Here is a 71727-nt window from a genome sequence, read left to right as displayed (position 1 = left end):
AATTGATGACACGTCATTTGTAATTTAGATAAGATTTACCTAGTTAAAACCGTTTCCTACCAACAAAATAAATAAATAAATCCTTTTCCAATAAAGTTGGCTAAATAAACAAATATTAATTCAGTCAAAGTCACCTCAACCAAATGATATTAACTTTTGTAGGTCACATGAAAATTGTACAAATTGGTAGTAGAATACAAGATCCAGTGGATAAGACTTCACTTTTTTTTGGTCTAGCTAGCTTCATAATAGTTCTTAATAAAATTAATCAAATATCTTTAGAATTTTACTTTTACTAGTAAGCACCCACGTGCAATTCACGTGAGGTTTTCTATGGTGATCATTTGAGATTAAATTTTAGCATTTGAATAAAAAAAATTAGCATTTAAAATTTTAAGAAAAAAACTTTTGAGAATATTATTTATTATGTAGTCGTTAATTTTTCTTAATAAAAAGGAAGTTATTGTGAATATTGTATATGTTTCATGCCTCTTATAACAAACAAAAATTCATCGTTATTAGAATTATACTAGAGACTATGAACATCTTAAATTCATAAATATCTTAGAAATTAATAAGTTTTACATGAAAAACAAGAAATAAAATAAAGTTAAGGCAATAAGAAATTAAATACAAAAAAAAATGGAAATAAAACTCGCTAATTCAAACTTCAAAATCAACTAAATTTGTTGCAAAGCAATCATAATAAGAGTGTTAGATCTACTAACATTCTTTTAGTTCCAACATTAACGAAGAAAAATAATATGTTGAAGATAAAGTTTTGCTATAAAAATAAACAAAATTATCTTATCATGCTTTGTCAATATTTTAAAAAATATAAAAACCGTAAGTCATATAAATATATCATCATTCATTATATAAGGTGAAAAAGAATTTGTTCATCTATATAATTAACTACTTAATCCAACCAATTCGAAAATGATTTTAAATGTTTAACAAAAAGTTGTCGCAGAAAGAACAAACTAGCAAACATGTTGGGATTTGACTTAAATTATTTATTTTTTCCTTTTTAGGAAAGCCAATATTTATAGAGTTTGGTTTTTGGTAAATTACATTTTTAAGTTTGACTGGATTTGAAAACTATTGTTTTAAGATTAACACATAGGGTTCTATAAATATGTGGTTTTATAGAGAGAGAAAAAAAGAGGAAAAAAATAAGAAAGAATTGAAGAGAAATCGTTAAAGGGTGTATTTGGTTTTAGGTAGAGAAAGGTTGATGAAGTTTGAAGTATGTAATCTTAAATATTATAATAAATTTAATCTACCTTTCCCGTTGACATTGGTGATTACACCAAACCACATAAATAATTTATCTTTTCTATTTTATTTTATTTTTCTCTATTGCGTTTGAGTGTTGTGATTTTCCTAACAAATGGTATCAAAGCTATGGTGTGAAGATCGTGGGAAAATTACTTTGAAAATAATGTCAAGGATAAAATATAATATTGATCTTTTTTATGGGAAGAACAATTTTAGTATATGGTAGAGTACTATTAAAGATGTTTTGGTGCAACAAGGACTTCCCAAAACATTTTAAGGCAAAAAACTAGAGAGGATGACAAATGAAGAATGGGAAAAATTAAAAGTAAAAGCGGTGAGTACTATTCATATAAGTATAGCTCTTGAAATAAAGTATAGTGTTTTGAATGAGTAGTCTCCTCTTGAAAAAAATGTATTTATCAAAATCCCTTACAAATAGACTATATTTGAATAAACAACTATTTGAGTTGAAGATGAATGAAGAAATTGATATTAGGATTATATGAATAAATTTAATAAATGTGTCACTCAATTATTAATAAAGAAAAAATTAATAAGACCCTCAAAATCGCCTTGGAGTTGTGTTGCTTTTTATGTTCAAAATGTTGATAAACCAGAAAGAGGTACACCCAGATTAGTCATTAATTATAAACCTTTAAATAAAGTATTACAATGGATAAGATACTCTACTCCTAATAAGCAAGATTTACTCAAAAGACTTCATAGTAATGTAATTTATTCAAAATTTGCTATGAAATCAAGATTTTGGCAGGTTCAAATCAAATAAGAAGATAGATACAAAACTGCTTTTACTGTCCCTTTTGGTCATTATGAATGGAATGTCATGTCTTTTGGTCTAAAAAATGGCCCTTTTGAATTTCAAAATATTATGAATGATATTTTTAATCCTCATTTTCAATTCATAATAGTATACATTGATGACGTTCTAGTATTTTCTGATTAATTAAAAAAACATTTTGTTCATTTAAAAAAGTTTTTTCAATGTCATTAAAGCAAATGGAATGGCTTGTTCTTCTTAAAAAATGAAATTATTTCAAACAAAGATTAGATTTTTAGGACATGAAAATTTTCAAGGAAAAACAAAACCGATTCAAAGGTCAATAGAATTTGCTGACAAATTTCCTGATGAAATAAAAGATAAAAAGCAATTGCAAAGATTTCTAGGTTGTTTAAATTATGTTTCTGATTATTTCAAATATTTGAAAATCATTTGTGAACCTTTATATAAAAGACTTAGGAAAAATGCACCTGCATGGACTGAGCATCATACTAATTTGGTCAAAGAAATTAAACAAAGAGTCAAAACATTTACCATGCATTAACATTCCTCATCCCAATGCATTGCTCATTGTAGAATCAGATGCATCTAATTTAGGTTATGGAAGCATATTAAAGCAAGAATATAACAATCAAGTGCATATAGTTAGATATCATTCGGGGATCTAGTAGGGTGCTCAAATAAATTATTCAATTGTCAAAAAAGAAGTTTTATCTATAATTTTATGTATTTCAAAATTTCAAAGTGATTTGATAAACAAAAAAATTCTTTTAAAAATTAACTGCAAAACTGCAAAAGATATTTTATAAAATGATGTTAAAAATTTAGTTTCAAAACAAATTTTTGCAAGATGGCAAGCTTTACTTTCAAATTTTGATTTTGAAATTGAATTTATCAAAGGAGAGTTGAATTCCTTTTTGGACTTTCTCACTCGGGAGTTTTTGTAGGGTAAGGATCCTCCTCCATCCTAATAGGTTCTCCCGTTAGGCCTCAGTTTCCCTTATCATCCAAGAAAACAAAAACTTCATATGCAATGATTTCAATTTTTTCAAATATTCGTCCTACTTTTCCATTACAAACGTCAAATTCCTTTCAAGTTCTAAGTCTAGATTTTCCTCCTCTTCAATCTTAAAAAAGTTTCATTCAAGCTTCTAAATCAACCTCTAAGAATATTCCTGTACAGAGTCAATCCAGTCCTAGCACTATTTCAACATTACCTTCTCATTCTCTTTTTTTTTTCCAACAAGTCAATATATCAAAAAACCCAAAACCTTAGAAATTGTTTTCATTGAGCCAGAGTTCAATTATGAAGAAATTCCTAAAATTTCTTTCTTATATCTTTCCTCAAGGAGTCAATTTTAATTCCAATGATCCTTTGAAAACTCGTCAATTTTATGAGTTCATCTTAGTAAACATTTATTCAGTTGAAATTACTCATAAAAATAACCTCAAATGATTGTTTTTTCCAAATGTCAAATTCTTAGAGTCATGACCATTTCTAATTGGAATAAAAAAACCTTCACTTGCAAGGCATTTAGTCAACATTTCCATCTCATGAGCTTCAATTATATAGATTATATGGATGTTTGGTACAATATGTTTTACTTGCAAAGTTACCAGCGTTCTTGGTTCATCCAATTTTCAAGGAATTGTATTACCAAATTTCCTACTTGGTTTAAAAAATGGTGGACTTTCTTTGGTCTACTAGACTCCATATTTTCTCTTGAAATTCAAGAAAAATTCAACTTCTACAAGAGCAAGACTTCATCTAGGTCTATCTCTCAACCGAGACTCCTGACATTTTGTTCCAGATTAAGAATTCCATGGATTCTCACATGAAATATTATCAAGAAGCAAGAGCAACCTCATTCTTTTCCATTATCTCTCTCTAGAGAATTCAGCATCAAATGCTGGGACAAATTCAATCATGATTTTGTATGTTAACAAAAGATTTTGCAAATAATTTCCAGGCCAAGATCATGGCATGGATCATCAAATTCAAAAGATTCAATAAGCTCTTCTCAAAGGCCGACTCAAGAAGAATTCCTAACTTTGAAAAGCAAATGTCAAGCTTCATTAGCCGTTGCTACTGATTTCGAACAATATCGTCAAGGACTCATTCAAACTCTCAAACAGTTAGGAGATCATCAAGAAAATGAAGAAACTGAATATACAGCTATATCAGATTATTCCTATATAGACCTTGAGTTAAGCCTTTACGGAGGACCTATGGGTCAATCCATATAAAAAATTTCAAGAATCTTTTGTACAACTGTATATTTGTATAATTGTCTCCTTGTATCTATCCAGTAAAAAAAACAAAAAAAAAATTGTGAAAAATATGTAAAGAAAAAATTGTGAAGAATGCATATATATATATATATATATATAGAATAAAAAAGTAATGAATAGTGTCAAATAGTGGTTTTTTTTTTTTTTTTTTTTTTTTTTTTGTCTTCCACTATGACTTTCAAAAAGTTACGAGAAAAAAAATGAAGAGAATTTAATCTCTTCTGACAATAGAAAAAAAATTCTTACCCCTTTTCTAAAGACTTCAAAAACCAAAGCTCCAGTTGTCTTAACACGTGGTTGCAGATTTCAAAAAAATTTCAAGCATGAAGACTCAAGTTCGACCCAAGTCCGATTTCATCGTCTATAAATAGAAAAGTCAACTTCCTTACAAGGCAGAGTTAGAAATCCTGAGAGCTCAAGAGTGCAAGCATAAAGTGTTCTAAAAAATTCTCTCTCTTGCTTTTGTAATATCCTTTTCAAAAATTCTAGTCCTTTGTATTCATCTCTTTAGTCATCCTTCTACTGTCAACAAGCCTGTATTCAACAACTCTCTATAATCAAGGTATATTTTCAATAAAAGTTATTTTCATATTCAAATATCTGTGTTTTATGTTTATATTTCTACAATAAATTAGATAAAATTTAACAATAATTATTTATGTTTTTATGCTTGGACTTCATTAGACATAATTAATTTGTTGTGTGCATGAATCGTTATACGTCTTGGGTGTGAATGATATCTAAGCCACATTCTACTTGAGAACCGAGTGGTTTTACGAGTTGAAACAGTAATTAATCACTAATTTAGTCCTGACTTAGTTCAAATTGAATTTCCTGTGAACGGCTTGGTCAGCCTAAATAGCGGTTTTTAAGGGCAGAAGTAGCGTAAGTCCCGTGTTGATCCGCTTGTAGTGGTCCCTGTTCAGGAAATTATTTGAATTGATTAAGGACAAGATTGTGATTATTTTCTATGACAATGAATAATATTATAAGGAAATTAGGTAGAACTAGTTCTTTCAGATCTCTTAGGTCTAATGATAGTTCTACATCTGCATCAAATAGTTATGCATATAATTTAGAAAGTTCCTCATATGAGATAAATAGATTTACAAATTCATTATCAGCATCATCAGCTGCATCATCAGCTGCATCACCAATTGCATCATCATATAGTCATCATATAAAATTTAATAATTCAAAGTTAAATGAAGAATTGAATCAAATAGAAAATCAACTAAAAAATATGTCAAACTTTGTTTCAGAAATTCCTCTTTTTGAAGAAGAGTCTGAGTCAAATATTTTCTCTAATCATGATAAACCTCATTTAAACATAAACATCATTAGAAAAATATATATTAAACAAAATCCTTTTGTTCTTGATATACAATGGATTAAATCATATTATTTTTCTCCTCAAAATAATGCAAAAAGAAATTATTTTCAACAACTTCCTCCTCAAGTTAAAAATGCTTTAAGAAAACAATGTGAAAAATATATGTAACAAGTTAGGATCACTATTCATTTTTTCCTTTGGTTTTTCAAATTTAGGAAACCCCTTAAAAGAATTGCAACATTAACCTCAAGAAAAGCAATAGAAAATTCTCCACATAATAAAAAATTATTAGATCAACAAAATCAAGAAAAATCAAGTGAAAAATCAAGAGAAGAGTTATATGAAACAAAATTTAAGCAAATTTTGTTTTCTTCTGTCCCGGGAGAGGTGGAGGAAACATCAAAGATAGAAAACACACAAAGTCAAATAATGAAATAAAAAATATATAAAATAAAATAAACAAAAATAATTAAAACAATAAATGTAATATCTTCAAAAGTAGATAAGCAAGTATTTTTTGATGTTATAGATAAAATACAAGATGAAAAAATACAAAGAAATTATTTTCAAAACTTAAAAAAATTTAATTCTCACAGAAAATTCAAATAAAACTCAAGAAATTAAACCTACACAATACTCGATGGATGAAATTTGTAATAGATTCAAAAAGACTCAATAACCTATAACTATTAAAGACTTGGAAGAAGAAATACAAGAAATAAAAAAGCAAATAGATCAATTAAAATAAGAAAACGAACAAATAAAATAAGAAAATGAACAAATTAGAAATATAATACAATACAAACAAGATTTTTCTGAAACATCTGATAATCAAAATCCAGGAATAATAATACCTAATAAACAAACTCCTATAGAATCATTTATAAATACAATATCAAAAATAGATTTTCAAAGATGGTATACAAGTGTAAAAATCATAGTTGAAGATTTTGAAATGGAAATAGTAGCATTAATATACTCAGGAGTCGATATGAATTGTATTCAAGAATGGTTAATTCCTACTAAATATTATGAAAAAACAGGATAAGAACTTTTTACTGCAAATAAAGGAAAATTAGAAATAGAGTTTAAACTTTAAAATGTTCATATATGCCAAAATAATTATTGTTTTAGAACTCAATTTATATTAGTATAAAATATGACTGAACCTTTAATCTTAGGAACTCCTTTTATTATATTACTTTACCTTTTTCAAGTAAATGATGAAAGTGTCAAAACTACAATACTAGGAAATACATATTTTTTTCCTTTTAAATGAGGGTTAAAAATATCATTCATAATATTTTGAAATTCAAAAAGGGCATTTTTTATACCAAAAGGCATGACATTTCATTCATAATGACCAAAAGGAACTGTAAAAGCAGTTTTGTATCTATCTTCTTTAATTTAAACTTGCCAAAATCCTGATTTCATATCAAATTTTGAATAAATTACCACACTATGAAGTCTTTTGAGTAAATCTTGCTTATTAGAAATAGGATATCTTATCCATTGTAATACTTTATTTAAAGGTTTATAATTAATGACTAATCTGGGTTCAACTCTTTCTAGCTTAGCAGCATTTTGAACATAAAAAGCGACATAACTCCAAGGAGATTTTGAGGGTCTGATTAATTTCTTTTTTATTAATGAATCAATTTCTTGTTTATAATATTCTAAAAGTTTTTCATTCATTTGAATAGGTCTAGCCTTAGTGGGAATTTTAGACTCATCAAAATTTTGAATGTAAGGTAAACTTATCTCATGTTTCTTTTTGGACCAAAAAGCATTTGGAAAATCAAAACAAAATTCTTTTTGAAAAAGACCTTGAATTTCTTTTATTCTCTTTTGAACTTTATCTTCTAGAAGTTGCTCTTCTACTTTTATTGAATTTCTTTTGATAGAAAATTTATATGAGCTTCTTTTCTTTGAATTAAATTTATCCTTTTATTTATTGAATCACTTTGGACTTTGGACTTGATGTATTTCCTTTTTAGTTAATGGATATATAAAAGGAAAAAATATGGTGTTTCCTAATAATGTAGTTTTGACACATTCATTATTTACTTGAAAATTGTAAAGTAATGTAATAAAAAAAGTTCCTAAGATTAAAGGTTCAATCATATTTTGTACTAATATAAATAGAGTTCTAAAACAATAATTATTTTGGCATATATGAACATTTTGAAGTTTAAACTCTATTTCTAATTTTCCTTTATTTGCAGCAAAAAATTCTTGTCCTGTTTTTTCATAATATTTAGGAGGAATTAATCCTTCTTGAATACAATTCATATCGATTCCTGAGTCTATTAATGCTACTATATCTATTTCAAAATCTTCAACTATGATTTTTACACTTGTATACCATCTTTGAAAATTTATTTTTGATATTGTATTTATAAATGATTCTATAGGAGTTTGTTTATTAGATATTATTATTCCTGGATTTTGATTATCAGATGTTTCAACAAAATCTTGTTTGTATTGTATTATATTTCTATATAATTTGTTCATTTTCTTATTTTATTTGTTTGTTTTTTTGTTTTAATTGATCTATTTGCTTTTTTATTTCTTGTATTTCTTCTTCTAAGTCTTTAATAGTTATAGGCTTTTGAGTCTTTTTTAATCTATTAAAAATTTCATCCATTGAGTATTGTGTAGGTTTAGAGTTTTACTTGAATTTTATATGAGAATTAAATTTTTTAAGTTTTGTAAATAATTTCTTTGTGTTTCTTCATCTTGTATTTTATCTATAACATCAAAATTGTTTATCTACTTTTGAAGATATTACATTTATTGTTTTAATTATTTTTGTTGTTTCTTTATTTTCTATTTTTTATATTTCATCATTTTCACTTTGTGTGTTTTCTATCTTTGATGTTTCCTCCACTTCTTCTGGGGCAGAAGAAAACAAAATTTGCTTAAATTTTGTTTCGTACAACGCTTCTCTTGATTTTTCACTTGATTCTTCTTGATTTTGTTGATCTAATAATTTTTTATTATGTGGAGAATTTTCTATTGCTTTTTTTGAGGTTAATATTGCAATTCTTTTAAGGGGTTTCCTAAATTTGAAAAACCAAAGGAAAAAAGGAATAGTGATCCTAACTTGTTGCATATATTTTTCATATTGTTTTCTTAAAGCGTTTCTAACTTGAGGAGAAAGTTGTTGAAAATAATTTCTTTTTACATTATTTTGAGGAGAAAAATAATCCGATTTAATCCATTGTATATTAGGAACAAAAGGATTTCGTTTAATATATCTTTTTTTAATGATATTTATGTTTAAAAGAGGTTTATCATGATTAGAGAAAATATTTGACTTAGACTCTTCTTCAAAAAAAGGAATTTCTGAAACAAAGGTTGACATATTTTTTAGTTGATTTTCTATTTGATTCAATTCTTCATCTAACTTTGAATTATTAAATTTTATATGATGACTATATGATGATGCAGGTGATGATGTAGGTGATGATGTAGGTGCTGATGCAGGTAATGAATTTGTAAATCTATTTATCTCATATGAAGAACCTTCTAAATTATATGTAGAACTATTTGATGTAGATGCAGAACTATCATTAGACCTAAGAGATCTAGAAGAACTAGTTCTGCTTAATTTCCTTATAATATTACTCATTGTCACATAAAATAATCACAATCTTGTCCTTAATCAATTCAAATAATTTTCTGAACAGGGACCACCACAAGCGAATCAACACAGGACCTACGCTCCTTCTGCCCTTAAACACCACTATCTAGGCTGATCAAGCCATTCATAGGAAATTCAATTTGAACTAAGTCAGGACTAAATTAGTGATTAATTACTATTCCAACTAGTAACACCACTCGATTCTCAAGCAGAATGTGGGTCTGATACCATTCACACCCAGGACATATAATAGTTCATGCATACACAACAAATTAATTATGTCTAATGAACTCCAAGCATAAAAACAAAAATAATTACTATCTAATTCTGTCTAATGTATTGCAGAAATTTAAACCTAAAAATACAGATATTTGAATCTGAAAATAGTTTTTATTGAAAATAACTTTTATTGAAAATATATCTTGATTACAAAGAGTTGTTGAATACAGACTTATTGATAGCAGAGGGATGACTAAAGAGATGAATACAAAGGATTAGAATTTTTTAAAAGGAGATTACAAATGCAAGAAAGAGAATTTTTTTTAGAACACTCTATGCTTGTACTCTTGAGGTCTCAAGATTTCCAACTCTGCCTTGTGAGGAAGTTGGCTTCTCTATTTATAGACGATGAAATTGGACTTGGGTCAAACTTGAGTCTTCATGCTTGAAAAAATTTTGAAATCTGCAACCACGTGTTGAGATAGCTAGAGCTTTGGTTTTTGAAGTCTGTAGAAAAGGGGTAAAAATTCTTTCCATTGTCAAAAGAGAATAAATTATCTTTCTCTTCCTTTTCTTTCGTAGCTTTTTGAAAGTCATAGTAGTAGACAAAAATACTATTCATTACTTTATGGTTGATTTTTTTTTTTATGCATTCTTCACAATCTTTTTTTTTACATACTTTTCTTTTTTTTTTTTTACTGGATAAATACAAAGGGACAAATGTACAAAGATACAGATTTATAAAAGATTCTTGATATCCCTTAATTGAGCATTTCTAAGAGATATTTCTCAAAAACTTGTTGAGCTTCCTTTTCATAAACGTAATCCTTTTTGTATTTATTAACAAGATAAGAAAATTGAGTTTGGAACAAAAAATGGACTTCTGGAAAATCATTTGCAGAAATGATCTTTTTAATATTGTCTTCAACAATGAGATTATAGTTAGAAGAACTATAAATCTTGGAATCAAGGTTTCTAGCAATCATTCTTGATCTCCAATGTCTGATTTGTTTTTTTAAGGCTAAATTTAGTACATGACCAAGGGATCTCTATACCAAATAATTGATGTTTTCTCTTATTAGCTTTGAGAATGATGAGATGTTAAGCAGGGTAAACTCCTCCATCATTCGACCATTAAGGAGGCTTGCTTTCGATAATGAGTTCAACTGATTTAAAATCTCTGATGAAGGCAATTAAAACACAAACTGCTAACTTTTTTCCAAATCGATCAGTTTGATCAGGATGGGAGAAATTTAGTTGATAAAGCACTCCATAATTCATGAGGAGAGTAGGAGTTAGCTCTATTGACTCACTATTGAATTTGATGACTACCAGCCTGTAACTGTCTAAGTCAATGTTGGTTTTGCAAATGTTGTAAGTAAGAGCACACTTTGCAAACCATTCACAGGAAATTCAATTCGAACTAAGTCAAGACTAAATTAGTGATTAATTACTGTTTCAACTAGTAACACCACTCGGTTCTCAAGCAGAATGTGACTAAGTTCAAATTGAATTTCTTGTGAACGGCTTGGTCAGCCTAGATAGCGGTGTTTGAGGGCAGAAGGAGCATAAGTCTCATGTTGATTTGCTTCTGGTGGTCCCTATTCAGGAAATTATTTGAATTGATTAAGGGCAAAGTTGTGATTATTTTTTGTGATAATGAGTAATATTATTAGGAAATTAAATAGAGCTAGTTCTTCCAGATCTCTTAGGTCTAATGATAGTTCTGCATCTTCATCTGATAATTCTGCACTCATATCCCTTACTCAAAATATTGTTAATAGTCAAGAAATAAATATAGCACAAATAGAAAATCAATTACATAATTGGTCAATTCCACATATGAAAATTAATATAATATATCAACAAGGAAATTTCAAATTTAATCAAAATTATTCAATTAAAACTGAAGAAAAAACTATTTCTCTTAATCAAAATTTAGAAAGTCTTCAATTATTAAGTCAAAACACTATTAATCTTCATGGGAAGAAATTTAATTATATTCATATAGGATTAGTTCAAGTTGCCATAAAACCTTTATTTCATTCAAGTTTAGATATCCCTGTGTTTGTTTGTTTAAGAAATGCTAGGTTCATAAAATTTACTGATTCCATCCTTAGCATAATTGATTCAAACCTTGTAAATGGTCTCGTTTATTTTAATTGTTTTCCAAACTTTTCCATGAACACAAATGACCCAAGTATTCTTTTAAGTTTAACTTTAAACATGAAAACCAAAAATATGAATTTTGTAGAAGAAGCCCAAACCATAGCAATAATTTATAGGATATATTATAAAGTCATGACAACGCAAATAAATCCTAGCACTATATGTCAATCTGTCAAAGATGAAACATTATTATTACAATATAATCCTAACAATACTCAAGCTTTTGTTCTTAAAAAATTAAAATGGAATGAAATTACTCAATGAGGTCAATGGGAATTAAAAGATTTAACCCATCCAAAACCAATTAGACCTTTAACAACTCCTTCAAAAATTATACGACATACAGATGGTACTGTTCAAATAGAATTTAGTACAACTTCTAGATATTCATTTACTCAAGATTTTATGTCTGCTAGATCTTCCACTTCAAATGCAAATTTAAATGGTGTCGATTTTACTCCAAAAATTCCTATTCCTATATATCAACAACAAGAATCTCCTTCTGTGTCACATACTCATTCTGATATGTATCCTAATTAAGTTAACATTATTCATAAGAAAAATTATAAAAAGACTCATTTTACTCCTAATGTAGAATGGATAAAATTAGATTATTTTGCCCCCTCATAATAATACTAAAATGGCTTATTTTCAAACACTTTCTCCTCAAGATTTTAAGTGATATAAAGATATGTTTGTAGTCAAAGTTATGTTAAGACATGATTGTGAAAGTCATTATTAGAAAGAAAAATTTATATATGATTTACCAACTTTATTTGTAGAAAATGTTAGACAAAGAATAAGAAATATTCATAATGAAAGAATTCCTATTGAGTGATTAACATATGGGGAATTAATTATTTTCATCACTAATGAAGGTTTAGCTCTTCGTACATATCTCTAGGGATGGCAATTTTCTGGGCTAATCGGGTAACCCGCCCCGGCCCACCCCTATTGGGACGGGTTTAAAATATAATAAACAGGTATTGGGCGGGTATGGGAGTATTTTTAAAACCCGAATCGGGTTTGGGACGGGTATGGATTTTGTTCCAACCCGCCCCGCCCCGCCCCGAATATACATTTACAGAATTACCCTTCAACTACCACTAAAATGTCAAAAAACTCCCTATATATATACTTCATTATTTCCCATTTCCCCTAATTCTTGCCCTAATTCTGACGGTTGCTCCTCCTTCTCCTTCTTCTTCTTCCTCTGGTACAATGGTCCTTCATTCTTTCCATTTGCCCTAATTCCGACAGCCACTTCTTCTTCTTCTTCCTCGCTTGAATCCCTATCTCCAGGATCAATACGACTTTTTCTTCCTCCCTCACACCAACTAAAATACTCTGAAATCAATTCCATTTTGTTCTTGGTTTAGCCTCAGAGCCCAAAACTCCTTTTTCGCAACATCAAACTAGTCATAGATGATTGAGGATCACCTTGAAATCTTTGTCCAAGAGCACGACACAAAAGGAACGCGAAAACCGTAGTGGATTTGATGAAGTCTTGGTTCAAAGATCGACTTGAAGAGGGATTCACATCCACGGCTGTTCTCGTTTGGTTCAGTTTTCATAAATGGTTCAGATTTTTTTTTTTTTTTTTTTTGGTGTTTTGCACTAATTTTGAATCATTTAAGCTAACTATGGGCTTAAAATGAATGATTGTTGTGATGTTAATTTCAACTTTGATATTATTTTTTCATTTTTTTGGTATATTATCATAATCAGTGAAAGGAAAGTGCATTTGGGTATGAGGTTTGTTCATCACCAGTTAGGGTTAGGGCTCAATGGCATTTGGGACGGGGCGGGGATGAGATTATTAATTTTTTTGTTAACGGGGATGGGAACAATCAACCTGCCCCGAAACGGGTTTGAGCCGGGGATGAGAAATGATTGTTTAATCGGGTGCGGAAATGGGATGGGAATTACCCGTCCCAAACCCGCCCCGTTGCCATTCCTACATATCTCCAATTAAATAGTCAAATGAAAAAGGAAAAACAAGATAATAAAAAAGAATTAAGAAAATTTTGTTCGTATTATGGTTATAATACAATAATAGCTCATTCAAAAAGAAAAAATAAACAAAATAATATAAAAGGTAAAAAAACCCGATCAAAATTCCAAAAAAAAATTATAAAATTTAATTCTAATAAAAATTAAATTTTTTATATAAAAAACATTAAAGAAAATTAATTCAGATTGGTCAACATTATTCAACGGGATATTCATGTTAAAAAACTGACAACAGAATCAAAGTGTGATGTGGATGCGTAAATGAATTATAGTCAATTATATTATACCTAAAAAGAATTTCACCAAATTCCCACTCCCCTTCATATCGCACATGGCTGTCTTAAATGTTTCTTATTGTCTCACCCCAGCTGTGTCTTTCGACGTTGACTTTTTCATATCCCAGCCTGGTGATAGTTGCCACGTGGGGACTTTCATGGGAATTAATTGAAATCAATAAATACAATACCATATGTACAAGATTTATTCTCCATAGAAAGAGGGGATTTTCACTGCATACAAAAGCATCTTCCTCATTTTTGCTTTCTCAAAATGATATGCTGCTGGTGACGTGTAAACTCGCATCACCGTTGGTTTTTCCGATCGTCTCCATCCTGTCCTTGGGCCCACCCGCGAAATTGACCATCAGTTTGTTCAGCTTCTTGTTGCTTATTCTCTGCTGGATCATCTTCATATCCTGGTCGCAGCTGCAGAGGAAAAGGAGAGCGAGTTATAACATGCGGACGAGCAACATCAAGCTCCGTGATCCCCAAACTCAAAACCGTGAATCATGTGGAAATTATGGTAGAAACTCATCGTGGACTCACCTCTGAGGTGGTGAAGGAGCAGATGGAGCCAACGTTTTGGCAAGCTTAAGGGCATCTTCATTGTTATTGATGATATGGTTGAAGCACAAATATCGACCGTAGGATGAGACATCCTCGAAGACGCAGATGTGGGCATCCACCAAGAAGTCAACACTAACGGTCACGAAAACGCCATCTTCGTACATCTCAGCCGCTCCTTTTAAATAGGGATGAGTGATGGTGAGATCAGGAGCCATCAACAATCCTGCATTGACGGACACCATATGAACTCCCCTGTCCATGGCCAAGGCCCATGCACTCTTCTCTGCCAGCGCCTTCGACATCGCATGCCACAACTGTGGATAAAATCGAAACATTAATTTAAGCAAAAAATTTAAGAAAAAAACAAGAATGTGGGTATAATTAATACATCAAGTAATTAATATATTTTACCTTGAATTTACGAGAAAAATTGATGTCCGTCCAATGTGTCTCGTCCAAATCGGATGGTATTGATTTACGATCATCCCTCCAAACGACTGCTGTTACTGATGATGTGAAAACTACTTTCTCTATTGTCTCTGTTTGTGAGCATGCTTCAATTACATTGTGGGCTGCTCTCACTTCCACGTCTGCCATTAGTTCCTGCTCCAGAGTACTTCAATTAGTGGGTTGTCCGTGAATATAAAGACATAGGAAATAAAGGGGTTGCGCACTAGCAAAATAATTCATGGAAGCGTGGAAGCACGCGTGGGCTAGAGAGTGGTGAGGGAGAGAGAGAGAGAGAAACGACTTGTACAAAGCTAACAGCAAGTTGGAATTGACAAGCAATTTATAAGCAGCCCCCAGCATGAATAACTTGACGTGAGTCAAACGCCACCAACCATTCAAACCTCTTGCCCACCCACCCCGACCGCCACCTCCACCCCCTCTCCTTTTATAATTAACTTGTTGTGTACCCTTCTACTTGTTATCGTAATTAAACTTAGCCTTTTTTGTATATCATTTCTCATCACTTTCTAACAAATTACACAAGCCCCACTTCATTTAATTAAATTTGTTTGCGTTGATTCTGTCTAATTCTTGAAGTTTTGGATTGAATTTCGGGTTAAAATCTTGATTCTAAGTAGAAGAGACTAAAATTAAACTGAAGAAGATGGAGAGAATTAGTGGGCATACATCATAGGAAGTCTGGTCATGGGGAGGCTCGAAGGTGTAAAACAAGCCGGAGCAGCCCTTGAGCGCGTCCATTATGCTCTGGTAGTCGAAGGGATCAGAGTGAAAGATCTTCAGCTTCTGGGTATCACAAGAAAGCCCATTCAACAGTTGAACTTCACCTGCTCATCAAATACAAACCAAAAAAAAAACAATTAAGTACTCCAATTTCTTCCAGATGAATTAACGGTAAATTAAGAGGGTAGGGAAGCGACCATGGTTTTGGACCGCAGCATGGACCGTATAGCCTCTTAGGAGGAGCTTGCCGACGAGAGTGGAGCCGAGGGTGCTGGAGGCGTCCATGACACACACAATTGGAGACGTGTGGTGTGGAGAAACTGGAGCCTCTGCCATTGCAGAGAGAGAGAGAGAGAGAAGGAGAGAGAGGTTGGTGAGGATGTGCGTAGGTTTGTGGTAGAAGAGAGGTAGATTGGTGAGTGGGTATTTAAAGAGGGGAGAAGGGCGGGCGGAGAAAGAGAGATCTAGCATTCAAAGAGCGTGGCGGGGTGTAGATGGTAGAGAGGTGGTTGTTATGGAGGGAGAAAGAGACTTGAATGCATATATGATGAGACGATGAAAAGGGGTTTGGTGGGGAACGTCAGGCAGGTCACATGCTGCACCACAAGAAAGTCCCAAGTGCCCCGAAGCCCGGTGGTAGTTTAATCTCCTGCTGTCTAACTCACCACCATTCGACACGTATTCATTCACAAAACAATAATTAAATAAAATATATTTTAATAAATAAATAAATAAATAAATATATATATATATATATATATATATATATATATATATATATATATATATATGAAAAATTCTACGGGCGCGGGGGAGGTAGCCTGCCTCGTTTTTTTTTTAACCATTGTATGAAAGAGATTAAATCTCAGCTATCCCAAAAAAAAAGAAAAAATAATATATATATCCTCGAATTTTTAAGAACCAAATATAATGCTCCTTTTTTTTTAAATAATTTTTTAATTTTTAAAAATAAAAAATCATGTTTGACAATAAAAAAAATAAAAAAATAATTTTTTAAAATAAAAAAAAATATTTTCAAAAAATATTTTTAATATTTTTCACTTATTTTAAAAAATAATTATATAAATATAAAAAAATGATTAAAAATAAAGCAATGTATATAAGAATTATTTTTAAAATGTATTTAAAAATATTAAAAAAAAAAAAAAAACATGTTAAGATATTATAATTCCCTAACAAAATTTTATTTTACAAAATATGATAAATAATTTTTAAAAATTAAAAACTATTTTCAAAATTAATTCTAAAAATACTTCGTTTTGGAGCTTATGGCTTTTTTTATGAAATATTTGATAAAAGGGATAAGATAATACCCATATTTAGAAAAATAATTTCAATATTTTGAAAATTACATATATTTAATCTCGTTTTAACATTTTTAGCCTTATACTTCTTATCTAAAAAATACTTTATATGAGATATAAATTAATAAATTATACGAGGATATTTTTGTCCAAAAAAAAGTTATATTATCATTTTTTTCGAATTTAGGTTTTAAATAACCCTTTTAATAAAACAACTTTTTTTTTATTGTTAAAATTGATAACTGGCTTTGCTTAACACTAACCCTGAAACCTTTCCTCATCTTCACGCTCTTTTGCTTTCCTCATCTCCACACTCTTTTACAGTGGAAAGATGTAATATTAATATTACTTCCCTTGAATTTATAATTACTAAATTAATTTTTTAATTAAAAGTTGTTTAATAAATAAAAGAGTTTTTAAACTTTAAAAAGGCTAATTAATTTGAATATTAGCTTAAGACCTGTTTGGTAATTGTTCTCAAAAATAGTTTTTTGGAAAAGCTTTTAAAAATTGTTCATTAATGTTTTATAAAATAAAAATCTGTTTTAAAATTTAAAATATTTTTAATCTATTTTTAATAATTTTAAATATGTTTTAAAAATAATTTTTATGTTTAATATTTTATTTTAAACCATTTTTCATATTCATAAAAACTATTTTTAAAAACAACCATGTGAAAACAGTAAAAAAATAATTAAAAAATGTTTTTTTCCTTAAAAATATAAGAAAATAGATAATTATCAAACACATTTTTTTTATTTTTTTATTTTAAAAAACAAAAAATTGTTTATGAGAATCATCGTCAAACAGGTCCATAGTTTCTTAAGTTCCTTTACAAGATATTTTAATCCCCAACATTCTTTTAATTTAAATTATTTTAAAACTTGTTTATTGTGTGATTATAACTTTTAATAAAATTAAAGTCAGTTTAACAGTGATTTCAGGAAATTAATATTTTTAACTTAAAAATATTTTTGAAAAAAAATAATAGATGTTTGATAAAATTTAGAAAATATTTTTACAAATCTGAAAATTCATTTATAGTGTTAAAAAATTTCTTGTAATGACTTTTTAAAAAACACTTAATAAGTGGATCTATTAAAAACGGTTTTAGAAAAATATTTTCAACAAAAATAATTTGAGTAGAATTACTAACAAATGCCAAAAAAAAAAATGTCATGAAATTGTTATTGTTAAGCATTAACTCTTATAATATTGTTATGATTACTGTTTAAAATAAAATAAAATAAAAAGAATATTGTAGTGGGTTGTTACAGGTCAACAAATGATGTTGACAAAAGATGTAATTATTTCCAAAAAAAATATATTTATTAAAACATAATAGTTTCAAAATAGAAAATAGTCTTTTAAAAAAGAAATAACTTGAATTTAAAGCCTTATTTGGTAATGATTTTTTAAAATGGTTTTTAAAAATAATTTTTGAAATTCATAGTATGATGTTTTGTAAAAAAAAATCTAATTAATAACTTGAAATATTATTAACTTATTTTTTTAATTTTTAAAAATAATTTTTATATTTAATGTTTTATTTTTTTAAAATAATTATATAAATACGTAAAATGATTTAAAATACAATATTAGATATAAAATTTATTTATAAAACATATTTTAAAATATTAAAAATAATTTAGATTTTTAATTAGACTTTCTTTATACAAAATATTAAAGAACAATTCTTAAAAGCTGCTTTTAAAAACAATTATTAAATAGGTTTTAAAAGATCTTTTTTAAAAATATTTTGTTTTCCATGGTTAAGAATAGAAAATAAAAATAAATTTTAATTGTTTTTCTTGTTTTTTCTATTTAAAAAAAAACAGAAAATTGTTGTAAAATACAATCGTTAAAAATACCCTAGGTATTGAATTTTGAAATAATTGATGATGGGTAAATTTTAAAACAATGGGCACGATTTTTAATAGAAATTATTTACATATTTGCTTCTATTTTTTTAGAATAACATGTTTGACTACAACTATGTGGTGGGCCCATTCTGATCTTAGGAGTTGAATTTAATGGGCGGCAATTCAAGCACACAGTATTGACCAATTCAAACATCCAACGTCTTCAAACGAAGACCCTGTTGTTGTTCCCCGTTTTGATTGGCTATTTACTAATTAGATATGGACAAATAAAATTAAAAAATAATAATAATAACTTAATATTTTAAATTTATTTTATCAAAGATATTTAATTTAATTAATGATTAAATTATTAAGAGATATTAATTCATTAAATTGATTTAATAACACCCCTTTAATTTTAAGTTTAATGCAATACTGGAAAAGCGTAATAATTAAATACTCGGCCTTAAGACGTTAAAGGCTTCATCTGAGTAGATCTTTTTCCTCGAAAAAGAGTGAAAAAGACAAAGACAGAAGATAAACTTAAAGAAGGTCAGAAGGGTGTAGCCCATCAATGAGCATGACACCATTCCAAGCTCATGCTCAAACAGCCACCAACCCTTGACTTCTTCGTACAAAAAGGATTGGGGGAGTTGGATCAATAAAAGCGGCTTGAACACAAACTTTTGAAGTGAGTAGGTTTGGGTCAATACTATACGGTTTTCTAAAATTATAACATGTTTATCATTACCTTAAGGGGGGTTTGGATCATTTCTATGAACGGAATAAAAAATAATTCTAATAAAAATCAAATTTCACTTATAAATCAAATTGGATTGTATGGTATTCTGAGTCATTCTTCCGATAATATAAAAAGTCTAAAATTACTATTTTACAGCTTAAATTATTGAATATCGTGCTTATTGAAAATTATTGAATTTTTTATTCGCTAGGTTTAAGAATTTAAATATGATAATAAATTTTTTTTAAAAAAAAATTTTATAACTTCTTAGGCATGACAAATTATTTAAATTTTAACACAAATAATCATGTTATAAAATATAAGAATTTATCGGATTATGGAAACTTGTGGATGATCATCCATATTGATATACATTTCTTTGTAACTCTTTATAAAAAGGAGATACCTCTAATGAAAATTCATTTCATTCTTTTCCTACATTCTAATTTCGCTTTTTCGTTTTCTTCTCCTTTCACTTTATTATTTTACAACATGTTATCAACATGACACTCGGAGTATATAGAAAATGCTCTGAGTATATACAAAAAGAGAAGAATACTCGATGTAGAAACGAAAAAGAGAAGAATTCATCTACAAAATTTCTTATAGGTATGTAGTCTTATTCTCTTCGAATGAAACATGAATAATATGGATCGTATTATTATTATTTTTATTTACTTTATCTCATAGCCAGAAGCTATGTGAATTATATTTCATATAATTATAGATTTTAATTATTTACTAACTAGAAGTTATATATAGAAAAATTCATAATTAGAAGTTATGAAAAATATGCATAATCTTTATAACCATATGTTATGGGGTAAATTATAAAATTACAAATACATAGTCGGAAGTTATGCATATGATCCTAATTACTTTGTAATTATATTATATAACTTCCAGTTATATAAAACAACAGTATATGACCAGAAGTTATATAATGAATAGCTTATGAAGCTATGTTCAAATCCAAAATTACAAATATATAACCAGAAGCTATGTATATAACTAATAATTTTTTTTAATTATACAATATAACTGGAAGTTATACAAAATAATATTATATAGTCAGAAGGTATAAAATGAATATTTCATAGCCTAAAGTTATGCACAAATTTACACAATGAATAGTTCATAGCCTGAAGCTATGTACAAATTTAAATATTTTTTTGTTATGACAAAATAATCAGAGTTTGAAGTTATGAAAAATATTAACTTTTAATTTCATTAATTTCTTTTAATTATATTGTGTAGCTAGAAGTTATACATAAATAGTTCATAGCCTGAAACTGTGCACAAATTTACATAAAAAAAAAAAAATAGTTCATAACCTAAAACTATGTACAAATTTTTATATTTTCTTGTTTTGACAAAATGATCATAATCCGAAGTTATGAAAAATATTAACTTTTAATTTTTATTTCGTATTCACTTATTTTTCATAAAAGGAATTATGGAAAACAATTTTTATAAACAATTGTTTCATAGCAAGAAGTTATGCATACAATTTCTAATTCTCTTATATAATCAGAAGTTATACAAAACAAAATTGTCAATGAACAACTATGTAGCTAGAAGATACATAAATTTTTTAAATTTTGTTATATAACCAGAAGTTATATCATATAATTGTCAATTGGTTAATGTTATTATAACATTATTCAAATTTTAATTATTCATACCCTAAAGTTATGAAGAAAAGGTTAGTAAATTAATAATTTTTAAAACTTGTATAGTCAAAAGCTATATATATATATATATATATATATATAGATATATATATATAATAACCAGAAGTTATATAAATATTATTATTCATAACCCGAAGTTATAAAAATAAGAAAATTAATATTCTTTGTACTAACCAAAGGTTATGGCAAAGTTGTTAATATGTACTTTCTTATAGTTAGAGTCATAAAGAACAAAATTGTTAACTAAGAATTTTGTACAACTTTATGAAATTCATATAACCAAAAGTTATAGTAGAATATATTATAGCCTGAAGCTATGATAATAAACATATTGATATTATTTATATATTATCAAAATATTAATATTTTGCATATCAAGTTATACAAATAGATAAGTGTTTGATAGTTTTTATAAATTCCTATTATTAGAAGTTATATAGTCATTAGTATAAGATTTTACATATAAATGTGGAATTTTTTATTGCATGAAAGTATAATATTTTTGTATTAGAGGTGATAGTTTGAAATTTTTTTTATTTTTTATTTTAGTTGTTTAATACTCAATAATCTTTTGATTTAGAAAAAATGAGATTTTTTGGATGCATGTGAAATATATTACTTGGTCATATGATTAATAAATTGATTTTGCATGTCAATTTTCTTTATAACATGTTTTTATGATTGAAAATTTTAAATCATATAAAATAATATATATTATTGCATGTTACCACATATGGTATTTTTATTAATACAATAATTTCATTATCAAAAATAATTTTGAAATTACAATAGGTTCAACTATTGTTCTTAATGGATTATGTTATATCTTTACATATATATTTAGACAGATTTATAGTGTTTCAATTAAAGTTTTGAGATAATAGGATGCTTTAAATTGTAATATGTTCTCTTGAAATTTTGATTTATGAATTAATTTTTACACATTGATTTAAATCATAATAATATTTGAATAAAAATTATTGATCTATCATTGCAATTAGTTTGATTATTGAAATATTTTCTAGTTATTTCATGTATAAATTATTCCACACTTATAAAATCCAATGTGTTATATATAAGGGTCTCCAAAAAGCCCGCGGCCCGCTTTAGGCCCAGCCGGCCCGACGGGCTAAAGCCCGACCCAAGCCCGCCGGGCCCGAGCCCGGCCCTTAAGCCCGGCCCTTTAAAAAAAAACTACAAAAATAAAAAGTATTAAAAAAAATATTCATTTCAAAATTTTATTCATTGAATGTATAATTACATTTGAAAATGTGGGAAAAGTTTACATCACTACAAAATAAATACATCCCAACTAGGTTGACACCTATTTATTTATCAATCATCTGTATTTTTCAACCACAAAAAATAAAAATAAAAATATAATATACATTTAGTCATTATTTTCTGGCGGTGATGGCGAACTATCATGCATCCATGAAGATCTTGATAATTTTAAAGATTCCATATCAGCAAGCATCTCTGTTTCTCGAATGGAATCGTACATCCTTTTATCTGTTATTTCCCAATCTTTCACACATATCCCTGCTTCAATAACATCTGGCGCTAAGTTGCATCGTTTTTTACTAACTACTCTTCCACCTGCACTAAAAGTAGCTTCTGATGCAACTGTACTCACAAGAACTGTTAGTACATCACGAGCAATTATAGAAAGCACAAGATATTTGTGTTGATGTGATTTCCACCATATTAAAATATCAAAATCTTCTTGATCTTCAAATGAAATTATATCAGTATTGAGATATTTATCTAAATCAGATGTATTATTTGGAGAACTATTTGTTGTCTTTTTTCGACTTTTCAACATTTCTAGAGCTCCTTTATAAAAAGATGAGGAGTTTGTAGATGTAGGTGGTAATTTAATAGTATTAACATTATTACCATATTTTTCTTTATAATAGTTATATAAATTATATAATAATGAATTTATTTCATTTTTAATTTCTTCAATTTTTATTTGGTCATTAAAATAAATAATTGTTAACCATTCATCCAAAGCTTCAAATTTCAATCTAGGGTCCACAATTAAAGCAATATAAAAAATTAAAGGTATTTCTCCCCAATATTTTCTAAATTTTTCTATCATTGCAAATATTGTATCATTAAATATTTCCAAACTTAAATATTTTTGAAGTACAATAAAAATATTAGTTATTTGCATAATAACTCGATTTGAAGTTGGATAATATACACCACAAAAAATGTTTGTTGAAGTATCAAAAATTTCAAAAAGATCTCTTAAAAGATCCGCAATATGTCAATCATAATCATTTAATGCATAAATATCTGCTTCACAATCATTGTTAATTAATTGTATTTCATATAATTCGACTACTTTTCTATATTTTGTAATATTTTGTAAAAGTTTATATGTGGAATTCCATCTAATGACCATATCCAAATTTATATTTTTTCTTTTCATATTTAACATTTTGCAACAATAAAAAAATAATTCATGTTTTACTTGAGAACTATTAATATTATATGCAATGCCTCTAATTTTTTCCAATGTACTATCAACATTTTTTAATCCATCCTTTACAATTAAATTTAAAATATGTGCACAACAACACACATGAAATATTTTAGCATGATCTTCTTTTACTTGCCAATATAGTTTTAGTCTATGTATTGCTGCATCATTATTAGCAGCATTATCAAATGTTATTGTCAATATTTTATCACGAATGCCTAAATCTATAATTTCATCATTTATTAAAGATGCTATATTTTTACCACTATGTGGAGCATTTATTAATTTGAATGAAATTATTCTTTTATTTAATTTCCATTCATTATCAATGTAGTAAGCAGTTATACATAAAAAACCAGTGTGAGTTAAAGATGTCCAAATATCAGATGTTAAACAAATATTTCCTTCAAAATTTGCAAAAAAAAATTTTAAAATTTCTTTTTGTGTATAAAATTTTTTCATAATATCTCTTTTAACTGTATTTCCAGACCAACCTTTAAATTGAGGATTAATACCTCATTGAATTGTTCCTGCAAAATCATGAGTTTCCATCATGTTGAAAGGTTGTTCTGCTCTTATTATATAATCAATCATTTCTTCACGACAGTTAGATTCATCATAAGAAAATGTTTTTAAATTTCCACTTTCATTTTTACCTAATTGCATATAATTTCTAATATCTACATTATTTTTAGTTTTACAATTTTCATGATGTCTTTTTAAATGACTCGTGCCTGTATTTGAGCCACCAGTAAGAAATTTATTACAAAATTTACATTTTGCTTTTATTTCTTTTTTATTATTTTCTAAAATTATTTCTATTCTATCAAAAAAATTCCATATATTTGAAGTAAATTTTTTGTTTGATGATATTTCATCACATGGACTAGATGAAGAAGCACTTGTCATATTATAATTATTGATAAAATATTATGCCAAAAATAATAAAGTAATAAATATAAAAAAAAATGTAACAAAAAAATAAAGTCGTAGGGGTGAAGTATGTTACTCAATTAGAGAATCGATGTAGAAATTCCTAACAAATTTGAACTCTTGAAGCCACCAATGCTTGTTTTGCACCACCAACAATATTGTATAATTTGAGGGAAAAATAAAAGAATTTGAAATATTGTAGAATGTGAGAGAAATAGAGAGAATTTGATGAAAAAAAAATGAAAAGGAAGAAAATGTATTTATAGGAAGGTTAAAAAAAAAAAATTCAAAATAATTGGCCATGTGACAGAGGCTTAGCTCCAACGGTCACATGGGCTGGAGTTAGGCTCCAACGGTCACATGACCGTTGGAGCCTTTAATTTTTTTTAAAAAAAATAATATACTTTATTTTTATATACATATAACTAACTCAATTAATAAACATAAAAAGAATGTAGTTTAGTTGGTTAAACCCTTAAGGTTTAAGCATGATGGGAGGGGTTCGAATCCCCCCCTCTCCTTTCCCTTGGTTTTTTTGAAAGCCATTTTGGCTTAAATCAAAAAGCCTGCCGGCCCGGTCCGGCCCGCCCGCCAAGCCACCAACCTGCGGGCTCATAGGCCGGGCCGCGGGCCTAGCATTTTAGCATGGCTCGGGCCGCAGGCCTCCTATTTACGGCCCGGCCCGGCTCGGCCTGCCCGTTGGAGACCCCTAGTTAGATATTTAAGAAATATATAACTTTAAATTATCTTTTGCATATTTGTTTTATTATGTTATATATGATTTCATTACTTTTACACAACTTAATAAGGTAAGTCATCATCGATAACTAGTATTTTTCCATTGATTTTAACTCTTTCTCTCTAATAATATTTCTTCAACTCTATAAAGGCAAGGTCTTTATGACATGTTTTATGACTTGTTATTTTGATAATACTCTTGTCTCGTTAATTGCACAACATTGATGACTAACAATGTTAATATTATATTAAGCAATAGAAGCCTAATTAAAGGCTCCAGAAGAGTTTATACTATGTCATTAGAAGTATTTGATTCTATGTGAATGACACTTTATATGATACTAGATCCAGAAGAATTTTGTAAGACCAATTTGGTCCCCTAGGGCAAACTATGATGCATTAATTCATTGTAAAGTCACATGAATGTATATTATAAAAATCAGAAGTTTTTATCTAGTGACTAGTCTACTTATACACTTAAAAGGTAAAATGACATGTGTAGATTATCATTTTAATGAGGCAATTTTCCTACCATTGGGGGAAGAAGAGCCAATTCAAGAAGAATGACATAAAATTATTTGGAATGCATTAACTTTGACTTATCTTAATCCTCGTACTAACCAATATGAACTAGAAGTTTAAAAGATTATTTATTCGCAAGAACTTGCAAATTAACTACCGAATGCTTTCATTGATGCAAAAAAAGTGACAATCATTTTCACTGACCTATAATATTCCAGTACGAATTGATGTCCCTGAAGAACAATTAAATAATGTGTTGATATCCCTGAAGAACAATTAAATAATGAGTTGATGTCTCTAAAGAACGATTAAATAATGAGTTGATATCCCTAAATGATTATTAAATAATGAGTTGATATCCCTGAAAGACGATTAAATAATGAGTTGATGTTTATGAAGGACAATTAAATAATGAGTTGATGTCCCTTAAGGACAATTAAATAATGAGTCTAAGGCACACTTGAAGCGTGGTAGACCCTGAAAAGGCAAACACATTCCCTAGAAAAGAAAAACATAAGGAAAGATATATGAAAGATGGCACTCTTGAAGAAGTTGCATATAAAGTGAGTTATTAGAATGATTGATCAATCTCAAGCAACCCCTGAAGAGGCACAGTTTAAACAAGTAGCCCTATGAGAGACATATATTTTACAATTAGCTCTTGAAAAGGTACAAGTACCTGATATTGATGAGATCTCAATTATCTACTTATATATGGAGAAAAATGGGATTGAAATACTCTTATCATTGATAATATATTTTCTTTCCAAGTGGCTATTGGAATCATAAGAAATGATGAGGATCCCAAACTAGAAACTATGGATAAATGACAACATAGAAAAGATTGGTCAAAATTGAAAGAATACATCTCGACAAAATTAAATTCATTACAAAAATGAGAAGTATTTGGACCTGTAGTCCAAACACCTAGAGTTGTCAAACTTGTTAGATATAAATGAGTATTTTTAAGAAAGTGTAATGAGAAAAATAAAATCATGAGATATAAAGCGTGATTCATAGCTCAAGGTTTCTCATAGAGACCTATTATTGACTATAAAGAAACATATTCTCTTATGATGGACGCAACTATATTTTGATATCTAATTTGTTTAGTAGTCTCAAAATGACTGAATTTGAGTCTCATGGATGGATGTCGTTACTGCATATTTACATGGATCTTTAGATAATGACATATATATGAAAATCCCTGAAGGATTTTAAATGCCTGAAGCAACTAATTCAAAACATTGTAGCATATACTCAATTAAGTTACAAAGATCCTTGTATCGATTAAGCAGTCCAAAGGCATGTGGTACAATGACTTCAATGAATATTTGAAGTGAGAAGTATGTATGGATTACCTTATTTCTTTATGCATATTCATTATGTTAAATATTTGTAATTATTATAGTATATGTGGAACATTGAATTTTGTTGGAACTCTTGAAGAGCTTACAAAAATAGTTGACTATTTGAGAAGTAAATTTGAAATGAAAGATCCTGGAAAACAAAATTGTTTCCTCGGCTTACAAATCAAGTACTTTTCAAACGAAATATTAGTTTATTAGTCAATATATACAAAGAAAGTCTTGAAGCACTTTCATATGGATAAATCACATCCATTAAGTTCTCCGATGACAGTTCATTCATTTGAAGTGAAAAAGGATCTCTTATGTCTTAAAGAAGATAATGAAGAACTACTTGGTCTAGAAATACCATATTACAATGTTATTGGTGCACTAATGAATCTTGCAAATTATACATGACCAGATATTGCATTCCTTGTTAATTTACTCTCAAGATATAGTTCTGCACCAACTCAAAGACATTAGAATAAAGTCAATCATGTATTATGATGTTAATTTACTCTCAAGATGGGTCTATGTTATTCCAAATGATCAGAATCTTAATTGTTTGAACATGTAGATGTTGACTATCTTTCAAACCCCTACAAAACTTGATCTCAAATGGGTTATGTATTTATCTATGGTGGTATGATAATATCGTGGAGGTCAATCAAGCAAATAATGGAAACATGTGGACTACCCTCCATCAAAGGTAATGCTATCAAGTTAATAATGTTGCATGCATTGCACATCTTAAAGAATGATACATTAAGGGTGATAGAATCAAGTATATATCGCCCAAGTCTTTTCCTTTCATTAACTCCGGAAGAGTGATGAAATTGATATTCGATGAGTAAGATCTAGTGACAATTTAGTAGATCTGTTCACAAAGGCATTGTCAACTATAATACTCAAAAAGCTCATTGAAATACCTCAACTCAAAGATCTCTATGTTGTGCTACTAGAGAAAATATAATCATGTCAATATGAGAGGGAGCTAATTGATGAGAATATCACTACATTGTATTTTTTTTTCCCTTCGTCCAGGTTTTGTCCCACTGGGTTTTATTGACAAGGCTTTTAACGAGGCAGTTATAATAATCCAAAAGAATATTGTACTATTTTTCCTTTATTAAAGTTTTTCCCATAAGGTTTTTCCTAGTAAGGTTTTAATGAAACATATTTTTATGATCATCAAGGATGAGTGTTATAAAATATGGGAAATTATTGAATTATGGGAACTTGTGGTTGATCATCCCTATTGATGTATATCTCTTTATAACTCTTTATAAAAGTGAGATACCTCTAATGAAAATTTATTTTGTTATCTTCCTACATTCTAATTTCTCTTTTTCGTTTTCTTCTTCTTTCACTTTATTATTTTACAACAAAATAGGTTTTTTAATATTTCATAAAATAAAATTATTAAATGAAAATAATTTTAGTAATTTAAATATATTCACAATAAAAAATCAAAAAAATTGTTATTGAAACTTTCCAAAATAAACTTTCAAATAAAATATTTTATATGAAATTGTATTAAAATTTTTGAATGATTTAATTTTTTTTAATAAAAATATTCTAATAAAATTTATAATTTTATAGGTTATTTGTAATTTTTTCAAGTAAATGAATATAAATATATTAAAGGAATTTTAGATAATTTTAATAAAAACTAGATAAATATAGATTGAGTAATAAAAATTTAAATAATTTTATAGAATTTTTAATATAAATATTTTTTTTTGGGTGTAATATGTTTAAATTTTAAACGTTGAAATATGGCAATAAAATGTATATCTACATTAACATTAATTTATGCTTGACATTGTTATTAATTTATGTTAAATCCATTATATTAATTTTGATATACATATATTATTTTATTTAAAAATTAGTTTTAAAAAAATTAATTTGCGATTAATGTTGATTATATATTTTCAAAATTTATATTTCTTATTAGCACATGTTATATTAACGTCACAAATTTTGAGAAAATTATATTTGCATTCACCAACACTTTTTTGGCATCTATCATTTTAATGAAAGTTCTTAAGACTTAAATACCCCTTGTTGAAATCCTTAAAATCGTTAGGTCTCCTATTATCGCACATTTATTCACTAATCTGTAATTTTCGCCATTCTCAGTATAAAATGGATGTATTAATGTTTTAAATTTTTAGGTGGATGTGTAATAAGGTGAATGTAAAGAAAGCTTTGATTGATGTAAATACAATTTTCCTAAATTTTATCTCATATCTATATATATATATATATATATATATATGTGTGTGTGTGTGTGTTATTTTTTAATATAATTAACTTTATCCTATGTAGTATTATTTGTTTTTATCATTTTTCAAGGTTTTTTTATGACTAATTTCCATTTTTTTTTAACTTTTGTTTCAAAAATTTTATAAAATGGAAGTTCATATATATATATATATATATATATATATATATTTTACTATTTCCGATATTTTTATCCTTGTCATTTTAGACTTAGGCCCTAAAGAATTGGAGAAAAAATGTAAAAGAAGTAAAATAAAGGGGAAAAGTGAAAGAAAAAATAGATTAAAATTAATAAATTATTTTTTATACTATTTTAAATTTATTTAATTTATTTTAACTGTTTTAAATATATAATAAATAATTTTAAAAATATAATTTCATTTTAATTTTTTTTCATATTTTTATAATAAAACAAAATATGAAAAAATTTCTCAACATTTTTCCAATACCAGGAAAAGTTGGGCCAAACATGCTGGTGGTTTTCTGGGCCAATTATAATGGGCCAATATGTGCTTTCATGGCCGTATGGCCCATAATGAGTGTAATACAACTTTCTCAGCCAAATTTCCTTCACCTCCTCTTTCCACGCTCGAAAACCAGAGAGACCTTGAAGCAGAGAAGCAGAGACCCGTGAAAGATGGGCGAGGAAGAGGCTTCAAAGCATAACGGCCTCATCATAGGTAACACAGACACCATAAGATCATTCCTGAGATCAGCCTCCACAGACCCACACCTTTCTGCAGACCTCCAACTCACCGCTTCCACACTCGCCTCCCAAACAACCCTTCCCTACAAGCCCCTCCGAGCCCTTTGGTTCGCCTCCCCATCTCAGACCCGGCCCAAGCTCTCACGCCTCCTCCATGGATCCCAATTCATCTTCACCAGCCCCAAACCCAGAGAGAAGGTAAACCAACGAATGAATACAATTCCATTTTTACTGCAAGATCGCTCCTCATTCTCTCTGTTTGCTTGCTGACAAAACTTAAGTCAGATGGCTATATTGATTGAATTGCATTAGGCTAAATGTGTGGAACGTATGGCAATTCAGTTTTCTTTTCATTTCTAAAGGAGAATTTTGATTTCGTTGCAAAATCATTGATGACTTTGTGTTTGTTTAAATTAGATTAAATTAAATGCGTTAATTGAATTGCATTAGGCAAAGTGAAAGGATTTTTTCTTTTTCTTTTTTTCTCGGGGATTAAAATTCGGGATTTTGATTTCTTTTTTCTTTTTTCCTTGTTTACTTTTCTCGGCAATCGAACAGACCATTGTGGGAAAAGAAGTTTGTAATTCGATTTTCCTTTTTTGGATTGTAGGTGACAAGAATTTAAGCTTCAGAAGTCTTTATTTTTATTTTTATTTTTCCTTTTTCCTGGACCATTTGGAGCTAAATGGACTGTGATTGTGCCTTTGGTTTGGTGATGAGGATGATAATATTTATTTATTTGTTCTTCCTTTTTTGGGTTTCTGAAATTTCAGAGTGAAGAATTGAAACTACGGCTGAGGAAGCTTGCGGACATGGCAGAGAGGAATGCATATGAAGAGCTTGTTAAAGATATTACCCCAAAGAAGACTACCGATGAACCTTTTGCTTCTTACAAGGATCAGCTAGGGTTTGGTAATATTTTTATTTCAATGTTGAAAGCAAATTTATTTATTTAGAATGGAATTCATAGCTTGAATCATCATGATGTAGGACAACCGTAGGATGGTTGCCCACACTCAAGGGTAGTTGGACTAGGGTTTTATTTTTAGGGTGTAAGAAGAGGAACAAGGAATAAATTTTATGGTGGAGAAACTTATAAGATAAGAATTAGAGAGAAAGAAGAAACAATGAAGAAAAGATGGAAAACCTTATCATCTCACTAAGACCTTCAAGGAGTCTCACCTAGAAGAAAATCAATGGAATCTCACCATTGAGGGTTGCAACCTTGCAATGAAAGAAAATATAATACTATTAATATCAATTCATTCATTTGATTTACATTGATTAGCATATTTATAGGTTTCTTTAAGAAATCCAAAGTCTACTAGGACTCTAATAACCTGTTATGATTCTAATTCTAATTATAACATCCAAAGTCTACTAGGACTTTAATAACCTATCATGACTCAAATTCTAATTATATTTATAACTCAACTAGCTAATCCTAATTAGACTCCAACAAATACCAATCTAATTCAATTCTAATTAATATTAATCATACTTAAAGTTTACTTAGGTCTTCCCTTTCTTCCTTGAATAAACTTTAAAAGGCTTTCCTCCATCACATCATGTCTGAAGTTTCTGGATCAAATACTAAGACTTATTTTTTGGGGGTAAAAATTTTAGTCTTGGAATTGTTTGAGATAAAAAAGGAAAAGAAAACAAATTCACAAATTTCTGGTGTTTTGGTCTTTGATTTGTGCATGTCCAATAAAAATGATTATCTTTTACTGGAATAAGAATCCATTAGAATTTCTGACCCAGTTAGGAGGACCTGGGTGATATTAATTTTTTAATGATTTACTATGAATTCCATGAACTTCACCTAAACAGCTATCCAAATTAAGACGGCCAAACCTTTCCTGAAACTTTCTTAAAAATTTTCAGTTTTCTATCTGAATTTAGCCTCAAGTTGATTCATGTAATTTTATTATTGTTGTTGTTGATGCTATAGCATTGTTTATCCTTTCATATACATCCATGCCTTGTTATAAACTTCTATAACAGAATAGCAGTATAACATTGATGATTCGTGCAAAGAACAACTGGAATATTCTTTCTTTTTTTTTTGAGTTATTTTGTATTGGTTTAAAGAAGGAAGCTCCTTTTCAGGGAAAATCAACACACTCCATTCCTCTAACTGTTAAAAATCAAATTATCTTTTTGCGCTCTATTTTTCATTGAATCTTTATCAAGGGATCTTTCTTTGTCAGAATACGACCTTTCAAGCTGTTCGTTTTCTGGAAATTCCATTTCTAATAATTGAACCCCATAACAGGTGTATTTGACATTTATTTTTCATCTCCAATCCTTCTAATCCTTGGACCACTTGGGCTATTGAAATAATAACATAGGATTGATGTTTTAGTTATCACGAGTGATGGTAATGTCATATAGGTTCTAAAAATTGATTGGATTAATTACAAGGAACCTCTTATTGCTTTAGCAAATAGGATGGTATCTCCAACTTTGGCTATTTTTATCCATGCTTTCTCTTTCTTTTGATTTTGCCCTTCTATTTTCTTTTTCTTCCAATGATTCATAATTTTTATTGTAAGTTTGTCCCCTTCCAATTTCAAAAATTAGTTTCATCATTCTGGAGACATCAAAAGGAAAAGTATGGACTTGTATATTCTGTCCAAAAAAAAGTGGTGAATGTACATTTGCTTTCATTTTGATTGAAATATGGTGACTGTTTTATGTTTTCTGGATAAGAACTATAGCTTATTACAAAAGTAGTGGAGAAATAAAAATGGGAGGAATGTCCTAATAAAAGACCAAAAGAAGCAAGAGAAAGAACAAAAGTTTCTATGGTAACTAGTTGGCTTAAAAGGACTTTGAAGTAGTACTTCTTTTGGAAAGTAACCAACTTATAATAAGCTAACGTATGGAGCCACTGAGGGAAGCCCTCATCCAAGCTCCCATGTCAAAGATCTCTCTATAAGGATACAGACATCTCCAGCACCTTGTCGACCATCTTTTAAAGCTGCATTATATAACCCATTCATGTTAGAACTAGAATCCTATAGGAGATGGAATCCAAGTTTAGAGCTGTGGGACACTTTGCATGCAGAAAGGAACCACTGTAATCCATTTTCTGAGGATGGAAGAATAGCTAGGTAGTATGTGTGGTTTAAAAATTAAAATTAAGGTGATTAAGGACATAAAAATTGAATATCATGTGATATTGCACAATATTAGGATGAACACTTCTGTGATAACAGCCAATTAGGTTATGTGAAGCCAGCATCATCTGATGTGTAACTATTCATTTGATGAATAACAAGAATCAATAAGAGGAGACATGAACTTAACAGTGAGTGAGGATACTGTGGTAGTATCTAACATTGAAACACCTAAGGTTGCTTGTTTGGACAGCCTAGAAGCAGCTTAGGAGAGGATAATGACCATGGATCAGTTGAAAGGATGCTTGAAGCTTCATGAATAGATGCTATATGTGTAGAGATGAAGAAGAATCAATTGATCATATTCTCCTTCATTGTGCTAAAACAAAAATTCTGTGGCAACTAGTATTCTCCTTGTTTGGATAGTATAAGTAATGTCAGTTAGAGCAAACCTCTTAAGCTAGCAGGTTTCTTTTGTTGCGAATAAGCATAAGAAGGTATGGGAGGCTGCTTCTTTGTGTTAATTTTGGACTATCTTGAAGGAAAGAAATTGAATGCCGTTTGATGCTCAAAACCTCCTTTATGGATAACTTTCTGGATTAGATAAAAATGGACATAGATGACGCATCAATGTTTATGGTAGACTTTGTTGATTGGTTGGGATCAATGTAAGAGGAGGATTTTTTTATTTTTTTTTTACTCTGTTCTTATTCTTTGCCTTTTGGTACCCTTATATACATCTTGTGTATTGTGGTGCCCCACTTTGTTAGGCACTGTAAATGTAATTTTATGATTTTCTATCAAAATAAGATACGTTTCCATTGTGTTTTATATAACATTTCATGGTATAGATCTGTCATCTAGAATGGAGTTACACAAAATGGGAGCCATCAACCAAAAATAATATAAAGGGTCAACTTTGGTTGACCTCTTTAACCCCATCTTAATTTTTGACTTGTATTTTGTGATGGCAACTTCAATTTTTTAAATTGGATTTGTAGAAAAAAAATATGATAAACATGTAATAATTCAAATTTCTTAGTACCTTAAATTCGGGTGTATATATTGTCATCAACTTGAATGGCAAACATAAGGTGAAAAGAGAAAAATGTCTTCTAAAAATTTTTTTACTCCCTTGGCATTGGTTAGTAATTTAGTTTACTAACTTAGAAGGGTATGGATCTTTAGAAATATAGAACTACCCATTGTTAATCAAGATGGATAATTATACCCCAGCTTAAAATACTTTTCCATCCTTCTTGGGTTTTTATATTGCTGAGACTGTTTAGTACATTGATTCTACCTAGAAGAATCATGACAGACCATAATCAGAAACCATTCAGTGACAAGGAATGATTTATACTTGGGGAATTTTGTTGGATGAGTTATGATGTGTGTAAAGATGGGAAATAATTTAAGATTTGGGAATTTTGCAGAATTTGGGATGTGTAAAATGTGGAAAACCATAGAACTCATTGATAATATGAATTCTAGGTGAGCATTCTGGGAACAAGTCAGAAAACATTTAATTATATTAACAGATCTAATAGAGGTGAATTGCTTGATAGGATACTCCAACAGAGCTTAGTTGTGAAAAGGATTCATGTAACTGACAACCTAACACCAGGTAGTTAGGATTAAGGTTTTATTAATTTGAGTTGAGTTATGCTCTAGGCATTCTAATTTGCATTGTCGTATAACTATTGAGATTTGTGCATTTTTTTTTCTTTTATAAGTTATAGCTAATAATAGTTGTATTATTGCAAGATTATTGTCACATAAATTCATTTAGTCCCAGAAGTTGGAGATTTTTTTATAGGTTAAATTTAAGTGAAGCCACCTCCATGTTTGACAGTTAAGAATTTTTTTTTTTTTTTTCTAGATGGTATTCACTGTGCACTTAAATTCCATGGCCATGATCATTTCTTGACTGTAGTTTAGTTTATACACAAGCAAGTGTAGGCAATTCTGAGATGAATTCAAGTAGATTACAGAATTTGTACTGGCTGCTTTACCATGATCTTGACGTCTGAAATGAATTTGCTTACGTAGACTTGGGGAGTTGCTTGCCTAGTTTGTAAATTGATGCCCATTCCAGTTGGACTTGTGGACTAAGTTTCCACACACACACACTCACACATATACTTTGGGTATGTTGACTAATCTAGTTGAAAATACCAGCGAATTAATTCCTGATTTATGAGATTATATGGTTGTATATGTCCTGTTTTATTTTCTTGATTTTTACAGTAGAGGATTTCTAGGAATCAGTCAACCTTCTGATTTTGTGTAATTTAGGTGTCATTTATATATGCTTGTTTTTAAAAATAGAAAATGATAGTCACTCCTATATAAAATTCAACTACTCTTTGAGACTTATCTTAAAAATGTAATGATTCTTAAAAATTGTTTAAAAAAATTGAGGTATTAAAAAAATTTTAGTTCCTAAAATTTAAAAAATTTTAAAAGTAATTTTTAAGAATATAAGGTTAATCCATACTTTTTATATAAAAGTTACTATATTTTATATATAGAAGTTACTACTGTTTTCTATTTTAAAAATAGAAATCAAGAAGTGAATCCAAATGAGCATTTATTTTCCTAATTTTGTAGAATTTTACAATATAAATACCATATCATTTTGTCAAAATTCAAGAATAAAAATTGTTGAGTTCCACAAATTTTAAACTAAAGTTTGAGTTCCCCGATAATTTAGTGTTTTCCCTTTTCCCTTATCCTTTAACCACAGATGTTTCATTCTATTTTTTCTTTTTTTGCTCTCTTTTTCCAATGGTTGTACTAGATGTTTATTTAACTTCTGAGATGTTGTTTCTATGTGCTCTTCACCTTCATTTGGATGCACTGAAGCTAATATCAGTCTTAAACTCACTGCAGGTTTACATGTTGTGGTTACAATGTTTTCTGGCTATTTGGTTGGATATGCTGCATTCAGAGCATTGTTTAGTCACAACCCTGTCATGGTACCCTTTCAGTGACCTTGAATTTATATAAGTTCTATTTCTTGAAAAATGTTAAAACACGTTTCTCTATTCCTCATGGGAGATTATTTTCTTTGTAAGTTTGGTTCTCTTTAAATATAGTGTTACTGAAATTGATGGTTCTCTAATCCTAAATTTCAGAATGCTGCTGGAGGAATCCTTGGATTGGTTTGTGCCATGCTTGTGGAAACCCTTCTTTTCATGATTAGGACTTCCAGCCACGATTTGAGATCCTCATCTTCTACTTCCCGGATGAAGAAGAATCAATAAATCTGGTCTTAAGAGGTTGGTTCTTTCCTATGCTTTTTCTTGTGATGGTCATAGTTTTAAAGATGTAATAACTTTATTGTTCAAGTTAATTGATTCAAATTAAGTAGCAAGGCCCTTGTGGCTCATTGCCTGCAAAAGTAAAGTAAGAAAAGCTTTTTGTGATATAGCATGAGATTTAGAAAAAGTTTGGCATATCAGAAACTTTTAAGGATGAAGTATGGTCGAAGATATTAAAACAGCAAATGAATCATGACTTGCATGAGCAGATTCTGATACAGAACTTCAAATAGGAAACCTTTTTTTATTGGCAACGAACTTATTTAATTATTTTTTCTTTAGGGCAGTTGATTGATTCACATTTAATTAGAAAGAAATTCAACTTTTGGAACTTCCATGTGCCAATCTAAACAGGTTTATTTTGTGGGTAAGAAAAGCAGTACTGAGAAAGAAATAAAATATTCAACCTCTCTCTCTCTCTCTCTCTCATGCAGGAAGGCACACACTATGTGCATTTGCAAACATGCATATGAAGTTGTTCTCCTTAATTGCTTGATCTGGGTCTTCCAAAAACAAATGGTTATCTATAAGAACCTTAGCATTATAATTTTTCACGTTTTTAGTCATCATTGAATGCACAGATTTTAGGCAATAAATGCACAGTTTTAGACCAGTCTCTATTGGGTTATTGTTTGATATTCCTATGGGAACCATATATTTTGAGGAGGTCTCATACCAAAAAATAATAGATTTGCTATAAACACATTTGGGAGGAGACAAATTGAGACTGTAGTTTCAACATTTCAAAAATTTGTATAGAAATTGATCATTGATCATGTAATGTCTGGGACCAATGTGTTTGATATGAAGAATATATCACTAATTGAGTAGTGTTTGGGACTAACGTATTTGATAGGAAGGATAAAATCAATGATGATAATTAAATTAATTGCATTAATGAAGAAAAATTGTTGAATATTCTTTGCTTTTGGGTTACTTTGGGGCTTTGTCACCGAAACATGTAGTCCTGGATAACATAGATTAGCTAAACAGTAGCTCATCTAATGTTTTATTTATCAAGTGCTTTGGGCTTTTTTGTCTGGGTGAGGCTTCTTTATTAATAACTTGTGGAATCCAATTATTGAAAAGATTACTGATCACTATGAAGATGTTATATATTTCCCTTTGGTTTTTTGTTTTTATTTTCTAGGTTGGGAACGGGTTATCACTGTCATTGAAACCTACCCGAGTCTATACTGTTTTGAATTGCGCAAGTTTTTCCTGGACCTGTTCCACTCAACCAATGAACTTTCTTCATGAGAAGTTCTTAATATTAACCAAGTTAGAGCGAATTGGTAGGGGGTTGTCTGCAGTGATCAGAGGTGTCCATCCTTAAAAAATAATGCTAAAGTGAGCCCCCCTGAAGCTATCCTTCATTTATCATGAACATGGTATCTATGGGGTCATCCTGATGCCACCCTTTAGGTGGGCTCTTTAACCTAGTGAATCCTCTCCTGGTTTTTCGTTTATACAGAAAAGGGTGATTTGCAAAGCTCAAGAAAAGCAAGGTTTTCTTAGAGTAACAGAAGATATCTTTGGTAGTGCACAAACAACCATCTAGAGTTCAGGGCTGGAAGTAGGTCAGCAGTAAAACTGCTGGAAAGGAAGGAGGGTGTAGTGTGGTTGTGATGGGGCAATGGGAGGGAATAGATGAGTGGAGTCCGGTTCTATCTAAACTGGAACAAGGGCCCATGGCCATTAAAAAAAAAAAGTAATAAGGAAATTCCATACTCTACAAAAGTGAGAAAAGCCTTTTCTATCTTGTTTTTTGTAAGGTTATGTTTGATTCCCGAAAAATACAAAGGAAAGAAAAAAAATGTTAAGGAAAATTATTTTCTTATGCTTGGTCGTTCTACAAAATATTTCAAATAAAATTAAATATAATTAAAATTAGTTAGAAATTTATGTATTTTAAAATTATTTAATATTTATATTGATGAGTTAAAATAAATAAAATGAGTTTAAAGTAACAAATAAAAATAATTTATCATCTTTAACTCTATTTTTTATTTTCTTTCGATTTTTCTCTCTTTTTACTTTTCCTCTTTATTTTATTTTCATTGCATTTTCCCTCAAATTTTATGAGAATCAAATATAGCATAAGAGTTTTAGAATGTCTGTCTCATTCCTTTTGTTTATATATAGCAGCCATGATAAAACTTGAACATATTTCAAGTTTTTAAACATATTTTTGTTTTATAAAATAATTTTTAGAAATATTTTTGAAAACACCTCTGATTTTCAATTGGTATATCCTAATGGTTTTTTCCCTAATTGCTCTGCCTTTCATCTTAAGAACCGGTTGAACTTACGACTTTCAGTACCCTCTTTTGAACATTGTGGGTGCCTGAGTCAGAAGATGTGCACCCTCTTTTGTCATGGACAAGACAATCAAAATACAGTATCATTCCATTTAAGATAAAAGGATAAGGTTTTATACATATATATGAATTGGGCTTGGAGATTGACGAAAAGTAATTTATTAATTTTTATATTTCTTTTTTTTTATTATTATTTTTCTTTGCATTCTTCTTGATATTTTTCAGGGGTGAAATTTCAACGATGAAACGTAGGGTTAAAGTTGAAGTCCGGAGCAAGTCTTTATCATCATGGTGGACTATTCCATACATAATGCAAATATTTCCCAATCGGATAAGATTTGATCAGTTTCAAAGAGGATAAGATAAACTACACGAAGAAGATGAGATTTAATAAAAAAAGTCGATCCAGTTTTCTTGTCGTTCTCTCCTGATAAAAAATAAATTAATTTTCTTCTCTGCCCCTTTGAGTTGGATAAGAAACTCTTCTTGTTGGATTATGGGAATCATGAACCCACAACTCACCCACTCTACTACGGTCTGTTTTGTACAGAAAAAGTAGAATACTCTTGGAGATTTTATTATGTAAAACAGTTGATTTTTGCAATAAAAAAAATTTAAAATATTTTACCATATATTAAATTAATATTTTGATATTCGTTTTGAAATATTATTTTTAAAAAATTGTTTTCAAAAATATTATCAAATATACCTCTAATTTAAAGATATCGTCTCTTTGTCACCAGGGGTTGTAGTATATTCCAAGGGTTAAGATATTCACCTATTAAAGCGGTACATGAACGGGGTGTTTAGAACGTTGTGAAACAGAGCAATCGTTTAGAGTCATTGATTGGTGATATAGATTGTTTCCCTCTTAACGAATAAACTTATCTCTCATTGTCTTACTAGCTAACCTTAATCTTTTGAGGCCAGATCTTAGTATTTAGAGTTTGTTTCAATTTAGTATTGTTCTTGCAACTTACACCAAAACAGAGTTTTTCGAAAAAGATGCAACATTACATACTATTTTTAAGAGTGATATACTTAAATTTGTAAAAGGAAATTTAATCTACTAACCTAGATTGGACATGCATTTAATTATGGAGTTTTAGATTTATAATTTGTACTAGGTTATATATTATAAATAGGGACAAAGTTTGATACAATTGATTAACTAGACATAAAACCAACACATTTTTTCACATAACCTATTTAATAAATAGATAATTTTTAGATTAACTTACGTAATATGAATTTGACTAAATTAACTCATTTGATAATCTTGATATTGAACTAATTATATTTTTAAACTATTTAATTCATATTTAACATATTATAAACTTGTTTTAAAATAAATAGGTTAATGAGATTATAAACATGTTTAGTTGAAACATTAATCATATATATATATATATATATATATATATATAAGTTCTAATTTAATTTGATTATTAAATATGAAAACTTAATTATTAAATGAGTTATACTATGTGTTACTTGTTTATTCGTATCAAGTTTGGGTTGAATTATATAGTAGAATACCTAGAATTTGATATAACAAAAACACAACCATCAACATAAATTGTAGCCCCTAATTATAATTCAACATATATACAATTTCCAATTACATAAATTGTTATTTTCCCATGCATTTTTATATACTCAAAGAAAATAGAATGCTTTTTTAAACGTAGATCTTATAAAATATTTTGACTTAATTTTTCTAATTATATTTAGAGTGTGTTTGTGAGTTATTTTAAAAAATATTTTTATTATTTTTAATATTTAAATAGTGAAAATTTTTAAATATTAAAAACACTTTTTACAATGATTACCAAATGCCACACTGGAATAATTTCACTGGGTGAAATTACCTAAGACAATAGGAGGATTTAGTTTTGTAATTTTGTTGTCTGAGGGAAGAAAAGGATAAAAGCTAACAATGCATGAATTTTTTATAATTTATTTAAAATAAAAAAACAAAATTCCTAGTTTTAAATAAATAAAAAATTGATAAAAAATATTTTTCGAAAGAACAAGAATTATTTTAAAAACAATTTCCAAATACATCCATTATTTTAGAAAGAGAAATCAGAAGAAACTAAAGAACTTGTGAAGAGCAGCCAGCGAACCAATGAAAGAACTAAGAAGAGGGTGAGGCAGCGGAACTCATAAAGGGGAGTGGGAAAGGTCCAAATGTCAATGGTAGAATGCATGGGAAAAGAAGTTTGTTCACGTGAGAAGAGATGGGCAAGGGCAGACGTGGAGATCAGAGGAGGAATGGTGGGGTGGGCGTCACATGGGGTGGCGGTCCCCCAGACCAGATCCCCTGAACAGGGTATGGGAGGTTGGTTGGCTTCTGCAACGAACGGGCAACCCAAACTCTCACTCACTTGCCTCCTCATTGGCCTCGCTCTTTTGGTCTGGTAGCCCCACTCTTATCTGGATGACACCCATGTCCCACTTTGGTCTCGGGTGGATTAGATATTTATGTTTATCAATACTATTCTAATCCTAAATTATGCTTTGCCGTCGTTTTTGTACACTCGAGAAAATACGGACAGTACAAGTACGTGGGACGGTGGGAAGAACTCCAACGGCGAGTTCCCACGTGACACCTTCACGCTCTCCAGGTGACGCGTGGAAAGTTGTCTCCAAGTCTACGCTCTATAAAGTGTGAAAAATCTTCAACCAGACTCATACTTGGCATTTCTCACGTGCACTCCCTACACGTGTTCACCATCTAGGAGAGCCACTAGTCAACCCTCAGCTCATCTGACGGTTCACAACACGCTATATATATCACAAGCCACAACGAAGTTCCTGTTAACTGTGGAGAGAAAGCCAGCGTGAATGAGTGCTTCCAACTTCCAAGTTACAACAACAACAATGAAAGCCGTTCTTCTTCGAACCGGTTCGGTCCCTGTCCAGTCATCGCTCTTCCCCGGTTCACCGAGAGTATCCTTCGGCGTTCACGACTCTGTAACCAGAGTATTTTCCCGTGACAAGACCAGCCTCAATTCCCCCAGGTTTTCCCTGCATTTTCAGAACAACAGCCAGGGAGAGGTTCCGGCTAGGAGAATCCGGCGAGCGTTGTCAGAGAGCGACATTATCCGGTCGGAGAGTGGGATTTCGAAGTTGAATGGAGTCGGATCTCACTCTTTTCCTGCTAGGATACCTGAGGAGGAGGAGGAGGAGGAGGAGGACAACGACGATGAAGGAGGACCACTGATTGTAAAGCAGAAAAGTGTTGATCTGGAGAATCACGCCGGGTCTTGGCCGGAAATTGGAATTCCTGTGGAAGAGCTCGGGTTTTCAGGCGGCGGTGCTGACGGTGATGGCAGCGGTAGCTTCACTGGTGGTGGCAACTGTGATCGGCGGAAGCTCGCGGCTTACTATGAAGAAATGTTGAAGTTAAATCCGGGAGATTCTCTTCTTCTGAGAAACTACGGGAAGTTCTTGCACGAGGTAATACTTCGACGTTTCAAGCGATCAACCTATGCATCAATCAAAACTCGATTCAACTTCGATTTTGACTCTTTTTGTTCTTTGTAATGAATTTTCAGGTAGAAAAAGACGCGATAAGAGCAGAAGAGTATTATGGAAGGGCTATACTGGCGAGTCCTGGAGACGGAGAAGTGTTGTCTCTGTACGCAAAACTGATATGGGAGACAGAAAGAGACCAGGACAGGGCCCAATGTTACTTCGATCAAGCTGTTTCTGCTTCTCCAAACGACTGGTAATTTCACTTTTCCTCTGCTTCATATCATGAGGTTCTTTTGGTGTCGATTTTTTTGTTCAAATTTCCAAATCTAAACACTTGCGACCGTTTGGTTGCTGAGGAACGTAGAGAAAATAAATAATTAAAATTTCAAAGATTCGATCATAAAATTTTTTATAACCAAAAATAAATAAAAAAATTGAAGGTATTTAATTCTGTAATTTCCGTAAATTTTATTGTTTTGATTCGTGCTTGAAAAAAATAAATTCCAGAACTTGGTGTTTGATGATTGAGTGATTTTGTTGATAGCCATAGTGAAAGTAGTAATGATTTGATTGGGAATTGAATGACGCAGTATGGTGATGGGATCGTACGCCCAGTTTATGTGGGAAGCAGAGGAAGAGGAGGAAGAGGAGGAAGAGAATGAAGTAATTAAGATAGAGGGAACCATGGCTGAGGCCTTCTAACCAATCTCATCATAATGGGAAAAACCAGTCAACAGAGAAGCCATCGAATGAAGTATGAGTGTATGACTAACTAACTACATATATAAATGTACAATGAATGATAATAACAAGTCATGCCCAACTACCGGAAAGTGGAAACTGGAGGAAGGACTCTAAAAGATAAGAGACTCCATGAGGCTGTTTGGGCTGTGGGATGACTTCATTTTGGTTTTTTTGGGGTTTTTTTGGGTTTTTTGGGCTTCTCTTTTGTAAGTAGGAAAACCTTGGCCTTCTTGTATGATTTCTATTATAAGTATAGTGGCATGTGATATCATGTTATTGTATAATTAATGGAAAAGTCAATCTGGTTAGATAATCACATTTGGACAAAATAACAAGAACATGATGGATGAAGGCAACCTGGCCTAGGCCTAGGCCTAATAAACCTGTTTCATTATCAACTGTGATGTCAAACTCTATTAGGATAGATGTTCACTTTTTCGCTTTCTAGATGAAGTTAAAATCAAAATAATAATTTTTAAAGGACAAAATTGGTATTATTAAGGCTTTTTTTTTAATCATAAAAAAACTTTTTGATTAAGTTTAGATAGAGTTTCTTTAAAAAGTCAATATTTTTCTAATTTTTATAGTTAGTTCTTTGGAAATGAATTTGACTTGGATTTAAAGTGGAGATGAGCTGGGTTGGATGTGTTTGTATTCCAACTCTTGTGGTTGGCCTACCAAACTTACCATCATACTATTCTTTGCACCTTCCATTTTTATGAAAGTTTTTTCTATTAGTAATTTTACTTATATATACTTAATTGGAAAATGGATATCGCTAAAATACTACTTGAATAATAACCGAAAGGTCAATACGAAACCCTAATCAAATAAAAGTTTACCCAAATGAAAATCTAATTGTTATGGTTAATTGATATCAAATATTAACAATATATGTTGAGATATATTAGGGATAATAATAATCACCAAAATAATGAACCTAACATATTCAATAATAATCCTAACAAATCAATTAATAAATATTGGTTATAACCAATCCAACAATCTCAATAATCAATTAACCAATCAATCCAACAATCTCAATAACCAATTCAAGATAATCAATGTTATCAACTAAATTATAAGCAAGAATAATTTATATGTGCAATTTTTTAAGAAAACCCCTTGCAATATATTAGGATTAATTAATTTGACCTAATCTAGGCAATTCAAACAAATATCAAATATAAAGATATAGATTATGAAACACAATATTTTTATGCGAAAACCCCCACAAACTTGTAGAGATAAAAAACCCACGATGTTTACCTATCAATCTTAATCCACTATTTGAAGTCAAGTCATATAGATTTACTTGGTGGTTTTACCTTAAGGATTTACTTTCCAGTACCTATAACTTGATCTACATCTATGATGCAACAATTCCTTATTGCTCCCTAGTAGATCTTTTGATCCCTCCGGATTACGATCTTCAACCAACAATTTAAAGAATATGAGAGATAAAAAATGGTGTGACAAAAATACTTCTCTCACTAGGAGTCCCTCTCTAAGGAATAAGAGGTCTCAACGAAGTATTTTCAATCTCCTAAAAATTTCTCCACATGATCACTTTAGGATCTCTATAATCTCTAATCTCTAACCCTCAAAGGGTTATAAGAGAGGTATTTCTAGGCAAAAACCATAAGGATTTTGGTATCTCAAAGTTTTCAAATTACAATTTGAGTTAAATTCATCCAAAATACGTTTCTAAACCCGATAGGACTATCATGATCGCTTGAGCGGATTTAGACTGCTTAAGCGCTCCCCTTGAGCAGTTGTTATTGCTTGAGTGGCCCTACATCTTTTGAAAAAACATTTTAAGTCTAAAAATGATATTGAATATTAAATATTTCAAATAAGCCTTATATATCACAAGCCAAATCTTTTTAAACGTACCAATGACTTTTTGGTTGAATAAACAATAACTCTTAATCTTCAATGGAGAGCAAATCACTATCTAAAAAGGCTTTTATGGACAAACATTAATAAAAATGAAATTTTCAACATATTAACAAGACCCAATATCCTAATACTAATCATTTTACCTTCAATACCTCTTTCATCTCTCTCTCTCTCCAAACAACAAAATACATAGTACATCTTTAAAGTCTTATTACTCTATTTTAGATTGTTTTTCATGCCTAACCACAATAATTAAAAGACATAAAGACTCAAATATGATCAATATGCAGGCACCCACTAGTTTTATATGTGTTTTTGCATTTGTTTATGCAACCATAACCAACATGGCATGTGAAGAAACATGGATGTGATACTCAAAGGGTTAAACTTTGACTCTCTTTCTCAATCTTTGGAGACTTTCTAGCCATGCTGCCTATAGACTTTAAAGCCCTTTAGCCCTTGTCTTCTGTCTTGCTGGTTCTAGAGCTAGGCAGGATTTATGTTAAATAATCAAATTTTCCTTAATTAATTGGGGAGATAAACATATGTGGTGTGATGAGGTTCAAATGTAAGTAGTTTACATGCTATATATATATGTGATTCCAATGAACATTTACAACATGAATCAAAACTGAAAAAGACTTAGAATAGTCTACTTACCTCCAGCCATTGTATCGAGTTACTGTAATCGGTTTCAAGCTTTGATTTCCAAACTCTAATCTCTACTTTTAGATGGTGTATTTCTGAAGACAAAAAACAACAAAGCCGAGTTCGGGACCATTTCCAATCTATATAACTGTGGCTTCCATCATACCACGTTGCTCTTGCCAGCATGTTGAGCAGTTGGTGGAACATGCTCCTTAACCGCAACGGAAGTGAGAAATGGAGGAGGACGTGGTCAAAGTGTTGGACCACATAAGAAGTGTTGGACCACATTAGAAGTGTTGGACATGTGTGAACGTGTATCAGCTAACATTCTCCCACTTGGTCCACACTTTTAACCTAATGTTCTATCTCAGTCCATCAATTATCCCCATTAAGTAACAAATACATGAATCATGGTGATAAGTCCTCTATTTAACGAGTGTTACCTTCCATGTATTAAAGTGTACTCATTTCTTAACATTATACTTTATGTGACAATATTACTTACTGAATAAACCCTATGTTCATTCTTTGTCCAATGAAGTTGAATTTTCTCAAAATTAAATAAAAGTGCACATCAATATGAGAAAACATCATAATAAGAGTTTGTACAATAGAAACTACACAAGGGAACTAAGTCCCATGTTCACTACATGATCCTTAAATTTCAATGGTGGCATGCCCTTAGTCAAAGGATCAGTGATCATCAATTCAGTGCTAATGTGCTCAATAACCACTTTCTTTTCTTTAACACGTTCTCTTATGGCTAGATACTTAATGTCGATGTGCTTGATTCGACTTCCACTTTTATTGTTCTTCGCCATAAAGACTGCAGCTGAATTGTCGCAATATATACTCAATGGCCTAGATATTGAATCCATAACTCTAAGCCCGGAAATGAAACTTTTAAGCCATACACCATGTGTAGTAGCCTCAAAACAAGATATGAACTCAGCTTCCATAGTAGAAGTAGCAGTCAAGGTCTGCTTAACGCTCCTCCAAGATATAGCTCCATTGGCCAAGATAAAAATGTATCCAGATGTTGATCTACGTGAATCAACACAGCCAGCAAAGTCTGAATCTGAGTACCTAACAACCTCTAAATTGCTTGTCCGTCTGTACATAAGCTTGTAATCTTTGGTTCCTTGAAGATACCTCATCACTTTCTTTGCAACTTTCCAATGGTCCAAACCTGGGTTACTCTGATATCGTCCTAACATTCCAACAGCAAATGCAATGTTAGGTCTTATGCAGACCTGAGCATATATCAGACTTCCGACTGTAGAAGCATATGGAATGTTCTTCATTTGTTCCATCTCAAGATCGTTTTTCGGGCATTGGTCCAGATTGAACCTATCACCCTTCACTATAGGGGAAACACTAGGTGAACAATTCTTCATCCGAAATCTCTCTAAAACTTTATTGATATAGGTTTCTTGAGATAAACCTAAGATACCTTGAAATCTATCTCTATGGATGTTAATGCCAATGACATAAGATGTCTCACCCATATCCTTCATGTCGAAATTTTTAGAGAGGAATTGTTTCACCTCATGAAGTAAACCCTTATCATTGGTTGCAAGTAAGATGTCATCCACGTATAAAACAAGAAAACAAACTTTACTCCCACTAACATTAAGGTATATGCATTGATCCATAACATTTTCTACAAAACCAAATGAAGAAATTATGTTATGGAATTTTAAATACCATTGGCGGGATGCTTGTTTTAAACCGCATATGGATTTCTTAAGCTTACAAACCAATTGTTCACCATCACTAAAGGGGAATCCTTCAGGTTGTTTCATGTAAACCTCCTTCTCTAGCTCTCCATTAAGAAATGTTGTTTTCACATCCATTTGTTGCAATTCCAAATCAAAGTGGGCTACTAATGCCAATATAATGAGCAAGGAATCTTTCTTAGATACAGGAGAAAAGGTTTCTATGTAATCGATTCCTTCTTTCTGAGTGAACCTCTTTGCAACAAGTCCGGCCTTGTATCTCTCGATGTTGCCTAATGAGTCTTTCTTTGTCTTAAAAACTCATTTACAACCAATGGATTTTGCACCATTAGGCAACTCAACAAGGTCCTAAACATCGTTGCACTTCATGGAACTCATCTCATCCTTCATGGCATTGTACCACAATTTTGATTCTTTACAACTCATGGCTTGCGAAAAAGATTCGGGATCATTTTCGGCTCTTATATTGTAGTCACATTCTTGTAGATACACTACATAATCATTAGGAATTGTTGACCTCTTAATTCGAGTAGACCTTCTTAAGATTGCACCAATATCTTTTAAGGAAGTATGAGGTTCAACTTGTTGTTAGAAGTGTCAGACAACTCCTGATCAACTTGATCTACTGGAATGTTGAACAGTTTGTGGAACTTCAATGATTGGTTGAACTTCAACGATTGTTCGTTCTATACCCGATTGTACTCGATGGGTGTTATGAACAATAAACAATCTATCACTTGAAGTGGAAGGTTGAGACTCTATATAATCAATATCATAAACTATGTTTCTGAATTGATCGCTCCCACTAACCAAGTCATATTCAAGAAATTTAGCATTTCTCGATTCCACAATCCTAGTGCTGTGAGATGGACAGTAAAATCTGTACCCCTTAGACTTTTCAGCATATCCAATGAAATACCCACTAATAGTCCTTAGGTTCAGTTTCTTTTCTTGTGGATTATAAATTCTCACTTCAAACGAGCATCCCCAAATACGCATATGTAGCAAACTCGGTTTCCAACCTTTCAATAACTCAAATGGCGTCTTTGGGACAACCTTGGTTGGAACTCAGTTTAATATATACACTGCTATCTTAAGTGCTTCAGTCCATAAGAATTTATGAAGTTTTGACTTGCTAAGCATACTCCTCACCATGTCCAATAAAATTTGGCTTTTTCTTTCTGCTACACCATTTTGGTCTGGAAAACCAGGCATGGTGTATTGGGCAACAATCCGATGCTCTTGAAGAAACTTCGCAAATGGCCCAGGTGATTGTCCATCCTCTAAGTATCTACCATAATATTCTCCACCTCTATCTGATCTCACGATCTTAATTTGTTTACCACATTGTTTTTCTACTTCTGCCTTGAAAACTTTAAAGGCTTCTAAAACTTCATTTTTGTTATGAAGTATGTAGAGATACATGTATCGTGAGAAATCATCTATGAAAGAGATGAAGTATTTCTAACCATGAGAGTCCATGTCAAGACTACATATATTAGTATGTATGATCTCTAGTATGGTGGAACTCCTAGTAGCACCTCTCTTTGACTTGTTAGTATGCTTTCCCTTAATGCAGTCCACACAAGTCTCAAAGTTAGTAAAATCTAGAGTACTAAGTACCCCATCATTCACCAACCTTCTGATTCTATCTATGGAGATATGACCTAATCTCCGATGCCACAATGTAGAGGAATCCTCATTAACAACACATCTTTTAATGTCAGTTTGGACATGTAATGAATTATGAGTGGTATCATTTTGTAAGAATATGCAATAAAGGCCATCAGATAAAATACCATTGCCAACACAATCAGATTTATAAATCAAATTGAAAGATGTTTTTGAAAAATGAAAGGAATATCCAAATGGTACAAGTCTAGAAACTGAAATCAAGTTTCGTGAGAAACTTGGTACATAAAAGGTCATTTGCAATTCCAAAATAAAACCACCATTTAAGGTTAAATAACATGTCTCTATTGCTTCCACATGCGAGCCCATCTTGTTTCCAGATAAGATGAATTGCTCACTTGTCACTGGCTTCCTTAGGTTTTGCACACCCTACAAGGAATTTGAAATGTGGATTGTAGATCCAGAATCAATCCACCATGTGTTGGTATTTATATTAACCATATTAGATTCATAACAAACAAATGAGGTAGGGTTACCTTTCTTCTCAAGTCATTTATGAAATTTCAGACATTTATTCTTCACGTGTCCTTTCTTTTTACAAAAAAAAACACTTTTTGTCTTTCTTAATGTCAGATTTGGGAGGAATTTGTTGCTTCTTTTTTCTGACTGGCTTGAGATTTGCCTTTCTTTCCTTTCTTTTGCGTCACCAACATGGCACTTTCTCCTTGTTCCATCAATAACCTTCCTTCCTCTTGAACACACATGGTCATCAATTCATTGATAGACCACTTATCCTTATGTGTGTTGTAAGAGATTTTGAAAGGTCCATGTTGAGGCGGAAGAGTGTTAAGGATAAAGTAAACCAAGAAGGATTCAGACATTTGTACCTCGAGCTTCTTCAATTGAGCCACTATGTCCTTCATCTCCATGATGTGTTCGCGTACACCTCTTATACCGGTGAGCTTCAGGGATATGAACTTCATAATTAGGGTGCTTGCCAAAGCTTTATTTGAAGTGACGAATTGCTCATCAATAGCCTTGAGCAATTCGCGGACATTCTCATGTTGCTCGATTGAACCACGTATACCAGCACTAATTTTTGTCTTAATGTACATCACGCTGAGGCGATTAGATTTCTCCCAGCGTTCGTGTAATAAAATTTCATTTGGTGTGCTGGTATCAGTGATCTTATGTGGTTCATCTTTCCTTATGGCATAGTCTATGTCCATGCACCCTAGTTGAAGAAGAATCCTTTCTTTCCATATCTTAAAGTTATCTCCCCTGAGTTCGGGAACCTCACAACGAATATCATATATGCTAGGTAAAACTGCACAAAAAGATTACAAGCTTATTAAGAATTTGAGGCTTTAATTTAAATTCATGTTTTACCAATGTAGAACACGCTTAAAAATTGAATCTAATTTTATTAAAAATTGACTGTGGGCTAAATCTTTGATTTAATAAGATTCATTATCTTTATGAAAGACTTTATCAAACTATTTTACTGAATTATATATTTATTATGAATATAGTTTGATATTTTCTATCTATAAGTTTTATGATAAACCTATTAAATTAATTCTTCCTAATTCATGTGGGTAAATTAGAAAAAAATAATTTTAATATTTTATCCTAATTAATTATATAGACATAATGAAATCCTTGTGGGGTAAAATCGTCATATTTATATAATTAATTACAATTAATGTCCATAATGTGATCCTTATTTACTTAATATATAATTTTATATAATTAAGGATGTTGTGGTTATTCCTTAATTATTTAAAATTATATAGTTAACTAGACATTAAAACTATATGATATAAATTTAATATATCTAACACAAATTTAGGCAACAATTGCATGCATTAAAAGCTAAAACTTTTAATTTATCTAACTCAAATTTAAGCTACATTTTTACACATACAAACATATAATTTAAAATAAATAATTTAATTTGTATGTATAAAAAATCACATATAATTTGAAAGGATTTTAGATTATGATTGGGTGCCTAAATCTATATAAAACACAATCAATTCCAAGCCCAATAAAAATAATTCAAACCGGGCCAAAAAAGGCCTAAACTGACCCAATTTTAACAATCATCAAATGAACCAACACTTAAAGCCTCATAATTTAGTAAAATGGGCCACTGGCATGCATTGAGCTTAATGAGCCCAATAGCCTCTTATACCAAGGCCCAAATTTCACATTTAACTCATGGCCCAACACTTAATAGAACCCACTCTCTCTCTAGGTTTTTTTTTTTTTTTTTTTTTTTTTTTAAGGCCTATAATGGCATTTTCTGAACACTTGAATGACATCTTTTGAACGCCTGTAATGACGTTTTCTGAACGGAGGACGCCAACTATCTGGATCGCCTCCAGCAACCATTGTTTAAATAGTTATCGAGAGATCATAAAAACAAGAAATTTTCATGCAAAATCAATACAAAAGCAGAGGTAAGATTTAACGTGCTCTAATACCAAATGTAAGTAGTTTACATGCTATATATGTGTGATTCCAATGAACATTTACAACATGAATCAAAACTGAAAAAGACTTAGAATAGTCTACTTACCTCCGGCCATTGTATCAAGTTACTATAATCGGTTTCAAGCTTTGATTTCCAAACTCTGATCTCTACTTTTAGATGTTGTATTTCGGAAGATAAAAAACAGCAAAGCCGAGTTTGGGACCATTTCCAATCTATATAACTGTGGCTTCCATCATACCACGTTGCTCTTGCCACCATGTTGAGCAGTTGGTGGAACGTGCTCCTTAACCGCAACGGAAGTGAGAGATGGAGGAGGACGTGGTCAAAGTGCTGGACCACATTAGAAGTGTTGGATGTGTGTGAACGTGTATCAACTAACATCAAACACATAAGCTCTCATCAAAGGAGACTTTGCTACCATGTTGAAGAACCAATTTTCTTAGAAGCTTTAAGTTTTTAGGATTTAGGTTTACAATGTTTATCAGCTTCTTTGGCCAAGCAATGGAGATTTAGATGCGTTACCCGGATCTGTATTATGCAGTTTGTTCAGTGAAAGAGCTCCATATGAGACTCATATTTATGCTAATCTTACTTGATAATGTCAACCATATTACATTACGCATGGTAGATAAGTTCCTGAATGGAGATTGATGTTATCTTTGTTTTTTTTTCCTTTCTTGTTTTTTTTACCCTTTTGCAGATTTGAGAACCATGCCTTACATTTTCAGAACCAAGCATTCACTATAATGTTTACTGTCATATGGTTTGGCTATGAATGCCAAGAAATATTATACCTGAGTTTTCTTTGTAAAAAATCTTCAGAATTGTCAATTTTCATACATCTTTTTGAGTCCTTTTCGGCATACTGCTAGTGCATTTGAATCAATTATAACCCTTATAGCTAGCAGTGGAATTTCAAGAACTAACCTTCTTTATTTCAGGGTTTGAAGGGCAGATTCTGTGATGATAGAAGCCTGGCAATGGTGATGCTCTGAATGTGAAACTTTTCTGAACCTTATTGATCTCCTGTCCCTCTCCTTTCTACTTCTTTATTTCCTGCATGTGTTTAGGTGGTGAAGGTCCCCAACATTTGTAGCTACAAGCCTAATGAAAAAATAACTTATGTGCAGTGGAATGAGAGAACATTAAGCTCAAATGTATTAGCATCTTGGAAAACAGAGAAAGGATTCACAACAGACCTTGGCGTTGGCGCTGGTGTCTACATTCTTGCTTTGGACATCCTTGGCTCCAACTTTATCCTTCAATTTTGGACCATTTTGAGAATTCCAGAGTCCAAGGACAAATTTTTCTCAAATTTGGGATAAAAAGGAATTGACCTTATATCCATATGCATCAGAAAAGAACAGCAGAGAAGAAGTTTCTTACTGCAGTTGTACTTTTCTTTTTCCTTTTTTTCTTTCCCTGATTCCTCATCAAAAAATGGTACTTAGAGCTTGTTCTAGTAGCAGTGGTAGTAGAATTTACATGTCTCAGATTAGAATTTGCCTCAACCCCAGATGAGGATTGGGCATGGACCCTGCATCATCGGAACCCAATTCAAGTATTTGGCTAATATTGAAAAAAAAAACCCTCTGGATAGATTTAGATACTAGGGCTTGGATTCTTTAAAATCCATTGAACTCTTGTCTTTTTCCTGACATTCTTTTTTCAGTTGCCAAAGAGAATGACTGAGGTTTTCAACACTAATCAATGGCAGGATAGAGGCCAATGCCTCAACTAGAAACAATATCAGACCTTTGCCTCGAGAAAGCAACGCTGAATAGTGAATAGGAACTAGTACTTAACCATAATTGGGTAGGTTAATTTTCATGAGCATGAGGCTGAGGAGAGTGAGTCCAAATGGGAAGACTGCATGCACTAGACGTTAGTAGATATCAAAAAGTAGTCTTATAGGGTTTGTTTGAAGGACGGCCAAACTGTATATGGTTGTCCTCTTCCTCCGTCAATTCTTGGGACTTAGATGCCTACCTCGGTTGCTCGAATTTGAGAGTGAGGAAAAGAAAAACTGTTAGCTACAGAATGACATGCAAAATTTAGAGCTTTAATATCTGCACACCCATTTGTTGTGTATATTTAAAAGAACCCATTATATTGAGCAACAGTTGAAGGTTTTCGTGGGATGTAAATAAATAGACAGGAATGAATTCTATTAAGGTGTAAATAAGGTCGGTTGGGTTGATTTTTGGATAAAAAATGAACTTAATTGGTATAGTCGATTTTATATGTGATAAAAATTGAACCGATTAGATTTGGAGTGAAAAAATTGAACCCAACCAAGTCTTTTAAGGTTGGATTGGTTCTGTTTTCGTGGATCGACTTTGACCCAACTTAATAATTTTTTTTAATCTTAAATCTAGTTGTAGATTTCCGTTTGTTTTTAGTGAAAATCTCATTAATTTGATTTTATATTACGTCATAAGTCTAATTTATTTTTAAAATTAAATGAAACAAATTGGATTTGATATTAATATATATATATTTGACCAGAATATAAAAATAATGAAGTATTTTAATATAATTTAATATAAAAGAATTTATCAAATATTAAATAATAATATATAAGTTTTAAAACACCGTCTATTCGGTTTTTATCTATTAGAAGATAAGAAAATCAAAACCAAATTGATAAGACCGACCCTCAAGTTGAAGGAACTTTTTTATTATTGAAATTCTTGATTAGGATGGGTTCGTCGTTGTTTCAGTTTTACTTAAATATCTAAACTCCACGGATAAAACAAAAATTTTGTTTTACACATAAAAAAATGATTCTTTTTGGCCAAAGGGGGTGGTCCTAATCAGAATCAGCTGCCGCCGTACGATGAAAGCCAATTATAACACATAAGAAATCCTGAAGGTTGGCTCTCTCTTGAACTTAAAAAATACAGGACAAATTGGCTCATGGTCAAGTATAAGCCGTTCCTCCAATCCACCAATCCCGCAATTTCAACTTTTAAAATGATTGATCATCTCGCATGCATTCTGAGTCATAAACAGTGGATTTATTTTGATGATTATAACAAAAATCTATCTTTAACTCTATAAATACTTCCTGTAACACTACTTTCTCTCTTATCAGAAAAAAGAGCAGCAGCGTGCCTCAGAATTTTGCTTCAATGGCTCAGCTATACTATTTCATAACTGTTGTGTCTCTTCTGCTCTTTCTTCAATCTGATTCCTATGCAGGTATATTTGCTTTACTATTTTTTCGTCATGATTTTTTTTTTGAAATTGTAATCCCCTTCATGTTATTTGAATTTGCCATATATCTTGATGCAGAAGCTGGAACCATTGGAGTCAACTATGGAAGGCTAGGGGACAACCTCCCACCTTCAACCCAGGTTGTGGCGCTGTTGAAATCCAGAAACATAAACCGACTTCGTCTTTTTGAACCGAACCTAGATGCCCTTGATGCTCTACAAGGCTCTGGGATTGAAGTTGTCCTTGGAACACTAAACCAGGACCTCCCACAACTCGCCGCCGACCTCTCCTTTGCCAGAAGCTGGGTCAGTACCAATGTGATTCCATACTCTCAAAATGTCCGGTTCAGGTACATATCAGCAGGAAACGAAGTCATCCCTGGGAACTTAGCAGCTTATGTGTTTCCAGCCATGCAGAATCTCGATCAGGCCTTGAGAGATGCCCAACTCCCATACAGTATTCCCGTAAGTACCAGCGTTTCCACTGCAGTTCTTGGAACTTCATACCCTCCTTCTCAAGGGGAATTCTCCATGGACATAGACCCAATAATGAGATCCATAACAGGATTCTTAGCAGCAAATGGAAGCCCTTTTCTCGTCAATGTGTACCCCTACTTTTCATACATAAATGACCCGGTAAACGTCCCATTGGACTACGCCCTATTCAATAGTAGCCGGGTGGTTGTGAGGGATGGGGAGCTTGAATACAAGAACCTGTTTGACGCTATCGCTGATGCCACCTACACAGCCCTGGAGAGGGCCGGAGGGGACTCTGTGAAGGTGGTGGTGACGGAGAGTGGGTGGCCTTCCAATGAAAATGGTCAGATTGCAACCATTGAAAACGCAAGGATGTATAACAACAACCTGGTAGCACACTTATCAGGAGCAAAAGGGACACCGAAGAAGCCAGGGGAGAGCATAGAGGCTTATGTGTTTGCCATTTTCAATGAAAATCTCAAACCCAGGGGCACAGAGCAGAACTTTGGCTTGTACTACCCTAATATGACAGAGGTCTATCATGTTGAGTTCATTAATTAGATGTGCATATTCTTGCTCTGTATTGCCCTTGGATTAGTTTGAAGTATTGGGTCTATCATGTTGACTCCAAACCACAATTATCATTGTTATTTGATCATATTTTACAATAAATGTTTCAATTACATGATTTATAATAAACTTTAAATTACTTTTATCAAATAACTTTTAATATTTAAAAATAAAAATTAATAATAAGTTTTAAATTAATATATTAAATATAATTTAACTTACAATCAACTTAAGTCATTAAGTAATATGTATTAAGTTTTATCAAATGTTCATTTAGAATAACTTTACGTGATTATGACGGTATTTTGATAAAATTAAATATTAAATAGAAGAATTATGCTTTAAGCCGTCAGGAGAGAGGTATAATTGAAGTATGAAGCTGAAAAAAATTATAAATTAGTAAAAAGTTCATAATAAAATCGTGCAGCCGTTTCCCGTAAATAAAAAGGTTGCCAATTCCCAAACGAGGAGTCTGCTAATCCGTGCAGCCAAACACACCTCTAGGGATTTGAGGTTTGAATATTTGCTTCCGCGTTCCCTTTCCTCCCTGTCAAACAGTTGCTCTTCCCTCCTTAGCGCCGAACCTCCACCGCAATGGGGAAGAAGAAGCCCAAAGATCCCGAAAGCGGCGACGTTTTCAAAACCCTTTTCGGATATCTTCCCAAAGATGATGCTTCCTCACGTTCTCTCTTTTCCGACAGCAATCCCTTCCGAAGAAAGCCCAGTCTTTCTTCCCAAACACTTCCTTTTGAAAACCCTAGCATTCCCGATTCTGAGGTCAAGAAGCGGAAGAGGACCGAAGAAACTGACGAAACTTCTCAAACTCTTGAAGATGCTCCAAAAGCTCAGCATGTGGTCGAGCCCAAGAAATCTAAGAACGACAAACTACGAAACCCTAATTTGGGTTCTGAATCGAATGAAGAACTTCTTAATTCGGTTTCTGAGTCGAACAAAACGTTGAAGAAACACAAGGGAAAAGATATCATTTTGGGTTCTGAGGGAAACCCTAATTCGGGATCTGAAGTGAAGGAAATGGTGGATTCAGAAAAGGGGAAGGAGAAGAAGAAGAAGAAGAAGAAGAGGAAGAGGGATGAGATTGAGGAGGAGTATGAGGCACAACACTATGGGACGGTAGCCAAAGTGGAGGGTGTTGGGGAGAAGAGGAAGAGCGTGGTTAATCCTGCTGAAATGTTGGTCTCGAAGGAGGGGTTTGATGATGAAAGCAAGCTTTTGAGGACTGTCTTTGTGGGGAATTTGCCATTGAAGATCAAGAAGAAGGCTTTGTTGAAGGAATTTAGCGTGTTCGGGGAGGTTGAGTCTGTGAGGATTCGCTCTGTTCCCATCTTGGATGTGAGTGTGTTGTTGAATGTTGAATTGCATTTATTTTTTGCTACAGGAATACTTTTTTTTTTTTTTTTTTGCTTCTTTCTTTTATGTTAATGGTGTTATTTCTTTCTTCCTCATTTGATTGTTCGATCAGAGCAAAAAACCAAGAAAGGGTGCGATAATCTCGAAAAAAATCAATGATTCTATTGACAGGTACGAATAATGCTGAATACTATGTTGATTCTCTTTGTGTTTGAATTCTGCAAACCTGTTGGAATTTATAAACCTTTGTCCATCATTCAGTTTTCTGTTATTATTTTTTTTACTTGTTTGGTTTACAATTTCGAAAATTATATCTGGTGGCATTTATTGGCATAGCTTATAGAATTTTGATTTGCAGCAGTTATAGTTTGTGCACCAGGGAAAATTGCATTGTTCATCTTCTAATTGACAATGTTCTTATGATTTAGTTAATGGTCCTGTAAAGTTTATTCCATTTCTTCCGTTCACACGAATTTTCATGTCTTGCAGTGTCCATGCTTATATTGTTTTCAAGACCGAGGAATCAGCACAGACTTCTTTGTCTCATAATATGTCTGTGGTAAGTCGCCTTTCCAAAATTTAAATATCTGTTGCTGTAGTAATTTCGGAGGTGAAGTATTTGTTTTGATCTTATATTTGTGATATAGATTGGAGGAAATCACATCCGTGTTGATAGGGCATGTCCACCTCGCAAAAAATTGAAAGGAGAGAATGATGCTTCACTTTATGATAATAAGAGGACTGTTTTTGTGGGAAACCTCCCTTTTGATGTGAAGGTAATCCATTCTTATATGTTATATGAAGTGATGAACTTCAAGTGTGCATTCTTTTGTTGCTCCTGTTTTAAAATCTGGACGTTTGTTCTCTGCAGGCTGAAGAAATTTATCAGTTGTTTTGCGGTATAGATAGCCTGGAGTCCAGTATTGAAGCTGTTCGGGTTGTTAGAAATCCTCATACAAGTGTAGGAAAGGGTATTGCCTATATTCTGTTTAAAACAAAGGTATGATCTGTTCTCTTACATATTTTTCAATCTGTTGATGTCGATTCTTTTTCACTTTGACATTATGTGGCATGCTCAGCCTTGATGTGTTATTACTAAGGTTCCTGTATGGTGGACATTATTCTTGTTTGTTAGAAAACCTAAGTTTGTGAACCAGATAATCCCCATGAAGCAACTATAGAATATATTATTTATACCTGGGCATCACGGTTTATTCATGTTCCCCAAGGCATGATTTGAATTTGTTGTATTGTTTTTCTTATATTAGAAAGTTGTGGAACTCATACTGCACCAAATTTGCAGACATCTTACCCAAAATAAAAATTAAATAAATTCTAGTAACTGAAATAGCTAAGTGGGTGAACATATTGGATCGCAGTTGGTCTATGCCATTTATCTCATGCTGCCGCTTTCCTCTTTAAAGATAAAAAGAATAAACATTAAAGGATTGCAGACTTGGGTGCAACCCATTTATACCTCCTGGACTGCTCAAAGCACATCAATACAAAAGGGAGAGAATAGAAAACAAAAAACCAAGCTCTTTAATCCCTATTGCTTCTCAAGCTGCCGACAATGCCCACAAGAGAACTCCTACCACCAGGAACACCTTCTGCTACGATTGTAGCAAGAAAAAGCACAAACGCTTCCATTTTGGAATTGTGGGTTCCATTCCCACAAAAAGCCCTCTTATTCCTCTTTCCAATTGCCAAGCTAAACAAAGAGTAATTTCTCCCCTCCTGTCCACTGCTTTTCCTGTTGGAACTTCCACTCCGACTCTTAAGCATCTATTTCTCATATCTGGGCAAGAACTAAAGGAATAAGAAAAATCACAAACACCATGAACCATATTTCCCTAGGAAGTGTGCAGCTTACCGGTTCCTTCTTCCTTTTGCATGAGCAACATCATTTCCCCATGCTCCTTCCCAGTTGATGATTATTCAAATTAAGGATTTCCTCCCCAGTGTCTGTCCAAACAGTGGTGCATTGGTTTGATTTGTTGAAAATTTTGAGTTTAATGGAAATAAGGCTGCTATTTAACTGTTTTATTTGAAATTAAGGTGAAATATTAGGAAGGAATAAAGAGAATAAGAAGCAAAAATGAAAAAGAGAAAAAAAAAAAAAAAACATGGGGAAAAACAGCAGTAGCAAGTACCGATTGTATGGGAAATACTTCAGGAAGTTAAGCGGGGGCATCCTGTATTGCTGAATAGGGCACCTACTCTGCATAGATTCCAGAATGTATCCTAATTTTTGGCCTATTTATTCTGATGATGATTGATTCAACCTTTGATAAAAAAGATACACCTTGGTTATATTTCATCTCTTCAACAAGTACCTCAAATTGGATCGATTTTTAGGTTTTGTAGTAAACCTAATTGGTTACTTCCAATTACGTAAATCAATAGTTCAAACCACACTCAAAGGTAAGGCATTTCCCATTTTTATAGGATCTTTTGTGCCAGAAACAATGGTATCTCCAATTATAGCCCCTCTAGGATGTAAAATATATCTCTTCTCACCATCAACCAATCGATACGACCCCGCAGAGCAGCTTTTGCTAAAATTTGAGCAGTTTCTTGAAAACTCGCCTCAGATATGGAAATTTTTAAATAAGATATTCGTGGAGAGACAATGAAAATTCTATATTATGAAAATTTATATCTATAGAGCAAGGATAAAGAATTACACCAAAAAAAAACAACTAAGAAATATATCATAATCTACTCATTGCACATGGCAACAACTTTTAATAGTTGATCGTCAAATTCTGTATCTATTTACAAGTCCTGCATCAAGTAGAAAGTATTTTGAAGTGTAATAATCATAATAGTTTCTCAACAGAGGAAATATTTGCGGTTGCATATCTGATTTGATCTCCCCATGCCTTTCTTTTTGTGAGGGAATTGTTCTATATCCCTGTTACACCATAGGCACCATCCATTGAGCTGTCACTGCCTAGTGTTCCCACTCCACCCTTCTTGATATATTCACCCATTGTCTCCATAACCCTCCTATCTATCTCCTCCAATTTCTCCTTGAGAGTTGATATCTATCTGATTCTTGTAACAACCCACAACAATCTCCACCACAGTTCCTGTCTGGGGTAGTTGATCCTCATACTGGTATCATCAGAGCACATGATTTGCTACAAATGTGATATGATTGATGCATGTAAGATCATTTAGGTTTGAAGTAACATTATGTTCTCATTTCTGTTTGGAGGGTGCATGATGTGATTCATTACATGTATCTTCCATTACTTATGGTAGTATAAACATGATATTGTACTGTTCATGATTTTAAGTCTAACAGTCAGATGATTGTGTAGCAATAATCTGAAAGTTTGCAACTTATTTATTACCCAAAATAAACTGTTGTACTAGTGAATTGATGCAGGTAAAAGAGGCCAACTTTGAAATCAAAACATTTAGAAGACGGTCTATTTTAAAACTTAGACTGCAAGCATGGATTTTAAGAAGGGGAAAAATGAAGTTGAAATAGGAACTTCATGTTTATGGTATTAAATAAAACTCTTCCATCTGAGTTAAAATTGTGTTGCTCCAAAGCAGGAAGCATGTACAAGTCAAATCGAGTTAGAACAGGGCTATAGAGTTTATGGTGCCTTTTCACTCTAAAATGTTCCACTGTACTTCAATGTTTGTTCTTCAGCAGTAATGCTTTCTTGATGTAATCTAATTGACAAATTGTTTATTGCAATGATCTATCTCTATCTTTGGTGCGTATTTTGCTAGCCATGCAGTGGGTTCCAAGTTCCAACATGGATACAATGATAGCTGATTTAGGAGTGGTCGGTCACCTGTTTGGGAGTGTGTTTTTCCTTTGACCAATAGGGTTATGGGGAGGCCTGTAATTAAAATTTCCTATGGTTTTTTAATCTCTTTGCAATTAAGCTATAATCTTGTATTTACTCTACCATATATTATTACACTTATAAGTATTGAATTTTTTTATGTGAAGGATGCTGCAAACTTGGTTGTTAAGAAGCGAAACTTGAAGCTGCGGGACCGGGATCTGAGGCTCTATCATGCCAAGCCTAGTTCCACCACACCATCTAAGAAAAGAAATCCAATACCTGCGGAGGCAGATATTTCCCCAGCCAAGAAGTTGGCGACGGGTTCAAGGATTTCCTTGGAAAGCAGCAATAGATTGAAGACAAAGTCTGTCATCTCCTACCAGGGCTTGCAAGCAAGCAAATCTGGTGTCCCAAAGAAAGGCCGTCTGCAAACCAGGGAAGCAGTGAAGTTCAAATCCAAAACCCAGAAGGAGAATACACTGAAAGAACAACAAAAGAAAAGACCAGCAGTTGCTGCCAGGAAGGCAAAGATCAATGCAGTACAGGCTGCTGGTGGTGGTGGTTCAAAACAAACAGGGAAAAAACGGAAGCTGGAAAGCCAGACCCCAGAGGGTGGGCGGCGGAGCAAGAAAGCCAAGAAATTTCGGTAGGAAAATACGGCCCAAGAAAATGCAGTAGCTGGATGCAGCTTGGCTGAAAAGTGCTGTGAAAGCTTTCATCCTGATAGGATTACAATATAAAGTTGTGGTTAATGTTGTATTCATTCCTGAACAAATTGTAGTGCAGGCAATTTGAATTATTTGTTCACAAGTTGATTTTCTGTAGGATTTTTGAGAGCAGTTTTTATTTATTTTTATAAAATTGAAAGCTCTTTTAAAAAATTAAAAATTCTAAAATGTGGTTTGGTGTGATTACATTTGTTTGTTATATATATTTTAAGATATTGAAATAAAAAGCTTAGAATCAACAAAGAAATGGATCAAATGGTTAATGATTTCATTTTAAAATGATGAAATAGAAGCTTATGATTTGTTTATAATTAACAAAAAAATTGATCAATTATGTAATTTTAATTCATTAAAATTTATCTCCACTTTGATAATCCATAGTATATTAAGTAGAACGTGTTTTGGCAGAACCAGATAATGCCGAACCTCAACCCAACTCGAGGTACTAAACCTTAATTCTTTAAGTTCAAATTAAGTTTTTGTTCTATCTGATTTCAGATTGAATGATTCAAAATTTAAAATTTTTTAATATATTTGTATCAAAATTTAAATAATAATAACAAACTTTTTTATGATATATAACATAAAGTAAGTTTCATTGTTTCCTTATTTGATTTTAGTTTTTCAAACTCTTTCATATGAACTTTCATGTATCAAGTGAAAAGAAACTCTAAGTGCCTTATTTTAATTCCCTTTATTTTTTAAAATCGAACCCTATTTTTTATCTTACGATATTATGGATTGATTCAATTTAATTTATGAAAATGGTGGAAGAAGAAAATTCATTCATGGAAATTATCAAACGAAAGAGGTATAAAATCTTATGTACCTATCAAAAGTGGAAGGTTATTTTTGTAATATTGAGAAAATATCGTGGGTTGATTCAATTCAATTTATGAAAATGGTGGAAGAAGAAAATTCATCAATGAAAATTGAAAACTACCATACGAAAAAGGTATAAAATCCTCTGTACCTATTAGAAGTGGAAAGTTACTTTTGCAATATTGAGAAAATTTTGTTCCTTTCAATCTATTATCCCAATATATATATATAAACTTATATATTATTTTAAAAATAAAATAAAATAAATGAAATATATATTATTATATAAAATAATATACATTGTAAATATTCCATCAACGAGTTTTGTGACCCTAAGTCTAACCTTCCATTTGTTTTAACCTAAAAAATACCAATTTTTAATAAAAAATACCATTAGTCTTTTTCTATAAAAATATTTTTTTTTATATCTTTTAAAACATACATATAAATAATTGTAATGTTTAACATTTATGTTAAGTTATTTTTCAAGTTCAAACATGAAAAAGATTAGATTTACAAATTCAAAAACTATTTCATCATCTTAATCAATCAATTCTATTAAAAATGATAACCCAAAACGACTCCGATCAACCTGCACATATTGCACTCCTAATAGTAAACCTTCATCCTCCACAAATGTAAAAGAGTAGGCATGGGGAAACTCCATGTATGTTATACCAACTGTGCCACAGATCAATATCCATTCCGAATCGAATAACAAATCAATCAATGACTGTATTTGAGCACTGGAACAATGATAAATCAGTACTTTACACCTGAATTTTTTAACCATGATACAAATTTTTCCTCCAAATATTGTTCCTATCCATATTTTCTTCTAACTAGGGGAATTAAGCAAATTACAAACCCATAACCCACCCCCAAATCTTAAAATAGATTGCAGAGAATTTATCCAAGCTCAAAGCCCTCCAATTCAATTTCCACCCTGCCAGCCAGCCAGTTGCAGATGCAGTGATGGTTGCACATTGCATTTATTTGCTTAATCTGTACATGAATGCAGTGACTGCTCAAGTTTCATGGCCCCCCCCCCCAACTCCACACACATGAGCCATATGTGGTAGAATACTATGATTTGTTCTTGCTCATCAATGTGGGGGTGACAGAAACAACTCCAATAAGGAACAGAGTCGCAATTGACTGGAAGTCATAAAGGTCCCCCACTGACCTCAACTCTCCAAGTGCTATTCCAGCCTGTATAAAACCAAGGAAAAGGAAACCAACATTCTTAGGCACTCTATCCAAACCTTTTTCTTCACTATATGCATTCTACCATTCACTGCAAATATTTCAAGAGCAGACATGATTCATGGACATTGCCAGTATTGTGAACTGTGAGTAATCAATAGACTCCTGTATATCCTGCGTTTAGAATTTTATTCCCATTCCCAGCAATGCAGGAAATAATCATTAATAATCCAACAGGCAAGAGTAATTAACACCTACCCTGACCGTGACGTATGCAGCAGGAATCAGTCCAATGAAGGTTGCCAGGAAGAAAATGTGGTATGGCACATCTACCATCGGTGAAGCAACGTTAATAAATGTGTTTGGCAATGTTGGGGTCACTCTTAAGAAAAGCATGTAGTTCAGCAGCCGCTCTCTTCTTTTAGCCACCTAGAATATGAAAGGGAAATATTTCATTAAATATGTTGCTTCATCTAAGAAAGGAAGGCTGCCAAAGGCGTCCAGAATCACCTGCGCTTGGAAGAAACTTAGTTTGTCAGGCCAAAGAAATGAAACTAGGGGCCGTCCAATCAGTTTTGAGAGGAAATAGCAAGATGAAGCACCAGCAGTTGCAGTGAACACGACGAGAGCCACACCTTTTAAAACTCCAAAAAGAGACCCAGCAAGCAGCGACATGAAAACAGTACCTGGGATCATGAAGGTCTGCATGAAAATGTAGACCATGCAATATCCCACCAGAACCTGTACGGTGTAGTCGCTTGTGTAGTCCTCAAGGTGATCCCTACCAAAGAGAAACATCCACAAATCAGAATCAACAATCTCCCATGACAAACTTGATGAAGTACTTACTATCCAGCAAGACATTTCAAAGAACAAGATTGCTAAAATTAGATCCATGTAAATTCATTAAGAAAATAATACAGTCACATCTCTTTTGTCAATAGATAAGTAGTTCATAAAATTTCAATATCCATAACTATCATAAACTTACAATATAGCCAGACATATCAATTAAAGCGTTACAGTTAATCCAATTCCATTTTTAACATGATGTGACAGTGGACCAGGAGGCCATGTTTGCTCAAGTTATCAGGTCAAGATATTGATGGATATCTGCATCTAACTTGATGGCTTTCTCATTCCTTTTAAGAAACTATTTCATATTAGATGATTAAACCACAAAAACTTCTTTGACAATCATTGGAGGTAACTTATGAAGGACCCTTTACCAAATGAAGAAAGCCACAAGGTTAAAAGCATAAAAGAAGCAACAAGATGACCTCCCATTGCCTCATTCATTACAATCCAAGTCATTATCTCTATACCTTGGAATGGGTGTACACGACTCAGATTTAAAGATCAGAAAAATCCACAATGCCTTATCAGCCATTCTAGCATTCTTACCATGTCCTCAGTCAGGGCATAGGAGTCTAAAATCTTTTCAAATGAAGATTAATACAACCCTATGATAGATCCCATTACGGGAAACCCCCATTCAGGACCCTTGAGAGTTGCCTACTCAAAATTACAAGAAGCAACTTTCAGAACCATTTCAATTCTTTTGGCACCATGCCTTTGAAATCAATACTCTGGTCTTGTAAGCAAACCTCTGTCAATGAGGTGAAGGCTTGTTTGGTTGCTCAGAATTGGGTAATTTTGGATTTGGGCCCTTCCAAAAAAGAATTCCATAAGACCCCCAACTCCACAAATGCGAAAAACAAAAACAAACCCAAATCAAATCCAATGTTGTGCAACCAACACAAGCAAAGGCGTAAAAGAAATATTTTTTAATAGAGGAAAAGAAATAAGGAGAGGAACCTCTCAACTGCGTTTCTGATCATGCAAACAGACGAAACGAGATCATAAGAAAGGCAATAATATTATAACCATTTTGCGATAATTCCAAATGGGAAGCCATATCCCTCAGCCCCATCCCAACCTCAATTTGAGGTAATAAAAGAGAAAAAATATCAAAAGAAAAAAAAAAAAAAAAAAAAAAAGAGCTTGCAATGGGTAGCACACAGTTGGATCTGATTTGGAACTCCAATTTCTTAGAAACGAAAATTACATGGGGTTCCGCGAAAATTCAGATTCCATTGCAAAAAAATCCATTTGTAAGCAATCCAACCTAACAGCCAAATTGGCAATGGAGCTTCTGTTTCCACGCAAAACACAAAAACCAAATCGAAGCAGAGAACCAACACAAAACCCAGATCCCTCGCAAACTCAAATACCAAATCCTTCCAGAGAAAACATATTCCTTGGAAACAAACAGAGAATAAAAAAATACCTGAGAATCTGGATATCTTCAAGGCTGCGAGGCAACTTGAGGAAGCTGTAATCAGAGGCGGGCATGGTCAAATACACACAAGCAAGACCCAACACGAAGGCCCCAACCACCGCAGATGCCCCTGCCACCTCCCAAAAGGTTAAAGGAAACCTCCCTTCAACATTCTCTTTGCAATCCCTCTCTCCTCTCCTCTCCATTATCTATAATTTCTTTTCCTTTTCCTTTTCTTTTCTCTTCCCTTCCTTGGTGAGGAGAGAAAAGAGAGAGAGAGAGAGAAAGAGAGAGAAACTTGTGAACCTAGTCCCCTTCCTTTCCTTTTCCCCTTGCTTATGTTGCCTCGCCTTCCTCCTCCACCTTATCTTCTGTTTGCCTGATGAGAAAAGTTGGAGAGAAATTGAAAGAATATTCTCCGCCACCTCTATTAAATTCCACTAGTATTCATTTATACAGATTTCTTATTTCCAATAACGTCGTCGGCCCTCTCAAATTTTTCTCTTATTTTAATCATTTGGTAACGTGGCGATTCCTATTAAAATACCAAATTCCATTTTCAAACTCTTTAATTTTTTACGTCTAAAGTTACTTAATATTTTATTAATATTATTTTTAATGCATCATCTCCTATCACATCCAGTCATCATTTTAACAGTAAAAATAGTAGTAGATGATGACACGTGTAGACATCAATTTTTTTTTTTTATTTGAATTAACCTTAAATTGATTTTCAAAATTGTGAGTTATCATTTCAACCAAATTTAAACTCAATAAGTGATGCCTAATTTGATAGGTGACATGTATTCAAAGGATCCTGAAAATTTGAAAGGTTATAAAATTTAATCTTATAAATAAAATTAAATCTTCTAATTATAATAAAAAAAAAATAAGTATTTTCTTTTTAACAAATTTCTAAAGAAAATAAATCTTAAAAAAATTAAAAATAAATATTTTTTATTAGCAAATTTTGTTCATAAAGGCAATAAGTTACCAAAATCAAAGAACTGGATTCTTTGAATTAATGAATTAAATTGATTTCAAATTTAATTCTCTAAAAAAAAAAAAAAAAAGGTTTTACAAAGAAAAGAAAAGGTTTTATAAATTTTCTCTACAAGTCCAAGAAATCTCGAAAGTTCATTCGAAAACAAACCACTCAAGGCCTTCAATTGATCTTCAAAATAAAGTAAGCATTTTTGTCATTATCTTTCAAAGTGTGATCAAAGTGAAAGAATCACGGAGAAAATATTTTTTAAAAAGAATATTAACATAGAGAATTTTGTTAAAAGAATCTTAATTTTAACAAAAATTGTGTTCACATTATTTTTTTATAATTTTGTTAATTTTGTAAGACTTCACGAAATTTATGCATACAAATTTCTGGCACATTTAGGGGATTGTTTTCCTTTTTTTTTTTTTTTTTTTTTTCTCTTAGAAATTGATCACTTATAAGATAATGACATCTAAAAAGACTTAACATGTGCATATCAACAAGGATGATGACAAGATTGTCATTGCTCAATCGACACACAACACCTATACAAGCCTCATGACTCGTAGCAAAACAAAATCAACTACTGTGCCTTCAACAAAGTTAGCAAGTGAGCACACTTGTTTGTTGAAAATGGCAGGAACATGTGATAATTACTAACCATTCATCACCTTGGCCTTTAAAGTGCTCTCCCACACTAAAGGACTCCAGGGATGAGTCCCTTTTCTCTATTGTTGATGTCAACTCAAACACTGACTCACTAATGAGGATGTCAAAGGTGGATAACTCCTCCAAGCACTCTGACTCTTTTACTTCTTCTTTCTTGATGATTATGCTAGTAATGACAATGAACACTACATCAGTAAAAGAACAATTAATTAAGATGACTCATGTCATCGCCAAACTCACCAAAACTATCGAGAAGAAATATTTACAAATAGCCTCCCTTATGAATAAGGTTGAGGCATAGACATAAAATATAGTTGAGTTAAACCAAGGACTTATTCTTCGAAGATTGTGTCTTTAGGTGATGCACCACATGTGTCTAAGTCGGTGCCAATCGGGGAGTAAATCGTTGAATTTACCTCGATGGCGTCAATATTTATCCAACAGCTTCAAGACATGATAACTAATATCATCAAAGTGTGGTATAATGAACCCTCATAAAGTACACTTAAGTACTCTAAGCCTTATATTAGGAAGATTGATAACTTACGTATGCATGTGGGTTATGAACCCCAAAAGTTTCAATCATTTGATAGAAAATGAAATCTGAAGTAACATGTTGTCCATTTCATTGAAACTTACTACAATGCAGGTAAAGAGGATGATCTATTAGTCAAACAATTTGTTCAATCCCTCCAAGGGAATGTCTTTGATTGATATACCAACCTTACACTCAAGTGTATTGATAGTTGGAACCAAATGGAGCATGAATTCCTCAACCACTTTTATAGCACCTGACAAACTATAAACATGATGGAGCTTGTCGATACCAAGCAATGGAAAAACAAGTCAATTGTTGACTACATCAATCATTGACGTTCCTTAAGCCTTGATTGCAATGATAGATTATCTGAAGTGTCGGTTGTTGACTACATGTATTAGGGTCTTTTGTACATCCTTCAAGGGATACGATCTTGCACCTTTGAAGAGTTAGATACACAAGCACATGACATAGAGCTTGTTATAAAAACAAATGCAAGTGAAAACATGTCTATTGAAGAACTCAAAGATGATACTATTGAGGCAAAAACATTGTTGATAAGGATGGAAAGAGTGTGACATCAAATTTCACTACAGTTATTTACAAAACTTAACACTCTATTATGCTCCAAAAATAGAAAAAAAAATTGCCTTCAATTAAGCAAGAGGGTATAAAAGTTATTCTTAAGTTAGAGTTTGATTTATTCAAATGAAGCATCATTGAAAATGTTCAAACAATAAACGAAGTGAAGCCTATGGATACATTTCAACTATTCGATACAAACAAAGTTTGAAAAGTAGTAATGCCCTCAAAATATGAGCCTAAACTGCTTATTACTCTTACCCTACAACTACAAGAGCTTAAACTATAGTAACAAAATAAATAAATAAATAAATAAAATAAACTTATGCAAAATAAATAAATAAATAAAATATTTCTTAGCAAACTTCTTAAACCGAGCAATAAACTCTTTGCATTAAAGAAGTCAATTTCGGAAATTCTAAATTAAAATCTCCAACTTCTCAAATATAAGTGTTTATCTTCAGCATAAGGCATTCTCAAAAGAAAGATGCAACTCAGAAGCTAAATCCACAAAATGAAGCTTTAAAAAACAAGATCAAACTCCAAACATTATTCAACAAGCTCATCGAAGAATATCAAATATGATTGAAAAGTGTCATTCATCCATCTTTAAAGTCAAAGAAGATAAAGTAGAGTTTTTCAAAACACTGGAGAAAATTATTAATAAGTTTATTTAAGATCAAGTAATCATTAACCCTCGATTAAACTTTACTCAAAAAACTTGTGTTTACCACTCTTGAATTAAAATCAAGTCTAAGTTTGACACATTTTTCAATAAGTCTATGAAAGAATATCAAACACAATATAAAAGTGTCATTTATTTATTTTTGAGGTTAAAAATCAAAACGAATTTAAAGAACCTTCTTTTATTCTCCAAAATACTTTAAAAAAAAAATCTTCACAAGTTTGGTTGAAAATAAGTATCTTTGACCCTCAATTAAACTTCGTCCTAAAAACATGCATTTATCGCCTTTAGATTAGAATCAAGACAAGTAATGCTTCTGAAAGCACAAACCTAAACTGCATGATGCTCCTAGCCCACATGAGCTTCAATTACATAGAACATAAAAATAAAAAAAATAAAAAATTAAAGAATAACGAAGGATAACTTCAAGACCTACCTCGTGACATGTACATGATATGTCTTGAAGTGGAAGCGTTTGTAGACATCAATTTTTTTTTAGTGAATTAAATTATCATTAAATTAGTCTTCAAAATTGTGATTTTCCAATTCAACAAATTTTGCATTTGAGGAGTGATGAGAGACACATTTGATAGGTGACATATATTCAAAAAGTAACATGTGATAAAATTTGAAAGGTTACCAAGTTTAGTTTTACAAATAAAGTTACATATTCCAATTACAATAAAAAGAGAATTAAAAATAAATAAATATTCTTTTGTTCACAAAATTTTAAAGGAAATAAATATTCCAAATGAAGTAAAAAAGAGAATTAAAATTAAATATTCTCTTATTGATAAAATTCCTTAAAAGGAGACAAGTTATCAAATTCTTTGAATTAAGCAATTAAATCTTGAGAGATTTCAAATTTAATTTCTTAAAGAAGACTTCACATCAATCCGTAAAATGACTCCACACACACAAAAAAAAAAAAAAATGTTTCACATAAAAAAGGAAAGGCTTCACAAAATCTCTATACAAATCCAAGAAATCTCAAAAGTATTTTATACGTGTTATTTGTCATTCAACAAGTTCATTCGAAAATAAGCTATTTAAGACCTTTGATTGATTTTCAAAATTAAGAAAATGTATATATATATATATATATATATATATATATATATATATATATATATATATATATATATATATATATATTAACAAAGAAATTGTACCTCACAATTATTCATTTTAATAAAAATTTTATTCCCATTATTTTTCTATAATTTTGGAGAACTTTACCAAATTTGTATGTATAACATGTCTACCAAATTACCACCACAAGAAATTAAAATATAACTATATATAATAATTTCATAAATAACTTTTTCAAATTTTTTAGTGTTTTTTCCCATGGCTAAATTAAATGTGTTAGTTTGTAAAAAGTAATTTATGCTAAAATATTAAAATTTGCTCTTTTCTATTTTTTTTAATATTCCCACTTTTATTTTTAAAAATAAATAATAATAACTTTTATTTTAAAAAGTAAACATTCTGAAGCCATAGACTTACCTCTTTCATAAATTTTGTAGAATTTTTTTTAAAAAAAATAAATTTAGGATGGTAAATATTTTTATTGATATAAATCTTTAAAATATTTTTTACATTTTATATTAAAATATTTTTTACCTTTCTTAATTTTTTTAATCATTATTTTTAATAAATAGTAAAAAATAATACCAAATAAAAATTGTAAGCTTCTGGTTATCAGAGTTAATCCATAGCTTCTAGTTAAAATAAAAATATTTTAAAAAAAATTTGGAGAATACGTTAACGATAAAGACGGATACCGACAAAAGAGAGAAAGGGGGAAGGAGAGAGAAACAAGGCGGTGGGTTCGGTGAGGAGGGTAAAATGGGGAAAACAAGGGGGGCCGACGCGTAGGAAACGTGAGTCACGTGAGAGCGTGAAATGATTACTG

The 71727-nt window shown here is 31.4% G+C and overlaps 6 protein-coding genes across 6 annotated transcripts; 4 read left to right on the top strand and 2 right to left on the bottom strand.

Annotated features, from left to right (window-relative positions):
* Positions 1-14002: 14002 nt before the first annotated feature.
* On the bottom strand, positions 14003-16262 carry LOC117907872 (cinnamoyl-CoA reductase-like SNL6). Its single transcript, XM_034821546.1, has 5 exons — positions 15986-16262; positions 15735-15892; positions 15009-15200; positions 14577-14911; positions 14003-14456 (listed from the first exon to the last, which is right to left on the bottom strand). Exons 1-5 carry the CDS (start codon positions 16257-16259, stop codon positions 14297-14299), a joined length of 1119 nt encoding a protein of 372 aa, XP_034677437.1. The 5' UTR covers positions 16260-16262; the 3' UTR covers positions 14003-14296.
* A 14046-nt stretch (positions 16263-30308) lies between these two features.
* On the top strand, positions 30309-37017 carry LOC117927619. The gene is made up of 4 exons (XM_034847236.1): positions 30309-30637; positions 31213-31351; positions 36460-36545; positions 36705-37017. Exons 1-4 carry the CDS (start codon positions 30371-30373, stop codon positions 36831-36833), a joined length of 621 nt encoding a protein of 206 aa, XP_034703127.1. The 5' UTR covers positions 30309-30370; the 3' UTR covers positions 36834-37017.
* Positions 37018-41588: 4571 nt separating this feature from the next.
* On the top strand, positions 41589-43754 carry LOC117927642. Its single transcript, XM_034847273.1, has 3 exons — positions 41589-42676; positions 42775-42947; positions 43285-43754. The coding sequence occupies exons 1-3, from the start codon at positions 42062-42064 to the stop codon at positions 43394-43396; spliced, it is 900 nt and encodes a 299-aa protein (XP_034703164.1). The 5' UTR covers positions 41589-42061; the 3' UTR covers positions 43397-43754.
* Positions 43755-54970: 11216 nt separating this feature from the next.
* LOC117905089 (putative glucan endo-1,3-beta-glucosidase GVI) lies at positions 54971-56246 on the top strand. The gene is made up of 2 exons (XM_034817993.1): positions 54971-55063; positions 55157-56246. The coding sequence occupies exons 1-2, from the start codon at positions 54994-54996 to the stop codon at positions 56113-56115; spliced, it is 1029 nt and encodes a 342-aa protein (XP_034673884.1). The 5' UTR covers positions 54971-54993; the 3' UTR covers positions 56116-56246.
* A 368-nt stretch (positions 56247-56614) lies between these two features.
* LOC117933355 (RNA-binding protein 34) lies at positions 56615-62144 on the top strand. The gene is made up of 6 exons (XM_034854720.1): positions 56615-57474; positions 57605-57663; positions 57982-58051; positions 58140-58268; positions 58364-58492; positions 61472-62144. Exons 1-6 carry the CDS (start codon positions 56719-56721, stop codon positions 61955-61957), a joined length of 1629 nt encoding a protein of 542 aa, XP_034710611.1. The 5' UTR covers positions 56615-56718; the 3' UTR covers positions 61958-62144.
* Positions 62145-63510: 1366 nt separating this feature from the next.
* LOC117907029 (uncharacterized membrane protein At4g09580) lies at positions 63511-66780 on the bottom strand. The gene is made up of 4 exons (XM_034820361.1): positions 66354-66780; positions 64574-64844; positions 64322-64492; positions 63511-64069 (listed from the first exon to the last, which is right to left on the bottom strand). Exons 1-4 carry the CDS (start codon positions 66548-66550, stop codon positions 63944-63946), a joined length of 765 nt encoding a protein of 254 aa, XP_034676252.1. The 5' UTR covers positions 66551-66780; the 3' UTR covers positions 63511-63943.
* Positions 66781-71727: the final 4947 nt, after the last annotated feature.

The sequence above is a fragment of the Vitis riparia genome, chromosome 2, assembly GCF_004353265.1.
Source record: "Vitis riparia cultivar Riparia Gloire de Montpellier isolate 1030 chromosome 2, EGFV_Vit.rip_1.0, whole genome shotgun sequence".
Lineage (NCBI taxonomy): Eukaryota > Viridiplantae > Streptophyta > Magnoliopsida > Vitales > Vitaceae > Vitis > Vitis riparia.
The sequence above is the reverse complement of the archived record's forward strand: the minus strand, read 5'-3'. Positions and strand labels throughout refer to the sequence as shown.

What these genes read in the sequence shown, in the direction of transcription:
- LOC117907872 (XM_034821546.1), bottom strand. Translation starts at nt 16,259, where the DNA reads ATGCTAGATCTCTCTTTCTCCGCCCGCCCTTCTCCCCTCTTTAAATAC. An exon ending in ATGACCAGACTTCCTATGAT is followed by an intron (nt 15,201 to 15,734) that starts GTATGCCCACTA and finishes ACTCTGGAGCAG; the next exon opens with GAACTAATGGCAGACGTGGA. An exon ending in ATTTTTCTCGTAAATTCAAG is followed by an intron (nt 14,912 to 15,008) that starts GTAAAATATATT and finishes TTTTATCCACAG; the next exon opens with TTGTGGCATGCGATGTCGAA.
- LOC117927619 (XM_034847236.1), top strand. Translation starts at nt 30,371, where the DNA reads ATGGGCGAGGAAGAGGCTTCAAAGCATAACGGCCTCATCATAGGTAAC. An exon ending in GCCCCAAACCCAGAGAGAAG is followed by an intron (nt 30,638 to 31,212) that starts GTAAACCAACGA and finishes CTGAAATTTCAG; the next exon opens with AGTGAAGAATTGAAACTACG. An exon ending in TTAGTCACAACCCTGTCATG is followed by an intron (nt 36,546 to 36,704) that starts GTACCCTTTCAG and finishes CCTAAATTTCAG; the next exon opens with AATGCTGCTGGAGGAATCCT.
- LOC117927642 (XM_034847273.1), top strand. Translation starts at nt 42,062, where the DNA reads ATGAGTGCTTCCAACTTCCAAGTTACAACAACAACAATGAAAGCCGTT. An exon ending in ACGGGAAGTTCTTGCACGAG is followed by an intron (nt 42,677 to 42,774) that starts GTAATACTTCGA and finishes ATGAATTTTCAG; the next exon opens with GTAGAAAAAGACGCGATAAG. An exon ending in TCTGCTTCTCCAAACGACTG is followed by an intron (nt 42,948 to 43,284) that starts GTAATTTCACTT and finishes TGAATGACGCAG; the next exon opens with TATGGTGATGGGATCGTACG.
- LOC117905089 (XM_034817993.1), top strand. Translation starts at nt 54,994, where the DNA reads ATGGCTCAGCTATACTATTTCATAACTGTTGTGTCTCTTCTGCTCTTT. An exon ending in TCAATCTGATTCCTATGCAG is followed by an intron (nt 55,064 to 55,156) that starts GTATATTTGCTT and finishes ATCTTGATGCAG; the next exon opens with AAGCTGGAACCATTGGAGTC.
- LOC117933355 (XM_034854720.1), top strand. Translation starts at nt 56,719, where the DNA reads ATGGGGAAGAAGAAGCCCAAAGATCCCGAAAGCGGCGACGTTTTCAAA. An exon ending in TGTCTCATAATATGTCTGTG is followed by an intron (nt 58,052 to 58,139) that starts GTAAGTCGCCTT and finishes TTTGTGATATAG; the next exon opens with ATTGGAGGAAATCACATCCG. An exon ending in ACCTCCCTTTTGATGTGAAG is followed by an intron (nt 58,269 to 58,363) that starts GTAATCCATTCT and finishes TGTTCTCTGCAG; the next exon opens with GCTGAAGAAATTTATCAGTT.
- LOC117907029 (XM_034820361.1), bottom strand. Translation starts at nt 66,550, where the DNA reads ATGGAGAGGAGAGGAGAGAGGGATTGCAAAGAGAATGTTGAAGGGAGG. An exon ending in GAAGATATCCAGATTCTCAG is followed by an intron (nt 64,845 to 66,353) that starts GTATTTTTTTAT and finishes TCTCTTTGGTAG; the next exon opens with GGATCACCTTGAGGACTACA. An exon ending in CTGCATACGTCACGGTCAGG is followed by an intron (nt 64,070 to 64,321) that starts GTAGGTGTTAAT and finishes GGTTTTATACAG; the next exon opens with GCTGGAATAGCACTTGGAGA.